The sequence below is a fragment of the Rhipicephalus microplus genome, chromosome 8, assembly GCF_043290135.1.
Source record: "Rhipicephalus microplus isolate Deutch F79 chromosome 8, USDA_Rmic, whole genome shotgun sequence".
In the NCBI taxonomy this organism is placed as follows: domain Eukaryota; kingdom Metazoa; phylum Arthropoda; class Arachnida; order Ixodida; family Ixodidae; genus Rhipicephalus; species Rhipicephalus microplus.
In genome coordinates, this window is record NC_134707.1 from 109604690 (window position 1) to 109676778 (window position 72089).

The 72089-nt window shown below is 44.6% G+C and overlaps 1 long non-coding RNA gene across 1 annotated transcript; it reads right to left on the minus strand.

Annotated features, from left to right (window-relative positions):
* Positions 1-16492: 16492 nt before the first annotated feature.
* Positions 16493-54713, minus strand: LOC142769327 (uncharacterized). The gene is made up of 2 exons (XR_012885777.1): positions 54220-54713; positions 16493-21938 (listed from the first exon to the last, which is right to left on the minus strand). It is a non-coding gene; the product is annotated as an uncharacterized LOC142769327 (long non-coding RNA).
* Between the last annotated feature and the right edge of the window lie 17376 nt (positions 54714-72089).

Below are 72089 nucleotides of genomic sequence, written 5' to 3' on the forward strand. Positions count from 1 at the left end.
ACACACGACACACGCAAGTGCCCTCGGTCACCCGACAGAACACCAGACAAAGTATAGTACAACATATACCTATCTACGTGTTCATCGAAATTTTGTTCCCTCTACATCAAGAGGCACATGTGGGACAAAAGACCCTTAAAATGACAACTCATTTTTTTTCCCACGTACAACAACGTAACGGATTAGAATACCACAAATTTGGCCCCTTTAGATCACTCTGAACGAGAGCGCTCAGCCCAGGTCGTGATGAGGTCAAAATTTTGCCCCGAATTGCCAGCGAGAAACCGAAAGGTTGAGAAGGTACTAACTAAACGCACGGCTCAATGCGTCTGCATTAGCGTTTAGCCTTCCTTTTTTGTAGCGAACGTCAAAGTTGCGCTGTGGAGCAACATGCTCCACCTCAGTAACCGGCCACTTTTAGGCGACGATACCTATGCGGCACCGAGAGCGGCTCACACTTGCGACGTTCCACAGGAGAACAACGATACGGCTTGCTACTGATTGACTCCTCACCGCTTAGCTCGATATCGTGTTCGATCACCCTCGTGTTTCCGGGGCGGTCCGAAAACACGTCTTCAAACTCGGAACCAATCTTTCTCAGGTCCTCCTTCACTTAAGCTAGGCTCTAGGTTTATCTGCTCCCGGATTACTTTCGATCCCCCTTCAATTACCTCACTAGAACTCAAAATTTCTGCTTCCTCTTCCTTTGAAGCATTCAACACCAGATTTACGACCGCTTGATGTTGAACGTATGGTTTCATCAAGTTGTAAATTTTGTCCGGCCGCCTTCCTAATTTCACTTCAAAATTTGTATCGCAAGGCTTCGATAATACTTTGGCGGGCCCTTCCCAATCAACCTCAAGCTTGTTCTTTTTGAACGGCTGCAGCAGCATTACGTGACTCCCTACTTCAAAAGCACGCTTCTTCACCGATTTCTCGTAGTGCTCCTTCGACAGCACTTTTGCCGCGTTTTTCTGGCTTTCCACTAGCGCTTCAATTTGGCTTTCCACTAGCGCTTCAATTTGGCTTTCCACTAGCGCTTCAATCGAGAGATCCTCACGCTGCTCTCGAATGAGCGTCTCTCGATCAACTCTCGGCAGCTCGCTCCAACTTTCCGCTACAGGCGAGAGTGTTGCAGCCCTCTCGCTCTGACTCAATGGCGCCATGTCGTCTCCCCTTTCTCCGGAAACCGCGCCGGTCGTGTAGGCGACGGGCCGCTCGCGTGACTGCTCACATGACTCATGCGGAAACTTTCCTTTCTGGGGTTCCATCGACCCGCCGACAAGGTCACTTGAGAGTTCACCGCATGGAACCAGGTCCAGCTTCCGCGAAAGCTTTCGCGCTTGCGATCGCGTGAGGGCCATGCACGCAAAGTTGGGGAAGAACGATTTGCCCTGCTCTTTGAGGAGCTGCTCCGAGTTGTTGGAGAAAAGATAAGGAAAACGATCGTTCAGCGCGGTAGACACAGCCGCTTCGGTGCGAAGCTTACCGAACGGGCCTTCAATGACAACCGTGGCGATTGGTAAGCGAACACTCTGCTCCTCGGCGACTTGCCTGATCCACGCGCATTCTCCTGTGAAGTCATCCGGAGACACCAATGAAGGATGGACAACGTCCATGGTTGCCGCTGAGTCTCTAAGTGCTCGGCACGTTTTCTCATTCACCCTAATTTCTTGGAGATACGGCTCCAACAACCGCATGTTTTTTTCTGATTCTCGGATTGTTGCGAAGGCAAATTTTTCCTGACAGTTTCTCGCGATGTGTCCTTCCTTTTTGCAGTTGTAGCAGATTAGCGGCTTCCGTTTGTTTTCCGATTCAAATGCCTGTGTGGTAGAAACCTCACTCGATCTCTCCGCTTCTGTTTGCCCTTCCCCTACACTGTCCTTCGTAAGAGACGGGTCCTTTTTGAAATTACGGTGCGGAACGGGTTTCCGTTGATCAGGTTTCCTTGAAAAGCCCTCTTTCCTTTCATCCTTTTCAACGCGCACTGCCCTGATATGCAACTTTCGGCGAGTATAATACTCCTCAGCTAACTCAGCTGCCTTATTTAACTGTACTTCCCCAAGTCTGTCCTGCAGCCAAAGTCTGACATTATCCTCGATGCAGCGGTAGAATTGCTCCAATGCAACGCATTCCACCACTTTATCGCGGTCGTCATAAACACCTTCGCCCTTGAGCCATTCAATTAAATCGGCTTTAAGACGAAACGCGAAGTCAACGTGTGACTCATTCCCCTTTTCAGCATACCGGAACCTTTGCCTGAAAGCCTCGGGTGACAACTTATAACGTCTCAAGAGCACTTCCTTAACCTCGTCATAGCTCTCAAACGCTTCCCTCGACAAGCAAGTTATCGCGTCGGACACTTCGCCGGGAAGAAGAGCTAGCAGGTTTCGCGCCCAAAGAGACCGCTCCAAAGCGTTTCGCTCACAGACGTGTTCAAACTTGACGAGATACTCCGCCATGTCCTCGCCTACTACGAACGGTGGCAGTTGGTCACGAATTCTAAAACCGCTGACGTGGATCGTCGGAGAAGCTACGCTAGGCGCCTGCGAACACTGTAGCATTGCCAATTCTATTCGTTTCAACTCAAGGCGCTCCTGTCTCTCGGCTTCTTCGCGGCGTTCTCGCCTTTCAGCTTCTTCACGTTCGCGAACTTCTCGTCTTTCAGCCTCCTCGCGGCGTGCTTTGATCTCCACCCAGGCCTCATCGACTTCCTCAGCCGACACTCCCTCATCCTTCATGATCTCAAGGATCGCTTGCTTTCGTTTCGCACGGCCCAAAGTAATGCCGAGTTCCTCACAAATTTCGATGAGTTCCTTCACTTTAAGGTTCTCCATCGTTCACCCTAGCCTCTTGCTGTTTGCCCCTGTTAAGAATTTACTTGCCGTACCCACTATAAGTCTACTAGCAAGACGCGCAAGCAATTTTAAACACTCCCGTGTTTACCTCCTCCGCATTAACTTTGGTTTCAAAGCACTTCGACTTTGCTTGAAACGATCAAAGCTCACTCCAATGCTTCACACAGCCCTTCTCTAAACTACTATAACCTGAGCTAGAGTAGTCTGGTGAACTGAGGGGAAAACATCAGGCACTCACCGCATCGATGTCGCTGACGCCGGCCGATCCCGCAGCTGCCAACCACTGTTGCGAAAGACGGCGATGCCAACACGGTCCCAAGGCGCCACTGCTTTCAACTCCGCCGGGAAGGTAACCAGCCGTTTGGTAGCGTATGTTTCTCAGCTCGCGACTGCTTCTGCGCAGAGCTGATAAGACGAGCGGACAAGACGACGGTGAGTTAAACAAGGTTTATGTACAGCATATATACAAAGGCGTTACAATTTCGGCACTGGGGCCGACAGAGACTCGAAGAGCCGAGCTCTCCTCTCTAACACATAGGTCAGCCTTTCGCCTAAGACCGCTGACTCACACACATGTCGGCTCCCCGACATGGGGACTCCTCTCTCGTAGGACTGCCGATCGCGACGCGCCGCAGGGCTTCTTTTATTTACACCGGGTCCAACCAAAATGTCCAATCAGAAGCGCCGCTGGTCGTCAGGGCAGATTCCGCCAATGGGGGTCGCCGCGCCATGCGTCAGACCACCAGACACGCGGACGCCGGCTCGCTGTCACGCGCGCAGCTGACTCGATGCACGTGGGCCAGGGAGGCGCCGCGCGTGTTCACTCCATCGAGTTGATCGCGCCAGGCGGACTGCGGGCTGGCCTTGACCCAGATTGCCTTTTTCCGAGGCACGGACGTTTGACGAGGACTCGCTGGCATAACAGTATTCAAAGGTCTCCAAGAAAAAACAAAGGACATGGACGAGCACAGTCGGCATGGCATCATAGTATTCGACGAAATGAAGCTGTCTGAACACATTGATATGTCAAGCCTTCTGGTAAGTGTGAACAGTTAAACTGTTTAAATATTTTTAATTGATGGTCCATGTGTTTCACCGTATGTGCTGTTAGTTTCTGCGTGTTCATTCATCTTGGCTTGCGTCTTTACCTCGGTCAGGCTCCATAGAAGGATTTGTTGATCTGGGTCAGTTCGAGACTGAAGGCTCCGGAAAAGATTTTGCATATCACGGGCTAGTCGTAGTATTTCAGCCTTTCAGAGGTATGAAGTAGAGTAAAAGTTTGAGCATGAAAGCTCTCTTAAAATTTGCCGTATTGAGCCATAGTGTTAATGCTTCTTGTGGATTATGTTGCAAGATGTATAACATCTTGTATAACATAACGCTAACATGCTTCTCATTTTCAGGTAAATAGATGCAATATCTTGGCATATTTGCGGCCAAGGGCACCGTAAAAGCAAACATTCTTGCAAAGATCATTCTCGAGTGCACGTTACTCTGTGAAAATGCGGGGCTGCATGTTGACGGAGTAACTTGTGATGCTGCAAGTTGGAGCCGTATATGTGGAGGATTTTTGGCGTACAAGGTAAGAGTCGCTGACTTTCTAGTAGGATGCTTGCTTGTCAAGAAAAGTACTAAATATTTTTTGTCTACTTCTGGTTTTGATACCCACTGTACCGTTACAACATTCCATTCTTTTAAGCATAAACTCGGTGAATCATACTGTTTCCAAATTTATTTTGAAATACAGGATCTGCCTCAAGCACCAAGTCCAAGTGCACTCATCCTTTGGATGACACACCTGCCCTGCATTTTTTTTCTGACTTCCCGCACCTGCTTAAGAATGTTAGAAATGCTTTTCTAGACACTGGGTTTAACACGCCGGCGGGACGAGTCCATGCAGATTACATAAAGTAAGTATGGAAATTAGATAATGAAAGAGTAACCTTGAAAGTTTTGCCGCATTTCAGCAGGCTGTATCTTTTTCCCAACTGTTTCGAGAAACATAGTAGGACCAGCACTCCTTCTTTTTAGTGATGAGGTACTCAAAGGACTGTTCTTCTACCGAAAACAAATTGAAAGGCTCTATGGCCCGGGAATTGCGACAGAAACTTTCATTTTGAGATTTTCAAAATTAATCAAAATAATGACGTCGTGTGTGCCAGCAACAGCGTTCAGACCAGACTCTCCTGAAACCGACTTTTTAAGGGAGTTTCTAGTGTTTCTTAATGAGTGGGAGTCGCACTCTCATAGCTCAAAATACGGATTTTTGAGCAACAGCACTGCCGAGGGCCTGCGGGTTACCATTCGCTCAACTCTGGACATCGCTGAGTACCTTAGCTCACAGTGCAGTTTCTGTTATCTTTTAACCTGTAGGCTGAGTCAGGACAACTTGGAAAACTTGTTTGGGATATTGTGACAATGCAACGGCTGCAACGATCACCCAACACCTACCCAATTCTTGGTCACTGTGAATGCACTGGCCTTTAATGGTGTAGCACAGCCCCCAAAGACAGGAAACTGCAGCCCTGAAGTGATCAATTTACTGGTTGGCCATTGCAATGCCAGCTTAAGCCAGGATAAGCAAAACCATATAAATGCACTTGACTGCCTTGTCGATGATGGGAAGCTCGATGACGTTGAAGCTGTTTTGAATTTTCTTCCACCTGAAGATCATAGCAGGTGTGTCACTCACCAGAGCTCAAGCAGCCTAATACAATATGTTGCAGGCTGTGTGGCTAGGAAAGTTGCCAGAAAAACTGCTTGTAGTACATGTAATGGGCTCTTGACAATGAGCAAAGAGCAGGGTCATTCAAATACCAATAATGACTTCATTAGACATTGTGATTATGGCGGTCTGTAATACCCATCTTATGGGCTTTCGGTCTTGTAAGCGCTTTAGAATAGTCATTTACCATTTTCTTCAGTTCAAAAAAATGAACGCACAAAGCATGCAAGAATTTGCCATGTTCCTCCAAAGTGTTGACCTGCCAAAGCCAGGGTGTGACACACATCACAAAGAGCTGACACTGAGTATAGGGAAATTTTATCTACTTCTTCGTTTTCAATTCTATGCTAAGTCACTGAACAAGGAGCGCAGCTTTAAGAGACAACAGGCGAAACACCTGAAGCTGAGGCGATGTAATTGAGCAGCTTTCTTGACAGGTGGGGGTGAGTAATTGATAAATTCTGGGTTTCTACGTGAGAAACCATGATCTTATTCTTTCGATAAGTTTGTGTCTCGTTGTGAAGATATTTTGGTTTGATCGAAAAGAGCAGCTGGGCTGAAAAAATGTTTGAATGAAAAATAAAGTTCAGAATTATGTTTGTCTCTCGGTGTCTTTGCTTGTGCGCGACCAGTCGCAAAAGTAGACGCAACATGCAGACGCATTCGCTTCAAGATGCTCGACTGCTCAGCATGGGAAGCAATATAAAAGATATAAAACATGCATGACCAAACACAGACACTCGTATGCATTAAATAGAGATGTTTAGGCTTTATGCTTTAATGCCTTAAAATTTATCCAATCTTGCTTGAACGTATGTTACTGCTTGATAATATTCCTGAATTAAAAAAAATACACGCTCGACTGGACGACAGCACAAACAAGGTGTTGGTTCGAGCTAGTTGGTATTCCATAATCACCACTTCTTGCGCAAAATTTTGTAGACAACAGACACAAACGGAAGTTTGCGCCCGTCCGTGTCTGTTTCGTCCGTTTCTAAGAAATTTTGTGCAAGAAGTGGTGACAGCACTAAATTATGATGCTGCCTGTGTGGAAGGGCTAGATTTCATGAGTAGGGGGCGTTGCAGTGGTTATTATTTGCATAAACAGCTGCATTTGCACGACAACTCGGAACAATACAAAACTCAGCCACGCAAACCACTCGCAGAGGTATCAACGCAGCTTGCGTAGCGATGGATGGATGGATGGATGGATGGATGGATGGATGGATATGCTGTACCCTTTAGATCGGGCAGTGGCGAGCGCCACCACCGTACTACTTAATGAACCAAAAACTAGATTTATTTTTTTCCCCTTTAAATAGTGAGGTTGAGGATTCGTACTTTGCACTGAAGGGTTTCATTTCACTCGTGCCTTGACTTTAGCCACAAATCAGATAACCTCTTTCTAGTTAATTCTACCCGCTTAAAATCTATTTTGCCCTCCCATTCCCTAAACCTCAGTGCTTTGAAGAACTCTGAACTATCATCCTGAACTATACGGTGAATCCCTTTACAGAACATTATCAAGTGTTCGGCAGTTTCTTCTTCCTCTCCACACGCACTGCATACCGTGTCTACCCCTTCGTATTTGGCCCGATATGTCTTGGTACACAATACTCCCGTCCTGGCCTCAAACAGTAAAAACTACCCCGAGTATTATCATAGATCCTTTCCTTGGTAATTTTCTGCTTAAATGTTCGATATATCTCTAGTGCGGACTTCTTAATCATGCCCATTCTCCACATGTCAGTCTCCGTTTCCTTAACTTTCTTCTTAACCGATAGCTCTTTTTGGTTTGGCCACCTGCTGTTTTCTAAGTATTTACCAGTCAACTTCCTGGTTCGCTTCCTCCATTTTGTAACGACATTCTTCATGTACAAGTAGCTGAAAACCTTCCTTGCCCAACGCTCCTCCCTCGATTCTCCCAATCGCTTCTCAAATATCCTCTTGCTGCTCGCTTCCCTGCCCTCAAATGATGTCCATTCCATATCACCTTGTACTCCATGATTTGGTGTATTCCCGTGAGCTCCCAAGGCAAGCCTACCTATTCCACATTGCTTAATTTCTAATCTTGCTTGAACTTTTGATCTCATACACAAGACTGCATTGCTGAACGTCAGACCAGGAACCACGACCCCTTTCCATATTCTTCTCACAACATCATACCTATTGTAATTCCACAGTGCCCTGTTTTTCATTACCACTGCATTCCTGTTACCTTTAGTCGTCACGTATGGTACGTGTTCCCTTAGGTACTCGGTCCCATTGCTTATCCATACGCCCAGATATTTGTATTTATCTGTTATCTCTAGCGTGACCTCCTGTATTCTAAGCTCACTACCTTCGTTGTCATTAAAAACCATGACTACTGATGTTTTCTTACTGAATCTGAAATCTAACCTATCTCCCTCACTACCGCAGATGTACATCAGTCTGTGCAAATCTTCCTTGTTGTCGGCCATTACCACTATATCATCTGCGTACATTAATATGCTGGTAGTGCCTGATCAAAGAGTTTTCCTTGTTTGACTAAAAGAGGTTGAAGCCAAATCCACTTCCCTCTAATTTGGCCTCTAATCCTTGTAGGTACATCATGAATAACAAGGGTGACAGTTGACACCCCTGCCTAAGTCCACGTTTCACCTCTGTGGGCTTAGATACCTGTTTTTCCACTTCATAGCTACCTTGTTACTTTTATAGATTTCCTTTAAAGGATTAGTGACTCCATCTTCCACACCCAGTGTGTCTAGTATTCAGCACAAGTCCTCTTGAACTACGCTATCGTATGCTACCTTGATATCCAAAAATGCAAGCCACAGGGGCCTGAGTTCCTTTTCTGCTATTTCGATGCACTGCGTCAGTGAAAACAGATTGTCTTCCAACCTCATGTGTTTCCGAAACCCATTCTGCAGTTCCCCCAGCACCCCCTCAACCTCTATCCATGCCTGCAGTCTTTCTTTTATGATCTGCATCACCAGCCTGCAGACCACTGATGTCACTGTTACAGGGCGGTAGTTGTTTATGTCAGCTTTGTCCAACTTTCCTTTATAGATCATGCTCATCCTGCTAAGTTTCCATCCATCGGGAGTTTCTCCATCGATTATTATTTTGTTCACTGCCTCTCTCAAAGCCTCCTTAGACTTCGGACCTAATGTCTTTATCAGCATAACTGGAATGCCATCTGGGCCTGTTGATGTACTGCTAGGAACCCTTTTCTCAGCCCTTTCCCACTCTCGTTGTGAAAATGGAGCCATTGCGCCACTTGATTCATCCTTGTCTATTGTGGTGCATAAAGCACTTCTTTGTTGAAACTTTTCTGCCACCTTTGTTTTTATATATTCAATAGCTTCGTCCCCTTCTAGCCTAGCACCCTGAGCTGTAGTTATAAACCTCTGCTCCAGGCTCATCGCATTTCTTAGGGAGTTTAGATGGTTCCGAAATTTCGCAGCTGCCTTTCTATCTTTCTTTTGGTACTTCTGCCAGCCACTAAGCTCCCTTTCTTCTAATCTTTTCATTGATCAGAAGGGATGCATTTCTTCTACAGCTTAGAAAGATTTCCCATTTTCTTTCAACACCATCTGCCGGTTCATCCCGCTGCTTAGCATGTCTGTGTTCTCTAGAGGCTTCCTTACGTTTAGCTATGGCTCTCTTAACTTCCTCATCCCACCAACTTTTGGGTTTGTGTCTTCTTCTCCGGGTTGACTTGTCACGTGCCTTAGCAAGCTCTAGCTCAAACAGTCTAATTAGATTCGTGTATGTCCACACTGTTTTATTATCCTCAGTGATTACTTTCTCAATTTCTTTAGTGGCTATTTCAATTTGCCTTTCTGAATAAAAATTTTCCTGTCTAGTTGCTCATCCTGTCTCCTTCCCGCTTTCACTGACCTTCCAAAACTTAGCTTGATACGTTTGTGATCACAACCCAGACTTTTGGAGCCACCTTCATCTATGTGCATTCCCCTGAGCTTATCATACATCCTTTGTGACATCAGTGCGTAATCTATCGTCAACTGTAGCTTTCCTACGTCCCATGTTATTTGCCCTTCACACTTCTCGGTAATGTTGCAAATGATCAAATCAAGCCTTTCACACATATCCATGATCATTTTGCCTGCCGGGCCGGTATACCCATCTATATCTTCTATGTGCGCATTCATATCTCCTAGTATAATTATCTCGCACTCTCCTCCAAACTCCTGAATGTCATTCGATACACTCTCTACCATTGCCTGGTTTTCCTCTCTGGCCTTTGCTCCCATCCACAAGTACACGAAACTAAGGAGTGTCATTTGCCCTGCCACTTTCCCTTTCAGCCATAAATATTCCTCGCACTCCTGCTTGACCCTTTGCCAGTCTGTACTTTTATGAATGACTGCCCCAACACCACCTCCCTTTCTGCTGACTTCTGTTCTATTACAATATTCCCACGCGTAGTCCGGATTGTTCAGAGGTTGTTCCATGTCCCTGAGATGTGTTTCTACAGAACCGTATACCATCAGCCTCTCTTCCCTTAGCTGCTCTTCTATCTCTTCCCACTTCAGCCTGTTCCTACCACCCTGCGTGTTAATATACCCTATGTCTGAGTTGGCACAGCGCTCGTGGCTGCGTCTATTTCTGCCCCGGACTGTACCTATCTTAGATACTGGTGCCACTTTGAAATCGTATCTGTCCATACCACCTGTCAAAGAATCTCCCTGGTTGTTTTCCTCGTTCCTGTGGCCTCCTGCACTCCTGTGGCCGCTGAGGGTGCTCCCGTGGCCAGTAGCGTCTCAGGTGGCGCGTGGAGCGGTCATTGCAAGAAGGACCCTCTTTTTGGCGCCGCATGACACACTTCCTCTTCTAGTACACTGTCCCACTGGGAACCAGTTGAAACCAGTTGGATTACCAGTTACGAATTCTTACCTGGTTTATTGATTCGCTTCAGCATCCCTTTCTTATCAGGGTGTCTACCAACTCAGCGATTCAAAGTATCGCCGAGATTATTCCTGCAAAACTCCCCGAATGGCACATAACTTTCTGCCACGTCAATAAAAGAAGGCACCGTGACACTCGTCTAGTAAGCATATGTGTTAAGCATTGTATGTCGATTTTTCTATGCTTACCGATGGCCCAAATTACTTTAATGCAGATGTTGAATGTATGAAATGCGTAAAATCGAGAAAAATCTATATAACAATAAAATAACTATTTCGGTGATATCAGCAGCGCCGATGAGTTCATCCCAGTGGCGCCAGCGAAAGTTTACATCTTTACCTATCTCGGACCAACATTGCCATGGTCATACAGCGATCAATGATTTCATGTTATGATTTCATATGAAGAGATGAGAAAATGTATCACAAGAACTAGGGCCAACGACATAACCGCGCGGCCAAGCACCTTGGTTGTCGTATCGCAGTGAACCACAAATATTGTGTAGACATATCCAAGGTATGTTTCTTGTGGACATTCTAACTGTCTCGTTGACATCCATCAATATCTAAATTACGAAGATTAGATGTACCCACGGCTATGAAAAGCTTAGCCGAGTAAGGTTGCAGGTACCACATGGACACTGAATGGACATTCAATAGATATACATAGACAATGTCACTTAGTAAATAAAACGTTTTTCATGCACTTCGCACACTTACCGCATGTAGTTGGTGTGTTAGACATGCGGTCCCACGGCAGTCTTGCTCATTGCCGCTCAGCTGTACTTTATAGAAAGCATCAAAGGCGTGAGGCTGGTCGGACTGATTGATATGTGGGGTGCTATACTTACAAAAAGCATCGACACCAGCCTCATGTTGTCGATGCTTTCTGTAAGTCTAGCACAACACCTAAGAGCCAGACTGAAGTAGGAGCGCAGGACTGTAGCACACAAAACTAACCATACAGCAAGCCTGAAGGAAGTTCGGGGCTGGGAATAAGTCTGCTTTTTTTCTCTTGAGCTTCCTTTTCTCCTCTGTTTTTTTTTCTTTTTCAAATTTTCTGTCTTTATTTCTTCTCTATTCTTTGATCTACTTCCCTTGCCCTTTTTATCTCTCTTCTTTTTCTATCTCTATCTCTCACTTGCTTCATCTTTTCAATTTGCTTTGTGGTTTTCATTGCGTTAGGCAGCACGACGATAGTCGAGGCCCCTAAAGCACCTTTGGGCTGCGTGATTTCGCGCTATCATAAACGGCAGCACTAACGCCACGCACGGTAATTTATAGGCCGTTCACGAGCTTTATCTTCTCGCTCATGTAAGAGTGCGCATTACGCACACTTGAATGTTACATGTCCATTTATGTTCGAGCACTTTCTAGATTTTTTGTGCCAGTATATATTTATCATTATAAACGTCAACTAAAGCGGTTTTGGAAGACAGAAATTCATGCAATGTATTTGATGTTGAGAGCACGTTTATGCGACATCATTTGCGACGTGTGCTTTTCGTCTAAGAGAAAAGTGCATACGACGTTAATATTGCGTAGGCTCTCTAAACTGTAAAGATGGCACATAATGGCAATGCCGATTAAATTTTATCTATAGACATAGACGTATAGATCTTATTTTTATGTTGACTCATCAACATGAAAATAAGCATGTAGAACAAATAATATACAATGAAAAAATGAAAAGACACACACACACATACAGTCCCAGAGAAAGAAAAATTTGTGAGATTAACATGAAAATGATCACTTTTATACACAACAGACGTGCATGGCAATATAATTAGCACTATAGTAGTATAGTGCCGATAATGAAAACAACAATAGAAGCCAGTCCTTTATTTGCTCGTATCACGTTAAAGTTACAAGACGTGCTGCAGTAAAAGACGGCACATTAACTTCGACCACAGTGACTGTGTGCTGTTCCCCGCTTGAAATGCGACAGCCTTGGCTGGGTATTGGACATGCATCGTCGAGCATAGCAGCTTAATGTGTCAGTTGCCACAGGAGGTGCAACACGTAGGAAGCTTTCATGCTCAGCCAAGCTTTGCACATTCATTCATCAAAACCAGTTGCATTTCAATGACGATACAAGATGTAAAAGTGCCCACAAATTTAGACTTGTGTTTCTTACAAGAGTGACAGTTACAAATTAATCCAATGACAAATCAACGACAAATTTATCCACGGCTGCTTATGGAGGCTCCATCACACTAATACACATTATTTCTAGAAGTAACCACTTTTCAAAAGTATTAGCCCACAACACATTATTCATTTTGTATGCCCCAGAGCAGCTCACCTGCGTTTCAATGGAAGCAAGTTTCTTGATTAAAATTTTTACAGAAACACTTTTTCACTCTTTTCAAGAAGAACTCTATGCACTGTAAATGTATCCTGTATGAACTGTAAAAAATGCACACATTACAGAGCCTAGAAGAAGGAAAAAACATTGGATCTCACAAGAAAACAGCACATGTTTCAAACCCAATATTAATGTGCGTGTGGTACAGAATACCAGCGTGGTGTTCCCTTAGCACACATAAAATATAAACAACCAAATAATTATACACCGAGTACTACAACATTCATAATACAACCACTCACCTAAGCACATAGCAGTGCTTGAAAGAAGCATTTCTGACAGACATAACGTAACCATGCACTCATGCTTAATTGGTCATGAATAAAGGTTGCATAAAATATTTTAATGCAGCAGAACTTTGGCTGAGATAGTTTTTGTTTGCCTTACTTTTCATACTGACTCGAAGAGACGTGGTCGGTCTGTTAGTCCATACAATCTATAAAAAACGAACTATTGACTTCAAAAGTATTACAGTGTGGCACTAACATGTACCAAACAACCCTAGTGATAGCGCCAGCAGTACCGGTGTATGAAAAACAATAGAAGCACAGTGAAGAATTAAGGCTGAGATCAGAAAGGCCAGAGTTTCAATAATTGGGTATTCTAGAATCTCAAGGAGCTTTATTTTATACACCAAGAAGCAAGCTGTGTCAATTGAAAAATGCACAATGTATACAAGAATTGTTATAATTTTAAAGCATGTGAGGTGATCAATGTATACTAAGTCAATTGCATTTGTGTTTGGACAAGTGCTTCTCGAGGTTGCTTTTCTATGCAAAAGCCTGGGGACATAACGGCCATTTATGCAGTCGATCGCCTGCGTGGATGTTCAGATGCTCAGTCAATGAGAAACTTCGGGAGAAGCTCCGGAAACACAGATGGAACTTGTGGGGTCGCTCATTTGTCTGAGTGTGCAAGTGCCTTACTAGAGTGGATCTAATCGAAAAGCCATTAGGGCAGAGGTGGAATTTATGTGGTCGCTCGCCTTTGTGGGTGCACACGTGGTCTATCAAATGGGATTTCTGTGAAAAGCTCCGAGGGCAGAGGTGGCACTTATGTGGCCTCTCGCCTTCTGGCGCGTAGGTGAACAACCAAATTCGATCTTTGTGAAAAGTACTGAGGACACGGATGGCACTGAAATGGCCGCTCGCCTGTGTGAACCCTCATGTGCACTTTTAGATGGGACAAGTGGTCAGTTTCATGATCACAAAAGTGACAGCGATGCCACTGCGATGTGTCTTCTTACTGTCTATAATTGCCTGACAGTTGGATGATCTCAGCGCTGCACAAAGCAATAAAGAGAGGTGATTTTGGACCATTTCTTACGAAAGAGAAGTGTGATAAAATTGCATTACACCTTCAGCGACTTGAAACTTTTTATCCCACCAATACATAACTACAATTAAACATCATTATTTCAAACTTTGTATTTAGAAATACTGGATATTATGAAGAATTTCAATGTCTCTTTTCACAACGTACAATTATATGCATAAATGAAAAAGGTGGTTAGCACTAATCTGACTACATATAAAGCTTTGTGTGCTATCTGCGTTTTCCCAATTCTGATATCGCTACATATCCATAGAAGTGATGAGCCGTGAGAGCCAGAAGGCAACGCAATGTAGCAATAGTAATAGTGACTTATGAGTAAACAGGAAAATACCGGCAGTCTTGCTTTTGCCAGTGCAAAAAACATGATGATAGAAAAGAAAACGTGCTCTCATAATCACTTGAAAACAAGATGGGCTTCGCTGCATTAGAGTTGCGTCACGCAGACAGCATATCGCATGCTTCAAGCAACATCAGCGCGTCATGACTTACCCTCTCTTTCTGTGAATATGAAGAAATAATAAAGGACAATATGACAGAACTCGAGATGCATCTGAACATCTGATTAGCAGTTGCTCCAGCAATTTACGCAATTGCACTACAAAGATGCCAAGGAAAGTACATGAGATTAGGAGTAAGCTCTAGGCTGGAAGACATCAAGTGCAGTATGATAATGAGCAGCTTGTTAAGAATAGTTTTGAAGCCTATACTTTAATTACACCAAAGGATATATCAATTATAACCTCAATAACCAAATGAAGTTGAGCCTATTTTATATCTTGAGTGTAAATTCCCACAACATTGCGTGTTACGACAGACATCTTAATATAGTTGTCAAAATTATTTTGCAACACTGTGTTTAAGTAACTGATTATAACAAAGAAGCATTCATAATAAAAAATTCTGCAATGTAACATAAATAAACAACTCAGAAATACAAACTATAAAAACAAAAATACCACAAATATATTCAGATCTCGTAAAAACAGAGCAAATTTAAACAGGAGCCCTGCAATGAATTTCAATTCAGACATTTATTTGCAGGTAATGAAGACTGTCCAGCAGCTGTACATTGAACATGAGAATGAACATTGATATCGATCACAGGAATCACAATATAAAGCTCCACGTCGTATTGAAGGCAAAGTAAAAAATGACATCAAGTCCAATGCAAGACAATACAAGAGCACAATAACTAACAAGGCCACACATTACCTGGTGCAATTGTTCCTGAAAACGGGAATCAAAGAAAAAGTGCTTACACAAACATGGCACAGCGTGCTTCTGATTATGATAACTCTAAACTTAATTGGCTCAGAACTGGGTTCACGCTTCAGTAGAAAAGCATAGCACTATTCTGAAGAGGACATTGCTTTTGTTCAATTAGGAAACCAGAAATACGTTTGGTGAACAAGTACCTTCATGTGCTCTTTGGCCAAAAGTGCATGTAAACAGCAAAATTATATAAAAGAAATAAAAGCACACAAGACAAGTATTGCACTAGAAAATTATTTTTTGAAGATAAGTCTAGAAGCAAGAAAACAATCCCAGCAGCATAATGATACAAGTGTCTGCATTTGTGGTTCTGAGTGTACATTGTTTATGTCACTACATTCATTAACTGCTGGGGTTTTACAAGCTGAAACAATCGTGCGACTACAAGGCAACCTCAACGAAGCACTCAGCTTTGAGTTTTACCACTTGGGATATTTGAATACGACCCGAGTCTAAGTAGACTAACAATGCTAAATTTAGTTTACTCTTAAAATATGACTGCCACAGTCAGGATTCAGTACTGTGATGTCACTTATAGAGTTCTCCCCCGAAGCTCCATAGAATATTTAGCACTGTCAGAATTTTGTAAAAACCAAGTCAGACTCATATGATCAACGTTTGAAAAGAGGAGCTAAAAGAACTCTTACTGAACTGTTGTCTTGCGTTTGTGCATGCGCAAGTGCCTGCTGATGTTGTTTTTCCACACAAACGTCTGCGGACATATCGGGCACTTGAATGGTCGGTCGCCTGTGTGCGAGAGCACATGCATTCTCAATGTGAACTTTCGAGAGAAGCTCTGGGAACACAGGTGGCACTTGTGTGGTCGCTCTCCTGTGTGGGTGCGCAGGTGGCCTATCAAATCGTGTTTATGTGAAAAGCTCTGAGGGCAGAGGTGGCACTTATGTGGCCTCTCGCCACTGTGGACACGCAGGTGACGTACCAATTTGGATTTGACCGAGAAGCTCTGAGGACACAAGTGACACTGAAACGGTCGCTCCCCTGTGTGAACCCAGACGTGCCTTTTCATATGAGCCACTTTATCAGTCTCATAGTTACACAAGTTACAGTGGTGGCGGCGTCCATGTTAACACTTCTCCCCGTCTTTACTTGCTGGATGTGTGGACCACCCAAGTGCTGCAAAAAAAAAATAGTAATAGGACAGGTAAATTCTGTATCCCTTTAAAAAGCACAACTCTTTCAGTGTTTTGCTGTGCCACTTTATGCGACTAGTTGCACAGAAAGCCAGTATGTGCCAAACATCTCCGAGCATAGCACAACCACACATAGTGAAGTTTAACGAAAAAATGGGAAAAGCACATGATAATATGCATAACCATGTACAGCATAGCGAGAAATGGGAAAGGGAACTGAGCAAGACACAAAGTGATGCGAGGGTTAAGAGGAGAAAAAAAAATGCGACATAGAAGGAGATAAGAAAAGAGACAAGGAAGAAAAATGGAGGTGGAGAATAAGATAAAGGAAGAAAGAAACAACAAATCAGAAGAAAAAAGACCTCAATCTGTGTTTACCTTCTGCCATCTCCACTGTTTAGTCAAATTGCACAGGCATGGAAATAGTTTTAATTTCTTTACCAAAGAAACCTAATGAAGATAAAATTACTTCACTCATTATTACAAACAACAAGAACATCTTATAGGAGGCTTTTTTTACCACTCGAGTTCTTTACTAAGCACACATAAAATCTAAGTGCTCAAATATTTTTGCTTTCATTCTTATGACAATGTAGCTGCGATGTCTATAACGTCAAAATGCTCACGAAATCATTGAATAGATATTACAATAAAAATAATAAACCGCTTCTTCACTCATTAAGTCTTCACGGCACTTTTCAGATAGAGAGCACAGCACAAGGACCAACAAAATTTGTCCAGTGCACAAGTATATCAATACAAAGAATGGAAATGCAGCAAAATCTACAGAGAATGAAGCTTACCAGGTTTTATACAATATTAGGCAAGAAGATATTAAGGGTGGCTTTACTATCAATGATATTTGAATACTATACTGTCAGCCCATAACTTAATGGGGCCCTGTAACGGTTTCGCAAGTAACCAACGAATGCCTTAATTCAAGCAGTTTATTCCATCCCCAATCGACTGTCATAAATTTTGAGAATGCATTGAGTACAAACATGATTACAGGAGTTCGCCACATGCTTTAAGCACTTTCTATTGCATTTAGTACCAGCGAGTGGGCTTGAAAATGATGCAGGAGAAGATGACAAGATAGCAAATGCCTCCATCAGTGCCCTTCATGACTGAGTTCTTTTACTTTCTTTTTTCCTTCAAAGTCATGATTCAGTTTCAGTGCTATTCCAGGCAAATATGAGCACATTGCGCCATCCTGTGGTGACCTCCGTAAATATGCAGCTCACGGTGATTAAATCAGCCAATGTCAAGCATTTTTCGTGAATGCTTGTTTCTTTCAGTTTACGGCATTATTCATCAACAGACGAGAGAGCAATCTCTGGATGACTTTGAGAGCTGTAAATTCTATACCACATGCCACGCAATAATTCCTGAATCTCATCCTCTCAGTGGCTTTGAACATCACTACCCAGCTTTTTCTCACCATGCTAAGGAAGTGTCGCAGGGCCTTTTTCAGTAATAATATCACGGCACATTTAAACTCTCACCTCAATAACCAAACAATGTCGAGCCAATTTCATGTCTAGGGCATACATTCTCCTTCTATTACATATAAGTTAAGAGTACATACTCCATGCCACATCTCTGCTTCGTTTCTCAACTGCAATGAACTGAAAGTACCAAAATACCTAAATCCATTTTCCTATCACAAAAATTACTATAAAACAATTTATTCTATAAGTGCAGTCTAAGCAATGAGGCTGAAAAAAGTAAAACAGTGGGTCCATCTGATAAAGATGCCAAAAGACATGAAATGAAGCATATAAAATGCAAAATTAAAAAAAATAAACATATAGAACTTTCTATTAAAAAGGTTATCGTAAGCTTGTCTTTTTTTATTCACCAAATAGAATAATATCCAACTACTGTAATCAAAGTCCTTGCAAATGTCAGCATTTAGACCACGCTAAGCATGCCTGCAACAAACAAAATACATCAAACTGGCACACACATTCATACGTCAACCTAGTAGATCTTATGAAAAGTACAGACAAGCGAGTCTAATAAAAAAAAGATCAATCACATGACACTGAATATAAAATGCATATGCAACTGAAAAAAGACAAGTCACCAGAAAATGAACAAAATGACCCAATCACAATAACAAATGCAATGGTAGTATTATCTAAAACTTGTAGAATACTGCAATTGACAGAAAACTTAAAATGCGGTGTCGTTCATCCAACAGTGCCCTCATACTGCTTTCACATTCTGCAACAGGAACTGAAAAATAAAAAAGCAATATATTTACAAACAATGAAATAAGGCAACATTTTTCAGTTGTCAAAGCATTATATTTTCAAAACCAGTTTCGGAATCGGTCTGTGAAGCTTGAGCAAGCAATGTTTTTACGAATAAATTCTGTATCCATTGCAAATTGTTTTCTAACCAACTAATGCCTAAGAAAACTTGGAAATCACTATGTTTTACACATATAGTTAAACATTGAATGACTTGTAAGAGTAGTTTGCTGAAAACACATTCGAATCTGCATGAAACTATCACTGCACAAACCTTCAAAAAATAGCTAGGATCGTCTGTGAGATGCTCCAGGGGCACTACTCGCGTACCTTCTCAAATTTCATATGCAATTTTACAGCGACTTCATGGGCTCTGGAAGAAGATCGTAATGACTTAGGAATAAACAATAGCTGGGCTTGGATTCCATAATTACAGTGAGGTATCTTTACTCCTTATGCAACAAGGATACATATTCATAAACTACAAGTTATCACTTTTTGTAAAAACAAAATATTTACTGAACTTTCCTGACAGTATAACAATGGTAACTAGTTCAATTTACTCCAAACTTTGTCGCAGACACACATCTTTCAGAATGAAATGGCCGGTTAGACAAAGAAAATCCTATATTCCCACTTGTTCTATAACTGCTCAATTGCAATGTGGCACATCTGATTGCTTAGCACATGAAATCATTATAAGCCGGCTTTCTGGGAAAACTTTCTCTCGATTTATCGTTATAAAAATATTTACAACCTTTATTAAGCTTTGGCAGATAGAGGCATGAAAAAGTCTGCCAAGCTTCAAACGAACACCACCAATGGGAGCACTGGTAAGACATTAAATGCTTTAATGCACAATAAGAAAAGCTCACTGATTATAGTAAATCTGGCATAAACAAAATCATTGACTAAAATTTCGCATAATGATTGCATCAATTGTAAGTCCTAAATAGGCACACAAAGACCCCAATACCTTTTGTCGGATTGTAAAAAAGAAATGGAAACGAATTGACAGACTTGGAACAAAATTGCTTAACTGCTGTAAGGAAGCACACATGTACTATGTATGCAACAAGACTGGAAAGCACATAGAACAAATAATACACGATGAAAAAGTGAGAAGACACACACACGCAGTCCCAGAGAAAGCAAATTTGTGAGCTTAACATGAAAGTGATCGCTTTGAAACACAGCAGAGATGCATGGCAATATAATTAGCCACTGTAGTAGTACAGTTCCAATAATGAAAACAACAATAGTCGCCAGACTTCTATCTGCTCACACGACGTTAATGTTACAAGACGTGCGCCGTAGTGAAAGACGGCATATTAACTTCGATCACGGTGGCTGGGTGCTGTCCCCCAGCTCGAAATGTAAACAGTTTTGGCTAGGTATTGGATATGCATCTTCGAGCATAGCAGCACGGCATTTGATCTGCTAGTTGCCATAGAGGGTGTACCACTTACGAGGCTTTCATGCTCGGCTAAGGTTAGCAGATTCACTCATTGCAACAACAGCTACATTTCGACGATGGCACAAGATGTAAAAATGCCCATATATTTAGACTTGTGTTTCTTGCAAGAGCATCAGCTCATGAAATTATTCTGCAGCTGCTTATAGAGGCTCCATCACACTAACTCGCATTACACCTAGAAGCAATTACTTTTATTAAGTATTGGCCCAAAATACATCATTCATTTTCCTGCACCAAAGCAGCTCGAATATGTTTAGATGGAAGCAAGTTTCTTTATTAAATATTTTTTAAATAGACTGCAACAGAAACATTTTTTCACTCTTTTCGAGCAGAACTCTATGCACTGGAACTATGCTGTATGAACTGTAAAAAATGCACACATTACAAACCCTAGATGAAAAAAAGACATTAGATTTCACAAGAAAAAAGCTCATCTTTCAAACCCAATATTTATTTGTGTGTGGTGCAGACTACCAGGGTGGGGTTCCTTTAGCACGCATAAAATATGAACAAACAAATAATTATACATTCATAACACCACCAACCACCTAAGCACATAGCAGTGGTTGCAAGAAGCCTTTCTGGCAGACATAACATCACCATGCACTCATGCGAAATCGGTCATTGTAAAGGTTGCATATAATTACTTTATTACATCAGATATCTTTTGTTTGCCTTACTTTTCATACCGACTCGAAGAGACGTCTGTCCTTTAGTCCATACAATCCATAAATAACAAACTATTGGCTTGAAGAGTGTTGCAGCGTGGCAATAACATGCACCAAACAACCCTAGTGATAGTGCCAGCAGTACCGGTGTATGAAAGGCAATAGAAGTAGAGTGAAGAATTAGGGGGAGATCAGAATGGCCAGCAAGCTTCAATTAACAGGTATTCTAGAATTTCGAGGAGCTTTATTTTACACACCCAGACGCAAGCTCTGTCAACTGAAAAATGCACTATGTACACAAGAATTGTTAAAATTTTAAAGCATGTGAGGTGATCAATGTATACTAAGTCAATTGCATTTGTGTTTGGACATGTGCTTCCTGAGGTTGCTTTTCGATGCAAAAGCCTGAGGACATAATGGGCATTTATGCGGTCGATCGTCTGCGTGAATGTTCAGATGCTCAGTCAATGAGAAACTTCGGGAGAAGCTCCGGGAACACAGATGGAACTTGTGGGGTCGCTCATTTGTCTGAGTGTGCAAGTGCCTTACTAGAGTGGATCTAATCGAAAAACCATTAGGGCAGAGGTGGAATTTATGTGGTCGCTCGCCTTTGTGGGTGCACACGTGGTCTATCAAATGGGATTTCTGTGAAAAACTCTGAGGGCAGAGGTGGCACTTATATGGCCTCTCGCCTTTCTAGCTCGTAGGTGAACAACCAAATTCGATCTTTGTGAGAAGTATTGAGGACACGGATGGCACTAAAGTGGCCGCTCGCCTGTGTGAACCCTCAGGTGCACTTTTGGATGGGACGAGTGGTCAGTTTCATAATCACAAAAGTGACAGCGTTGGCACAATCTGCAATGTGTCTTCTTACCGTCCTTAGTTTCCTGACGGCTGGATGACCTCAGAGCTGCACAAAACAAACAAGAGAGTTGATTTTGTACCGTTTGTTACGAAACAAAGCAGTGATAGAGAAGAAAAGAAAACGTGCTCTCCTTATGAGCTGAAAAGAAAAAGGGCTTCACTGCATTAGAGCAGTGTCGTGCAGACAGCATGTCACATGCTTCTAGATTGTCAGCGCGTCATGCCTTACCCTTTCTTTCTTGGAATAGAAATAAATAACAAAGTACGGTCTGACGGAACTAAAGATGTATGCTAACCTCCAATCGGCTATTCCTCCAGCAATTTGTGCAATCACACAGCTGGCGGAGCTTTTGCCTGCAACACAGCTATTTCGAAAACATTATTGATCCCGTTTTTCAGCCAGAACACAACGTAAACTCTGTCACATTGCACATAATTATTGTTTTTTTTTTCAGTTTTTCAAACAGAATGGGCATCTCTATGGACTGACGCTAAGAGGTGCAGGTGACATGCTGCCCGTGTGTCAGTACTGTGTTGCAGTGAAGCACAACTTTTCATCTGCAGGCGTGAAGATTAAATTTCTCTTTTTTGTTGGACCTAATATTAGATGAGAACTAACAGACAAAGTTGCCAAGTAGAGTATATGGAATTAAGAGTAAACGCTAGGCTAGAAGACTTCAAGTGCAGTTTGATCATGAGTAGCCTCATAAGAATAGTTTTTACGGCTATACTTTAATAATACCAAATGACATATCAATTATAACCTCAGTAACAAAATGAAGTTGAGCCTATTTTATATCTTGAGTGCAGATTCCCACAACGTTGCATAATACAACAGACACCTCAATATAATTGTCATAAACACATCCTATATGACACCTTTCCCTGGTTTTTAAACTATGATATTCTTATATATGTGACAATTATTAGCATAAACACATTAGTATGAGAATACACAATTGCATGCAATTTATGTATCACTGAGTGCTAAGAAAATTACAAAAAAAGACTTGCTTTAATCCATATTTTAAGTATAAGCAATGATGCTTAATGAAACAGATATCTGATGACAAAAAACACAAAATGAAGCAAAAAACAGATGACAAAATAACAAAAGGTAATGCAACAACTATCAAGCAACCTTATTGCATAAAACTTAGTTTTAAGTCAAGAGAATTATGATTACTTAACCCATGCAAGCCCGTGCAAAAGAAATGAATAATCATCAAACTAGCTTGAAGATCCATGCGAGTCTAGTTAATAGTTAAAAAGTAGAAACATGTAAGGCTCAATAAAGAGATTAATCAAAACACACTTCACATAAAATGCACAGACAACTGAAAGAAGCAGTCAAATTAGGCAGAGAGAATGACAAGAAATATAGGGAACACAGTAGGTGTTCAAGTAAAATATTTTCCATCCAACAGTGACATCAGATTCCCTTTACGTTTCAGGACTTGCACCTAAAGAAGGAAAAATAACAATGTGTGAGAAACAACGAACTAACAGAGAAACAGCTATCAGCCTCTGGAGCACTGCTACATGCAACGCATTCTTGATATGCATGTCAAGTTAGAGCAAGCTGTATTGTTGTTTCTGCATTTTTTTCCCATTAAGGCTCATGATTTTATCAGCCAATTATGTAGTAAAATTAGGTGAGATGATACTCTAATTTGCTACAAATTATCTCGAACATTTCATCCTTTACAAAGTGATTTGAAGAAAGTCCCACCAACATGGTAGAACATCCAGCAAAAAAACACTGAAGAAGCTGGAAAATGCAACGGTGGCATTAGACAGCGACACAGTTTGTATACATTTTTATTCAGTAAACTGACTGAATAAAACACATTAAGCTTCTTTTTCCACGGCCCATCTGGTTTGTGACACTCAAATGCACTGATGAAAATGTAATAGACAATGCCATGTTTTCAAAGGAGTTAATTATTATATATGCCGTTTACCAAGGTACATCATGGTAATTACTGGATTTATTCAATAGTAAAGAATTCCACTAAATATTCCCAATAACATATGAATGATCCAAGCACACAGACGAAAATACAAGAGAACGTAGAAAGAGATTAAGATTAGCTGTGCACCACAAGTCTGCCAGGTACACTTTGGTATAGTACCTAATTAAAATGATCAAAATGCAGGATTTATTGAGTTGAGATGGAGCTCATTTCTGAAGTTTCCACTTACAATGACGCTTTAACTTTCGATTTTAGTCTGCAAGATAGCGAAGCCTTTCCCTTGGGGCACAAAAAATGCAAAGACTGGATTTTGAACTCTTTCCTGGCTTCGCAATGCAATGAGACGTGCCAACCCACCTCCTAGAGCGCAGCAGTACTTCAAGATTTTCGACACTTGCCTAGAAATGGTGCCGGAAATTCAGGTATGCTTTCTAAACAGCATGAACAAGAAAATAAAAGCATTTAGTCAAGTTACGTGCAACTCAGAAGACCTCCTGGGCTTCAGGCTCCGTAATTAGTAATGAATGCTTACTTAGTTATTCCAATCATTACAGATGTCTTTGAACAAGAACCTATCGCTCTTTTATGGGCAAAAACATGATGTCCATTGCCCATAAGAAACGGTGAAAGTTTTCGTTACCAAGAAAAAACACCTCTCTTCGGTCAAGGCAATATAAGACAGCAAAAAAACATTTTGAGTAGGAATGTTTGAAAAATTGGCACAGGACACTCATGATATTCAAAGTGTGCAATACTAGTCAGTGCTCTCACCTTCCTGTTAAAATCTTAGTGCCTATATTAAACCTATTGCAACATAGGCACGTCAATTGTATATGCGAATTTCGCCATTGTTGTCTACAACTGGCGAGGAATGGATGCATGCACTCAGCCAATGATGATTTAAGCATGTTTGTTGCCTAATGTTCCTTCCCTTCTTGTGGAAATATTTTGCGAGACACAGTCACTTTGCTGAAAGCGGTTGAGTTTAATGAGATGGTAGAAATGGGGTTTTTCAGCAAAAGTTTCCTATTGTTTTTTTTACATTTTAGGAATGTTCAACGTGAAGAAATAAGTAGTGCGGGCAAATAGTGTGGGTCATTCAATCTTTTGGTAATAATTTATAGTGTAATAACAACTAATCACTGTGAATGCACCATAATTTTTTTCCAGTACCTCCACTTGCTTTAAAATTGATCTCAAGAACCTTGGGATCAATGAATGCAAGTTTACTGCTATAATGCGTGCCTAAACATTCTTTTCTGAAGCTGACCTAACTTTACATTTGCAATATTACATTTATAAGGTCCCGTCCCCTTCCTATAAACTTTCTGTTGCAAGTTTGTCTTCCCCTTTTTCTTTTGTCTTTTTTTTTGTTTTTTTCAAGTGCTTTCTTTTTCTTAGATAATATTGTAGTGTTTTAGTGTACGTGTGTGCATTGCAAAGGCTTCTGCTTGTGACGAGAAATCATGAATTGCCCACAATGGCTTTATATCAATATTGCCACGTCCAATATTGCCACGTCCAGGTGGTGGTATGGCCTGAAGCATTGTGCTGCGAAAACCGCTGCAAGACATTCCTTTTCGGTAACAGTGTCGTTACGCTAAGACTTGCTAAAAAAACTCGCATATGCCACGACATGTTTTTCATATCAACGCACTCAACCAAAACAACACCAACACCAACACCCCTAGCATCCTATTACACTTCTGGGGGAGCCATAGGGTCAAAATGTCGGAGAATGGGATGGTACGTTAATCAGAATTTGAGTTCTCGAAAAGCAGACGCACATTATTCTGGGGTTCATTGGAACAGTCCGCCTTTTTGTTTTTGAAGCAGGCACGTCAGTGGGTGCACGATATTAGCGAATGCAAGAATGGAGGGACGAAAGTAAGAGCATAGTCCAAGAAAGCTCCGTAGTATTTTTACTGAGCGAGGCTGGTTCAAGACTTCCACTGCAGCCATATTCGCTGGATCAAGTCGTATCTCCTCTTTGTCTACCAAGTGGCTCAGAATGAGTGTACACACACTCTTAAAAATGGCATAAAATCTAAGTGCTCAAGTATTTTTGCTTTCATTCTTATGACAATAAAGCTAGGATGTCCATAATATTGTTACGTCTATAAACCGGTTTATTACGCTGTGGCGTACTGGGAGGCTTGAAGGGGTCGTGCACCGGAGGCCTATCTCCCTAGCCCGTCCTCTTCTCTAATCTGCCTGTTCCCCGCTACCCAGAGGCTCATACCCAAATCACATATGCAGTAACATTTCCCTCCCCGCAGACGAAGCCCACCGGCGAGTTAACGAGTCTCTTTAGGAATATAGCCCTTCAACGTGCTATATGGACAAGTTCAGTCTTTGCAGACCGTCGGCCATTTGAATGAAGACGTGTACGCGGAGAGTTAAATCGCTTATACGTTCTAGAACAACATAAGGTCTCGCATAGTGTGCAAGCAGTTTTTCACACAAGCCACGTTTCCTATTTGGCGTCCACAGCAAACACGAGGTCTCCGCGATTATACGTCACGTGTCGACGTCAACGATCAAAACGTGTCTTCGAGCGATCTTGCGAAGCAAGGATGCGCAGGTAAGCAAGACGTCGGGCTTCTTCTGCTCGGCAGACGATCTCGGATATACCTGAATCATGGTGGTCCAAAAACGGGAAGACGGTATCTACCGTATGACGAGGTGGTCGAGCATACAGAAGAAAGAACGGACTGTAGCTGGTAGTCTCATGCTGTGCGGTGTCAAACGCGTAGGTGATTAAAGGTAGTCATCATTCATCATCATCATCATTCATCATCAGCCTTACTACGTCCACTGCAGAACAAAGGCCTCTCCCATGTTTCGCTAGTTAACCCGGTCCTGTGCTTGCTGCTGCCAATTTATACTCGCAAACTTCTTAATCTCATCTGCCCACCTAACCTTCTGTCTCCCCCTTAACCCGCTTCCCTTCTCTGGGAATAAAGTTAGTTATGCTTAATGACCAGCGGTTATCCTGTCTATGCGCTACATACCTGGCTTATGTCCATTTCCTCTTCTTTATTTCAACTATGATATCCTTAACCCCCGTTTGTCCCCTAATCCACTCTGCTCTCTTCTTGTCTCTTAAGGTTACGCCTACCATTTTTCTTTCCATTGCTCGCTGCGTCGGCCTCAATTTAAGCTGAACCCTCTTTGTAAGTCTCCAGGTTTCTGCTCCGTAGCAAAGTACCGGCAAGATACAGCTGTTATATACCTTCCTCTTGAGGGATATTGGCAATCTACCTGTCATAATTTGAGAGTGCTTGCCGAATGTGCTCCACCCCATTCTTATTCTTCTAGTTACTTCAATCTCGTGGTTTGGCTCTGCGGTTATTACCTGCCCTAAGTAGACATAGTCTTTTACAACTTCAGGTGCACTATTACCTATCTCGAAGCGCTGCTCCTTTCCGAGGTTGTTGTACATTACTTTCATTTTCTGCAGATTAATTTTAAGACCCACCTTTCCGCTCTCCTTGTCTAACACCGTAATCATGAGTTGCAATTCGTCCCCTGAGTTACTCAGCAATGCAATGTCATCGGCGAAGCACAGGTTACTAAGGTATTCTCCATTAACTCGTATCCCTAACTGTTCCCATTCTAGGCTTCTGAAAACCTCCTGTAAGCACGCAATAAACAGCATTGGGGAGATTGTGTTTCCCTGCCTTACACCCTTCTTGATTGGTATTCTGTTGCTTTCTTTATGAAGCACTATGGTAGCAGTTGATCCCCTGTAGATTTCTTCCAGAATGTTTATATATACTTCATCTACGCCCTGATTCTGCAGTGTCTGCATGACGGCTGATATTTCTACTGAATCAAACGCCTTTTCGTAATCTATGAAGACTATGTATAGTGGTTGGTATTACTCTGAGCATTTCTCTATTACCTGATTGATAGTATGAATGTGGTCAATTGTTGAGTAGCCTGTTCGAAATCCTGCTTGTTTCTTTGGTTGATTGAATTGTAACGTTTTCTTTACTCTGTTAGGAATTACCTTTGTAAATAGCTTGTATACTACAGAGAGCAAGCTTATCCACCAGTAGTTCTTCAAGTCCTTGTCATCTCCTTTCTTATGTATTAAGATGATGTTAGCGTTCTTCCAAGACTCTGGTACTCTTCCCGCCAAGAGACACCTCGTAAACAGGGTGGCTAGTTTTTCTAATACAATCTGTCCTCCATCTTTCAGCAGATCTGATGTTACCTGATCCTCACCAGCAGCTTTGCCTCTTTGCATGCTCTCCAAAGCTTTTCTGACTTCTATCATTACTGGTGGGGTGTCATCTGGGTTACTGCTTGTTCTTATAGTATTAAGGTCGTACGATGAAAGGTAGTACACCATCCCAGTTCTTGTGATCTGCTGCGACATACATGGAAAGCTTGTTCGTGAGAGTCCTGTTAGTTCGTTCTGTCAGGCCATTTGTTTGGGGATGATATGGCGTAGAGTGCCGAAAGCTTGAAGCGCATAGACGAAGCATCTCTTCCACCATGTCTGCAGTGAATTGTTGCCCACGATCACTGATAACAATTTTAGAAGGTCCATGTCGTAGAACCACAAAACGCAGCATGAATAAACACACGTCAGCTGCAGTTGCCGATCGTATAGCAGCCGTCTCGCAGTACCGTGTTAAGTGGTCGGTACATACGACTATCCAGCGATTACCACTAGAAGACCTCGAAAACGAACCTCGAAAAGGGACCTAGAAGGTCAATCCCAACTTGCTCGAATGGAGTTCTAGGGGGTGGGATAGGATGTAGTAGCCCTGGAGGAGCACTTGTAGGGCGCTTGCGGCGTTGGCACTCGTTGCAACTAGAGACGTACTGTTCCGTCGTCTGGCGCATTTTCGGCCAGTAAAATCTTTCTTGAAGCCGGCAAAGAGTTTTCGCTGTGCCATCTAGGCACAGCGAAAACTCTTTGCCGGGCTTACGTCAACGCTGGTGACCGTTGCTACATTTGCCAGCCTACCAAATTACGGGGCAATACGACGGGTCTTCAGCTTCTCGAAAGTACGGCAGTGACGTTGGACGGCGGAGACGGAAGTGAGGTCTTCCCTGCATATCAAGAAATTTAGACGTCCTCTGCTATACCTCTCAGAAGGTGTCCGACCATGTCCTCTTCAGACATATGCGGGTCTATGATCTTGCAGAGCATCAGAACTTCCTCTATGTAGGTGGTACACGTTTCTCCCGGTGTCTGGGTTCTCTGAGCCAAAGTGCACTCCGCGCTTTTCTTTTTCGCATCAGAGTCGCCGAGGCATTTTTTGAGTTCTTCGGCGAAACGATCCCACGTTATTAATGAATCTTCGTGCTTTTCGTACCACATCAAGGCGGTTTCTGTGAGAAACAGCGCGACAGTCCCCAGTTGTTCGGTGGGTCCCAGCCGTGGTACCGGCTCACCCTTTTGCAGTGTCAGCCACACATCCACATCTTCCCCTGCTCTTCCCGCGAACGGGCAGGGTTCCATATAGAGATAACAAGGTGCAGCCGGCACTGATCTTTGCGTGGTTGAGAAGCCGTGACCTTCGCTCTCGGCCATGACGGTTGTTGTTGCTGGCAGACCGACAAGACGACGGCTCCGGCGAAGTTCAGACAGCTGTGACTCCGTGGTTCGTCGACGTGCTCTACCCAGCACCTCCACCACACTGTTACCTTTATAAATGGGTTTATTACGCTGTGGCGTACTGGGAGGCTTGAAGGGGTCATGCACCGGAGGCCTATCTTGCTAGCCGAACGTCCTCTTCTTTAATCTGCCTGTTCCCCGCTATCCAGAGACTGATACCCAAATCACATATGCAGTAACAATATTAAAATACTCACGAAATTATTGAAAAGATACTACCATATTAATAATAAACCACTTCTGCACTCAATAAGTCTTGTTCAGTGCACGAGTATGTCATTGAAAAGAATTAAAATGTAGCAAAATCTACATAGTGTCATGTACTAGACAGAGAACAAGAGACAACACCCGATCCTGGGCCAGCTGTTCTTATTCTGCCTTCGTCCTTCTCTTCTTTGCTCTAGCTACCCGCGCGCCGAAGCGCCAGCGTCTTTCTTGGTCATGACACTCGGCCATGACTGCGCGCGCGCGGAGTTGGCGGCAAAGTTTCTGGTGGGCAGGCTTGGTTGCATCGTGGTGGTCAGCCCGGACCGCAATGCAAGATGGAGCGACGATCTGGGGAAAGCGTCTCTGGTGGACGGCATTGGCTGCCCCATTGCGGCCGACACTCTCGGCCATGCTGCGATTTGGTCCGGGTACCTGCCAGAAGTAGATCTGGTGGTGGATACTGGCTGCATCTCGGAGGTCGGCCTCGACCACGCTGGAACTGGGTGCCGGAGTGTGCCACAAGTCTATCGGAAGGTCGAGACTGGCTGCATCCTTGTGGTTAATCTTGTCCAAGGTTCGACGTGTTCGGAAGACTTGGTGAAAACAGTTCTGGCGGGTGGCATTGACTTCCTTGCCTGGGCCGGACCCGTCTAGGCTGTGACTTGGCATGCTGAGACTGTATTTGTTGCCTTGGTCCGCCACAGTGTCGTTGTTGACGTTGGGCATTGGGGTTCGCCCGCACCTTGGTCGATGAAGACCCGGGGGTATGAAACTGGTTGTACCTCGGTGGTCTGTCTTTAAGATGCTGTAACATGGTGTAGAGGTTTGGTGGGCGACAGTGGGTGTGTTGGAGCAGTCGTTGCTTGCCGAGCAGACATTTATGTCGTCTAAGTGGGGTGGTGTGGTTTTTATGCGCATTTGAATGCCGAGCAGGAAAATGCTTGCGCAACAGAGGGTGAGTGTGAGTGCTCACCGGCCACTGGACACAATCATGATGTGACGTGCCCGCAGCTTCCTTGCTGTTATCGCTCTTGTTTTGACCGAGCTGGTCATGGCCTGAACAATCGGGGGCGATTTCCATGGTGATGACTTCATGGGGGTCTGCGCGACATTCAGGTTGTACGTTGGGAGTCAGAATTGCGTGCTTGTCGTCGTCGGCAAGATCGTACATCACGTTGCCAGAAAGGCAGATGCTGGCTCTCTCTGCCTCGAACGCATCGATGTAGCTCACACGCTCGGCCAATGACTGCTGATGTCGTACACACTGGTCCAAGATTGTCTCCTTGCTATCCACGGTCGTCTCCGACAGCTCTGTCTTGGAAATAGCATTGGTTGCTAGCACGGAAGTTCGTGAGATGGGTCCCGATGTAGAACCTGGCATCGGAAGAGCGACGCCTGCATTGGAGCCTGTTTCAGTGTACCCTGCGGAGCGTTCAGCCAAGAGGTCATCAAAGCTTATGCAGGGTACAGCTGCACATTCGGGATGGTTCAGTGTGGGTATGTCGTTTGAGTGAAGTCCTTCACGAGGCCCGTCTTCGATAGTGGTCTTTGCCTGAGCTGAACTTGAATTGGATGACGGCAAAGAGTTCGAAAGCTCAAGTGAACTGCAACGCATGACTGCAACCTGGAGGCGGAAACCCTCCTGCGTCTTATCCTCGGTAGTCGTCAGGTTGAACTGGGTGGTGGAAGGGAGATTGGAGAGTGTCCGGCCGAAGGCAGCTATGAGCTTGGAGCTCCACTCCACCCAGGACTGCTGCTTGAAGCCTTCATACCTGTGCCACGCCGCCGCACCTTCCCGAAGATGGTCTACAGCCACGGTCCATTTCTGAGATTCCGTCCAGGCCTCGCGCATTGCTATCACGTTGACGGTTGCCACCCAGCTGTCAGCATCGTTCCGGACCCCATGGAATTCCAGTAGTTCGCAGACGGCTGGTGATTGTGAGGTGGCAGGTGACAACACAGAGATCACCGACGTGAAGCAGTTGAATTGGTGTGAGAGCTCGATGAGAGAAGACCGAAGCTCCCTGCGTTGCTCCGGTGTGCTTGCCTCAAGGTCGTATAAGGCAGCTACACCGAACACTGCGTTAATGTCACACAAAGCTGGAAACATTGTAGGAGCCCGCTCGGCGATCAACGCGGTCAGTTTGTTAGTCTCGGCGTGGAGTAGCGCGATGATACGCCGCAGTTCCACGGCACTGTGACACGAGGCTTCTGAACCGCTTTGGTTCGCGTCTGTGAAGTACGTGGTCCTAGGAGTACTCACGTTGGTGACACGCACGTCCAAGGAAGCATGAACAGCGTTTCTTGGCGGCTCGTATGTTGGAAGAGTACCGGACAGGGAATGCAGGCCGTGGGAAGCTTGAACAGCATTCCCAAAGGACAAAAGCCCGTGCGTATTACGGTCGCGAAGTGGTAGCATAGTGTCCATTGGGTGATTCCCTGGTACCACAGAGAGGGCATGGACACCGTCCACTGATGGTTCGATGGGCAGCTGAAGCGGCGGCCTCGTTGTTGCCTCCATCGCCAAAGAAGCGTGAACGGCGTTCCTGGATGGAGAAGCCCGCACTGCCGACGAATCACGAAGACACGTACCGGTGGCTTCCTGTAGAGGGTTCACTTGTCGGCTTGCGCTGACGGCAGAATCCATAGCCAAGGACCCGTGGACGGCGTCCCTTGTGAAATGGTACCGGTAACGTGTACTGCAGCCGCTGAGGAGGCCTTGACGCCGTCCCCGAACGGTGGTGGCAGTGGCGGCAGGTGAACAGCTGCCGAGGAGGCCTTGACGCCGTCCTCAAGCGGCGCTTATCGCGGCTGTCCTAGATGACGAAGCCGGGACGTAAGACTTCTTTGTCGGCTGCGCCATTGTCATGTACTAGACAGAGAACAAGAGACAACACCCGATCCTGGGCCAGCTGTTCTTATTCTGCCTTCGTCCTTCTCTTCTTTGCTCTAGCTACCCGCACGCCGAAGCGCCAGCATCTTTCTTGGTCATGACAATAGATTGAAGCTTGCCAGGTTTTGTACAATACTAGATAAAAAGCAATCAGGGATGACTTCACATTAACTCCTGAATCCTAGATTGTCAGCCCATACATGAAAACTCTGCTGCAACACTTTTGAAAGTAATCAACCTTAATTCAAGCAGTTTATAGCTTCAGAAATTGGTTGTCACAAAATTTTGAGAATAAATTGAGTACAAGCATGGTTACAGAAATTTTACGCATACTTTCACCGCTTTATCTAGCATTTAGAACAACCGACTGAGCTTGAAAATGATGCAGGAGGGTATGATGAGAAGAGGGAAAGTGCCTTCATCAGTGCCCATCATGATCTTGTGCACTATCTTTTTTTTTCATTCAAACTTATGATTTAGTTTTAGTGCTATTCCGAACAAATGCGAGCTCATTGCCCCATCCTGGGGTGCAATCCGTAAATATGCAGCTCACGATGCTTAAATCGGCTAATGGGCATGGATTTTTCTTGAATATTTCTGTACTCCAGTTTATGGCATCATTCGTCAAGAGACAACGGAGCAATTTCTGGTAACTTTGAGAATCGTGAATTCCATACCGGATGCTGCGCTATGAATCCTGAATCTCATGTTCTCAGGAGCTTTGACTATCAATTACCAGCTTTTTCTGACTATGCTAAAAAAGTGTCGCAAGGCCTTTTTCAGTAATAATATCATGGCACATTTCAACTCTGACCTCAGTAACCAAACGAATTGGAGCCAATTTCATCTAGATGCTATACATTCCCCTTCTATTACATATCATTTAAATATATATACTCCATGTCACATTTCTGCTTAGTTTCTCAACTACAATAAACTGAAAGTACCAAAATACCCAAATCCATGTTCCTATCACAAAACATACTATAAAACTGAATTCAATCTATAGGTGCAGTCTAAGCAAAGAGGCTGAAAAAAAATAAAACTGTGGGTCCGTCTAATGAAGATGCCAAAAAAACACGAAATGAAGCAAACAAAAAGCGAAATAAAAAATAAACATATAGAGGTACTTATAAAAAAAGCTTATCATAAATTTGTGTTTCTTTAATCACCTGATAAAGTAATACTTAACTACTATAATGTAAGCCCTTGCAAGTGCAAGCATTTTGATCATGCCAAGTGTGCCTACAACAAACAAAAAAGTTCATACTGCGTCAAACATTCCTACGTGAATATAGTAGATCAAATGAAAAGTACAAACAAGTGAGCCTAATAACAAAAGATCAATCACATGACACTTCATATAAATCGCATAGACAATTGAAAAGAAAACAAGTCAGAAAATAACCTGATCACTATAAATAAAGCAATGTGAGTATTTTCTAAAGCTTATAAAATGCAGCTATTAACACAATGTTTGCAATGTAATGTCATTCATCCAACATAGCCCTCAGATTCCTTCTGCATCCTGTCACAGGAACCTAGAAAAATAAGGATAATAATGTATTACAATGAACTAAGACAACAGCAGTTATCAGTCTGACATTTCAGATTGATAGTGCAACAGTGAAATGTCAGTCAGACAATTCAGTCTGACATTTGAACATATTTTAACACAGCGCACGACCACGCGGACACAAAAGAAGATGAGATGCACCTCTGTTATGTTCACGTAGTCGTGTACGTGTTAAAATATGTTCAAGTGCGATCACCAACTGGCCCAGCTTTCAGTCCTTCTGCAGTCTGACATTTCACGGACACGTGGTGTTGCAAATCTTGGCAAACGAGATTCGCTATTGCGCAGTGCATGCATTTCTCTTTCTAGCTCGGAATGCTCAAACTAGGCGAGAGGCCCTTTTAAGTGTTGTCAGAGATAGGATTAGTTGAATGTGGGGTTAAACCCAAATAAACCCAATGTCCGCCCTATTAGCAGTCTGGCTATTAGCTTCTCGTATGATGCCCTTCTGACCCTTGCCGAAAAGAAAGAAAGGAGGGAGCATGTCTATTCAATGGTGGTCACTTAAAGAGGCACTAAACAGCAAACTGTTTTTTGCGTATTAGTAAAGTACGATTTCACAATTCAGAAAAGAGCCCTTTTACCGCAATGCTACACTTGGTAAGTGCGAAAGCGGGAAAAAAAACTGTGGGTGAAGATGTCACCTTGAAACTCCCGCACCAAACACTTTGATGCCATCAATTCCTCAAGGCATCGACCAAGACCTATGTAGCTTCTAATCGCTAAGATTGAACTATATTGTAATATCTGGGTGCCATAGACTTTGCATACGAAGTCTCAGAAAATTCTATGCAGCCAATGTCATGAAAATACGAAAAATACAATGTAGAACATTTTACGTCATGTGCACAGATTAGGGGGCTAAATTTAAAAATGAAACTTTTACCCTAATTTTCTCTGGTAATAATAAACTTATGACAGTTGAACTTATGACAGAGTTCTCAAAGTACAGTTTATGAATCAAAAAGAACTCACTGTTTCTCTTCGGTGTTCCTTTAACTCACCAAGTTCAGCGATAAAAGGAGAGTGGTCTCCAAACAACGCAGGAGGAAAACTGCGTGGTTATGCTAAACCATTGGCGCCTTTGCGCTATCTTAAATTGAAACATTTTTTTTTGAATTCCTATCGTAGACGCAGGTCCAGCACGTATTCGAAAATTTGAATTTTGATACAAACTCATTTTGCCTATATTTACAATGTTGAAGGCCTAAAACTGTGTTTTGATTGCCTACTTTTGGTGCTCAAAACCGGCTTTTCCAGTGCTTATAAATCCAGCCTCTAGTCATCAGGTAGCATGCAATTTTTAGCACATCATTGCTCCTGCAAAGAGACCATGCAAGGCATTTGCAAGTATTCCTCAAATGAGCTCGCTATCGGAGTTTATTGCTACCCAAGTGAACTGGAGCAAAAGATTGTTGGCGTCAAATTGACAGTATTTCCTGACTGCGCACAAAACATGTTCTAGGAAAGCTGTAAAAAAATTCTGAATGAATAAATATCGTGCAAGTTTCAAATGCGCTCTCAGAGAAGATGGCATTTGTAAGAAAGTCAATACCGTATTTACTCGCATAATCCTCGCACATTTTTTGCCGGAAACCTGATGCATAGTTGGGGGGTGCGAGAATTACGCGAACAAAACTTTCCACGAAAACGCAGAGAGCGAAAAAAAAAAACGAAGTGGCCGCAAATCGGGATTCTCACGCCAGCAACTTACAGCACGCTTTACAAAGTACTAATTAGAACTTACCTCAACAATAAAAGCAGAGGTTCCACACAAGGCAAGATTTATTTGAGACATAAAAAGTGGAAGCAAATAGTCGAGCATTAGAATACCATAAGCGAAGCTTGTGGGCGTTGCGGGCGTAGCGGTAGCGGTCAGCGCTCAACAGGAGCCCTCAAAAGGTAAGCGTAGGGTGTCAGTATTGGGCTGATGGCTATTTAACAGAATCGTCCGCAGTTTCCTTCTGAAGAAATAAAGTTTACCATCAATCCCAGTTTTAGGCACACGGCAGGCCCAACGCGTTTTGGTGGCTTTCAGCTGCCGTCACCAACAGCGAACACAAAACTCGTAGGCTCCGAAGGGCCTACCGGCGGCCTTGTTGCCGTTGTTTAGCGTATGATATATCACTTGCAACTTGAAGCAGCCGTGTGGCTTCAGTATCGCCCCGTAACGTTTCAAGATGACCAACACAACATACAAAACACGCCGCAACGCGCACTGGCCACTTTGGCTTGGATTGGATTGAATCACCGTGCAATAGTACGCTTGACGGTTAAGAGATGGCGCCAAATAGGGCGCGCTGGGTTTAATCCTCAACTTTCACATCGTCGCGATGTGGTAGTTGTGTGTGTGTGCGGTGTGTGATGTGTGTGCTGTGATGTGCCGCTCAGGTGAATGTCAGCAAGTTCTGCCACCCGCGGGTGCGGGGATTGTCTCGTCGGGCCTCAGCGACCAACGGGATACCATCAATGTGCGATGTCAGCGCATCGTCGCGATGTGTTGTCTGTGTTGAAATGAGGCCTAACTGGCCGCTCTCGTCGTAGCTGCTCAAACAGCACCAGCGCGGACGCGTAGTAGTACCAGCTGTGGACGAAAGGTGGCGCCCCCCTTCTACACCTTCTACACCATGACAATCTGTTCGTCGTCACACAGTGTGCAGAAATAGCTCGCAGGGAAGGGAGAACGCTGTTGTGCTGCTTCCTCGATGTTGAAAAAGCGTACGATAGCGTGCCGCACGGTCCTCTCTTTGCATGCCTGTCTGACCTTGGACTGCCCCGGCTGCTAATCTCCACTATACAACGGTTGTACAGTGACAATGTAGTGAGTGTGCAGTTGGGTGCCATAACTACTGGCCCAATTCATGTAAATAAGGGTCTGAGGCAGGGCTGCCCACTGTCACCATTGCTGTACATTCTATACGCATCCAGAATAGAGCGGGCCTTGTTGAACTCCAACCTCGGATTCAGCATGCGTTTCAGCACAACTAGTGCTGAAGAGAACTTCCACCTGCCTGGTTTGGCATTTGCAGATGATCTGGTGGTTATGGCAGAGAGTAACCAGGAGTTGCAATCCCTCCTCGACATCTGCCAGACGGAACTCGCGAGTCTTGGACTTCGATTCAACACTAAGAAATCGGCGGTTGTCCGTCTAACTGGAGGGAGTACTGATGCAGCAGCGTTGACTTTAGGAGGAGAACTGCTGGCCACACGCAACGATTACAGATACCTGGGCGTCACCCTGTGTGTGGATGCAGCAAAATATAGTCTACACGAGACTGTGATTCGACAGACTGCGTTGCAGGCTCAACGAATCCTTCGTCGCCGATGCCTATGGGGTTGCAACCGATTTCAGATGATCCGGGACCTGTGGAAGATGGTTCACGTGCCGGGCCTGACGTTTGGAAACGCGGTAGTGTGCATATCGCCAACGACACGGGAGTGGTTGGAGCGTCAGCAGAGAGAGGTCGGCCGTGCAGCGCTCGGTTGCCATTATCGAGTGGCCAACGAGGCGATTCAGGGAGACGTCGGATGGTCCAGCTTTGAAGCTCGGGAAGCCGCCAGCAAGATTGCCTATCGGGGTCGTCTCACGCTCATGCGACGCACTCGATGGGCGCGCCGCGTGTTCGAGTACCTTTCGGCAACATGCTTGAGGACTGACTGGACACGACGACTCTACCAGCTGGAGAAGAAGTATGGCTTCTTTGCAGAAGCCAGTCCTATTGAAACAGCAGCCAAGTGGACGGTTGAGGTCCGCATGCGAGTCAGAGAAGCAGAAGAAACCCGATGGCGAGAAGCTATGGAGGCGAAGTCCACTCTCGAGTGCTACAGGAAACACCAGGACAGCATCTGTGGGTCGCGCCTCTATGACAATAGCATTGGCAGCAGCCTCCTGTTCGAGGCGAGAGCTGGGGCTCTTCGCACTCTGGAGTACCGCAGAAAGTTTGATGCCACTGTGGTCAGCAACCTGTGCAGAGTTTGCGGCGTAGCGAGTGAGACACAGGAGCATCTCGTCCTTCACTGCAGGAGTCTCCCAACTTCTCAGGTGGAGGGTGCAACCCTCCCACAGGCGCTCGGGTTTCAAAGGCTTGATGAAGATGGAAGCAGCGACAATGGGGGGGGACGGTACGCGGTCGCAGCCACGAAAAGGCGGCTTACTGAGTGGTGGGCAACTATACGGCGGACTTAGGACCTAGACCACTGTGTGCGCGTCTCTTGCCTGTGTCGTTCAAGAGTGTGGATCCTTTTCTTGGTCCTTTCTTTTTTCTCTGTGCTTTTTGTTTTTCTTTTCCCACTTTTCTTTTTGAGGCCAGGACACTGAGTGTGTTCCCCCGTTGCAAAGGGGCCGGCCGCCATCACATCATCATCATCATGGGTGCGATGGCGAAGAGGGCGAAGAGGAAAGAGCGGGAGGAACCAATGGTACAGTGTGAGAAGTGTCGGAGATGGGCTTACCTAGATGAGACGAGCTTTCCATCAATGGAAGCAGCAGATGCCGCAGAGTTTGTATGCAACCTCTGCAGCACGATAGAAGTGCTTCAGGCAAGGATGCGTGCTTCGGAGACTGAGATTGACACACTTCGAGGAGTGATCTTGGCGGTAAAGGAGCAATTGCGAGAACCGCTGAGAGCTGCCGAGCACAGCTGTCCTTCCCGGCCGGTACTGACTGCATCCACAGCAGCGCAGACGCATTCGGTGGATGTCCTGCAGGAAAGGGATCAAGCGGTGGTGGAGTCGGAGGGTGGCCGGCCACTGCAGTCGGGGCAGGAGCAGTTGAGCTGTGCGGTCGTTGAGTTGAGCTATGCGGTCGTTGGTGAACAGAGCGGCGAGGGTGCGCAGCGGGGTGGCGGCAGCTCCTCTCATACCACCGGCGAGGCGCAGGGTCTTCCCGAACGGACCCACGAGACGGGTGGCGTCGGCGAGACAATGAATCTGAAGCACGGGACTGCTGCTGGACTCGACGGGAGCAAAGCTGACGACCAGTCTCTCACAAACGCTCAAAATAATGAACAAAGACCGGGAAAGTGGAAGAAAAACAAAAAGGCTGCTTGCCGCTACACACCCGAGGTCCTAGTCGTTGGTGATGGCAATGCTCCAAGAATCGCGGGTGAGCTCCGAAGAATCTGGGGCAACAGTGTGCTCGTGAGGCAGGTCTCGGAGCGCAGGATGACGGCGGACAAACTGCAGCACCTGCTTCAGAGCCGCAGTGAAGGGGAAGGCCACAGCGCACAGCTGGTGGTCGTGCACGTAGGGGTCCACGATGTTCTCAAAGGAGTGCAACATGGAGATATTGCCCAGAACATCCGGCAGGCGGTGACACCGTATGCGAAGAGGCTGGTCATCTGCTCCGTCCCTGAAGTTAACACGAGAGGCAAGGCAACGCAGGCAAGAGCAATGCTCCTAAACGCAGAGCTAAGGAAGATGAGTGGAGCCGTAAAGGCAAAGTTTGTCGACCTCTCTAGGATGCTGGCAGGAGAAGGACGACTAGCCCAGGACGGCATTCACTACCTGGCACATACAACACGTGAAGTTGCGACCCAGCTGGTCCAGGAGACACGAAATTTTTTAGGACTACGCGAGCCTCACAGGAACAGGGGCAAGCCAACTCGCAGACCACCTCCAAATATAGGATCGAGAGTCCCCATGCCCGCCCTGGAGATACACTCCCCATCCCCGGAACCACCCAAGACCACAAGCGTGATCACCCACCAGGGGGAAATCAGGGCCGATGTACGGACCACCCCAGGGCAAACCCTCCGCGAACACACCCAGCCGGTTTACGCAGCAAACATGGCACAGCTAGCACCTTTGAGCACACCCCGTCCACCGGGGACGAGTTTGGCTCCGCCAACATGGGGGCCACATCTGGGCACTGCACACCCTACGAAGACCCCGTGGCAAGCATTCAGGCTCAGCGCAAGCCCCGAGCTGTATCAAATGGTTGGGGAAATGGTCCGCCAGCAAATGATGCGCCAAATAATAATGCCGAGTCAAACCACCCAATGATTCTGAAGAGCCGTCGAAGACACCACCACCGCAAACGCACAACCACCAATGTAAACGTTGGTTTTCTCAATCTTCATGGGGCGAGAAAGGCAGCTAAGTGGGCTGAGCTGTATAAGACGCTGAATAGCGAAAAGATCGCTCTGTATGGTGTGGTGGAAACTCACCTACGAGAGTTGGAAGAGCCACCAGTTGACCCCGAATGGCAGTGGGTGGGCTGCAATCGTACAGGGGATTGCCGCAAAGGAGGCGGCGCTGGTGTGCTGTGGCGCAGCAATACAGCCTGGATGCCAATGAAGGGTCCCTGTGCCGAGCACATTTGGGTTTCTGGGACTATTCTTGGTGAGCCAGTTCTCTTTGGTGTGGTGTATTTAACGGTGGCTAGTGGACCACATGACGGTAACGACAAAGTCCTACAGTGTATCATTGAAGATGTGAAACGGTGGGGTGCAGACCGCGAGGTGTTGTTGATGGGAGACTTTAACGGACACATCCCGGCCACTGACGGGTACTTGGATTACAATGGGAAGCTGTTGTTGCAATGTGCGGAGCAGCTCTCTTTGGAAATCGTTAACCTTCGCACTGACTGTGAGGGATGCTTCACATGGTGCGCTCGTACCAGCCGCTCTACCATAGACTATGCTCTGGTGACTGCAAAACTGGCCGCTCGCATAGCACAAGTGCATATTGATGAAGAGGGCCAGTTCAGCCTTGGAAGTGACCATAATCGCATACGGCTGTTGTTCTCTAAGGGCGGCTTTCGAACAGGCTGCATGTCACCTCCACCCAGGCGTGGCATGTACTTGCCGAGCAAGTCCGTGGAGAGGGTCGCCAAGGATTTTGAAAGTAGTCCTCAACGGCGGGAATCCCGCTCGTACAGTGAGTTCATGCGCGCACTGGACGCTGTCATGCGTACCCAGATGGTCCAGGAGAGGCCGGGACGCAGGCCACAGAACCCATGGTGGGACAAAGAAGTGGAGGTGGCGTGGAAGGAGCGCCGCCAAGCAAATCGGGAACATCGAAGATTTGTCAAAGGCCTTGACACTGAGGTATGTGCAGAGAAGTGGGCTGTGTATCTGGACCGTAAACACAAGGTACAGACCCTGATTCAGTGCAAGATAGCAGACTACAACCTTAGGCTGATCCAGTCCATCAGACAGGAAGGAAGATCTGCAGCACACAAATTTTGGACATACATTAGGTCCTTGGACAGAGCCGCCCCCCCGCCACCTCCTCTCATAGATGCGGCAACGGGGCAACCAGTCGGAGAGCCCTGTGAATACATTGCACAGCACTTCTCCCGGATTTTCGGGACCTCAGACTTGAATACAGACACCACCCTTAGTAAAGAGGAGGCAATCAGTCCTAATACCGAACGCCCCCCAAGCCAAACAGAACCACCCTGGGCCCTCTCAAGGTTCACAGTTGAACGGGCGTTGAAGCGGATTAGGGCTGGAACGGCCACTGGTCTGGACGGCATGCCAGCGCGCGTACTAAAGTGCTTGGGAGAAGACTCGAGGGAACAGCTCGCAGAGATCCTCACGGCCATCATCGAAGGCGAGCCCATCCCTAAAGAATGGCATGAAGGGAAGGTGATTCTTATCCCCAAAAGGGGCGGAGATGCGAGGAACATAGAGGACTACAGACCAATAACGGTCACCAGTGTTATGTATCGCTTGTTCGCGGGGGTCATCAAAGCATGGATGAGTGGCTGGGCGGAAACCAAGGGACTACTGACCGAGCTTCAGAATGGCTTCAGGCCAGGCAGACGTCTGGATGACAATCTGTTCGTCGTCACACAGTGTGCAGAAATAGCTCGCAGGGAAGGGAGAACGCTGTTGTGCTGCTTCCTCGATGTTGAAAAAGCGTACGATAGCGTGCCGCACGGTCCTCTCTTTGCATGCCTGTCTGACCTTGGACTGCCCCGGCTGCTGATCTCCACTATACAACGGTTGTACAGTGACAATGTAGTGAGTGTGCAGTTGGGTGCCATAACTACTGGCCCAATTCATGTAAATAAGGGTCTGAGGCAGGGCTGCCCACTGTCACCATTGCTGTACATTCTATACGCATCCAGAATAGAGCGGGCCTTGTTGAACTCCAACCTCGGATTCAGCATGCGTTTCAGCACAACTAGTGCTGAAGAGAACTTCCACCTGCCTGGTTTGGCATTTGCAGATGATCTGGTGGTTATGGCAGAGAGTAACCAGGAGTTGCAATCCCTCCTCGACATCTGCCAGACGGAACTCGCGAGTCTTGGACTTCGATTCAACACTAAGAAATCGGCGGTTGTCCGTCTAACTGGAGGGAGTACTGATGCAGCAGCGTTGACTTTAGGAGGAGAACTGCTGGCCACACGCAACGATTACAGATACCTGGGCGTCACCCTGTGTGTGGATGCAGCAAAATATAGTCTACACGAGACTGTGATTCGACAGACTGCGTTGCAGGCTCAACGAATCCTTCGTCGCCGATGCCTATGGGGTTGCAACCGATTTCAGATGATCCGGGACCTGTGGAAGATGGTTCACGTGCCGGGCCTGACGTTTGGAAACGCGGTAGTGTGCATATCGCCAACGACACGGGAGTGGTTGGAGCGTCAGCAGAGAGAGGTCGGCCGTGCAGCGCTCGGTTGCCATTATCGAGTGGCCAACGAGGCGATTCAGGGAGACGTCGGATGGTCCAGCTTTGAAGCTCGGGAAGCCGCCAGCAAGATTGCCTATCGGGGTCGTCTCACGCTCATGCGACGCACTCGATGGGCGCGCCGCGTGTTCGAGTACCTTTCGGCAACATGCTTGAGGACTGACTGGACACGACGACTCTACCAGCTGGAGAAGAAGTATGGCTTCTTTGCAGAAGCCAGTCCTATTGAAACAGCAGCCAAGTGGACGGTCGAGGTCCGCATGCGAGTCAGAGAAGCAGAAGAAACCCGATGGCGAGAAGCTATGGAGGCGAAGTCCACTCTCGAGTGCTACAGGAAACACCAGGACAGCATCTGTGGGTCGCGCCTCTATGACAATAGCATTGGCAGCAGCCTCCTGTTCGAGGCGAGAGCTGGGGCTCTTCGCACTCTGGAGTACCGCAGAAAGTTTGATGCCACTGTGGTCAGCAACCTGTGCAGAGTTTGCGGCGTAGCGAGTGAGACACAGGAGCATCTCGTCCTTCACTGCAGGAGTCTCCCAACTTCTCAGGTGGAGGGTGCAACCCTCCCACAGGCGCTCGGGTTTCAAAGGCTTGATGAAGATGGAAGCAGCGACAATGGGGGGGGACGGTACGCGGTCGCAGCCACGAAAAGGCGGCTTACTGAGTGGTGGGCAACTATACGGCGGACTTAGGACCTAGACCACTGTGTGCGCGTCTCTTGCCTGTGTCGTTCAAGAGTGTGGATCCTTTTCTTGGTCCTTTCTTTTTTCTCTGTGCTTTTTGTTTTTCTTTTTCCCACTTTTCTTTTTGAGGCCAGGACACTGAGTGTGTTCCCCCGTTGCAAAGGGGCCGGCCGCCATCACATCATCATCATCATCATCATCGGTAGAGGTCGGACGTGTTTTTGGAGAGCTCCGGAATGACAGCTACAGATAAGTGTTTTTGCATGTTTCCAGCTTGCCTCTGTATGTAGCGTTATGAGAACGTAAGGCGCTAGCGTAAAGCTTGATTAGGTCTAGTACGGTGTACGTTTTTTTTTTTGTATTTTGTACTGTGTCTTTTTTTTCGCCAGCCACCACGTGGCTGAGGCCTGCGCGTAGACCGACCACGTGCATGCGCAGGTGCTGTGAAGTGTAGCGTATTTATTTATTATTGTGGTTCTTTTTGGCTTAGACCAGTGTATTTTAGTGCAGTTTTCTAACACGTGGGCATCGGTAAACTGAGCTAGCCATGGTCAAAAAGACCGTAAAGTGTTCAGAGTGCGGGATAGGGTGGAAGGTGGAAATTAGTGCGGAGGAGAAAGCAGAAGATGACGCCAAGTGTAGACAGTGCGAGTTCGAGGAGAAAATGAAAAATATGATGGCGGTCCAGAGTGGGCTCATGGAGAAAATCGCAGAGCTGGAGAAAGCATTGGCGAAGGAGCGAGAGAAAACGTCAGCCATGGAAGAAAGGCTCCGGGCAGCCGAGAAGGGCCTATCGAAGGTCGTGAAAGGGAACGAAGACGCAGGTGACGGCGGAAGCATTATGGCGACGACCCCCCGTGCGGGAGAGATGAAGGAAACAGGCATGACAAAGGCAGATACATTGGCCACAGGGCCCAGCTACCGGGAAGTAGTTTTGAGGGAGGGAGGGAGCAAACCAGCAGCCGTGACTCACGCTAGTCACCTAGTCAGCAGCCAGGTGCAGGTTTCAGAAGGAATGTCTGAACAGGTCATCATCGCCGGTGACTCAAATTTAGTCCGATGCGCAGCGGCAATCAAAGAAAGGGTGAAAGGCGACAAGAGAGTTGCGATAGGGACGTTCCCAGGACAAACGCTGGGGACAGTAATGAGTCAAGCGGGTGAACAACTCGCAGCTAAAGCTAACAATCGTAACCTCGTTGTAATTGCGGGAGGGTTAAATGACGTCCTGAAAAAAGAATCGTCAGGACTAGCGACGACCTTGGCGAAAGGGGTGGATGGCATGCGCACCGTGTCCCCCCAGGTGCAAATTGTAGTATGCACAGTACCGGAAGTACCAGTACGCAACGTCAACCTGCAAAGAGCGGTTGTCGACGCAAACAAAGAGATATGGCGAATTAGTCGAGAGAAGGGTTTCGAGGTAGTGGATTTAAACAGGGAAGTGCACAGGTGGGGTGGATTCCAAAGAGACAAGATTCATTTCGATAAGAGGCTTGGACACGAGGTGGGCTGGCGACTGGCAGGACGCGCAGTAGCTTTTTTGGGGGGCTCACGGGCCCTTCGGAGTCCTGGGTAGCTCGTAACAGGGAAAACAACCAGGAGGACGCTTTGACAGGTAGAACTGCGAAAAACCAGAAAAAAGGTAAAAGAAAAAGGAAAAAGGCGCGTGTTGCAATTAGTTACATAAACATGCAGGGTGGCAGAAAGGAGGCAAAATGGTTAGAGATTGAGGAGCAGTTAAACAAAGAACAGATAGGCGTGTATGCGGTTACAGAAACACACCTTAGAGACTTGGAAGAGCCACCACATATTAAAAATTATGTTTGGGAAGGGTGTAACAGGACCATATCGGAAAGGAAAGGTGGGGGTGTAGGAATGCTAATTCACCGCGGAGCCAAATGGGTTAGAGTGAAACAGACGTGTTCAGAGCACCTCTGGGTTCTGGGCACAGTAGGTGGAAAGGAAACGTGGCTAGGGGTAGCCTACTTGTGGACGGGAAATAACTGCAGAGAAAAGAATCAGGAGATAGTGGATTGCATGAGTGCGGATATTAAAGAATTTGGTAATGGGGCCGAAATCATCCTTCTAGGGGACATGAATGCCCACATACATGACCTTGACGGATATTCAGACACCAATGGGAAGTTATTACTAGACCTTTGCGAGCAACATAGTCTGGAGATAGTTAACACGGGGCCTAAATGTGACGGCCAGATCACATGGGAAGTCGGAAACAAGCAATCAAGTATTGATTATTGTCTCATGACTGAAGGAATTTACCACAAACTGACAGAAATGAGGATAGACGAGGAAGGCATTAACAGCTTGGGGTAGTGATCATAAACGAATAACATTACAAATGGGATACGAAACTGAAAATATGAGCATGGAATCAAAGTCTGGCAGCTCGTATTTAAATGACAAACAAATAATAAATATAGCCGCAAAAGTCGAGGAAGAAGTAGGCGAAATACCAGGCAAGGACTGGGAGTATAGTGAGCTGTTACATCTAATGACGAAGGAGATAGGGAAAGAGAAGAAAACTGTTTGCTGGAAAGGAAAAAGGAAGCCAAAAAGTTGGTGGAACAAGGAAATCCGGGAGGCGATCGAGAAGCGACGCGAAGCATCACGGGAGCATAGAATGGCAAAAAAGGAGAAGCGGCCGCAGGACGAAGTAAAAAAAATATGGGAAATATATTTAGAGAAAAAATCCCTTGTACAGAAATTGGTAGAGGCAAAAATTAAAGGTGAAAGTGAACGCTGGATGACAGAGATACACGAAAAAAAGGAGGCCGCGCCTAGGATTTTTTGGAGCCACATAAAGGCGCTAGGTAGGAAGTCTGTCACAACGCAAGAACATATTCTAGATGAAGGAGGAAATCAATTGGAAGGGTACGAAGCGCTAGGTTACATCCAAAAGGTAACAGCCGATTCGTTTCAAAAGAGCGTCCAGGGGATCTCCCCGGTGAGTAAAAGTGTGGCGGAGAAAGCAACAGAGGAAGAGCTAGTACTTGATAATTTCAACTGGAAAAAGGCCGAAGGAAAAATTCCAAAGCGCACTGCCGCGGGTTTAGATGGGATTCCCGTTAGCCTCATTAACGAACTAGGACATAACACTAAAGAAGCATTGTTAAAAGCAGTAGAAAAAAGTTTAAAGGACGGACAAATACCGGACAGTTGGCGACAAAGTAGAATGAACTTAATCTATAAAGGCAAGGGAGAAAAGGACAAGATTCGCTCGTATAGACCACTAACCATTACATCGGTACTATACAGGTTGGCGATGCAAGCAGTAAAAATGAAAATAGAAACATGGGCCGAACATAACGATATTTTGGGAGAACTTCAGAACGGATTTCGAGTCGACAGGCGGTTAGACGATAACCTGTTTGTTCTCACTCAGTGTATAGAAATATCTAAAATAGAGAATAGGCCCTTGTACGTGGCTTTTCTAGACATCACTGGGGCATACGACAACGTTAATCAGGAAATTTTGTGGAATATATTGAAAGGAATGGGCATGGGCGACGACTGTATACAGCTTTTGAGGGAGATATACTGAGAAAATACAGTTTGCATAGAGTGGGAAGGAATGCGTAGCAAAGAGAACGTTGAGGTTAGCAGGGGTCTGAGACAGGGATGTCCTTTGTCCCCGCTGTTATTCATGCTGTACATGGTGAGTATGGAAAAAGCGCTAGAAGGTAGCAACATTGGTTTTAATCTGTCACACAAACAGGGCGGCATGATGATTGAGCAGAAGCTTCCAGGTTTATTTTATGCGGACGATATCGTCTTATTTGCGGACAGTCGAGATGATATACAGCAGCTGGCGAATATATGCGGAAGGGAAGGTGAAGCTCTTGGACTAGGATTCAGTGTAACGAAGTGTGGATTGATGGTATTCAATGATCCCTGTGATCAGACGGTGTCCATACAAGGCCAAGAAATACCGAGGGTAAGTGAATACAAGTACCTTGGAGTATGGGTAAATGAGAGTGATAGATACATGGAGGTACAGGAAAAAGCCTCGGCAGCAAAAGGAAAGAGGAATGCGGCAATAATGAAGCACAGAGCGTTGTGGGGATACAATAGGTATGAGGTGCTTCGAGGTCTGTGGAAGGGTGTAATGGTTCCAGGGCTTACTTTTGGGAACTCAGTGGTGTGCATGAGGGCAGAGGTGCAATCGGGAATGGATGTAAATCAAAGGACTGTGGGACGCCTTGCGTTGGGTGCTCACGGGAAGACGACAAACGAGGCTGTAAAGGGCGATATGGGGTGGGCAGGTTTTGAGGCGAGGGAAGCGCAGAGCAAAATAAGGTTCGAAGAAAGGCTAAGAAATATGAAGGAGAGTAGATGGGCAGAGAAGGTGTTCCGTTATTTGTATAGGAAGAGCGTGGACACACAGTGGAGAAAAAGAACTAGAAGACTCACTAGTAAATATAGGGCTGGTATTGTAAGCCATATGTCAACAAAGAGCGTTAAGGGAAAAGTCAGGGAGGCGGAGAGGATTTACTGGATGGCAGCTATGGAGAAAAAAACCGGCTTTGAGTAACTACCGAAAGGGCAAAAATGAAATAAGGAGGGAGGCATTTTATGATAATTCAAGGGGAAGCGCTTTACTGTTTGAAGCGAGATCGGGTTGCCTTAGAACGCGTAGTTATAAAGCAAGATTCAGTAAAGAAGAAGAACAATGCACATGCTGCGGGAAAGATAAGGAAACGGCGGAGTATGTTCTGATTGAATGTGGAGATATCCACCCAGGTGTACGTTTGGGCACGAGCCTACAGGAAGCCTTGGGTTTTAGGGACAACAATGGAAAGCTGAACACACCCGCGATTGAAATAAGTAAGAGACGGTTAGAGTATTGGTGGCAGAAAATTAGAGAGAAAGGACAAAAATAAATATTGGAAAAATAAAATATGGACAGTGTGCCGTAAATGGCAGAGAACTTAAGCTGAAAATTTACCTTTTTTTCCATTAAGATAGAATTTATCGAAGTAGAGGCATTAGGCCAACATAAAAAAAGAAGAAAGGTTTTTTTTTTTGTCGAGCCTGGTGGCATACTTGTCACCACCCCGTTATAAAGGGGACGCTCATAGCATCCATCCATCCATCCATCATCATCAGTGGCTGGAACGAGCAGACGACATTATTGCGGCAGTTTTCGGGGGTGCGATAATTACTCAAGGAAAAAATTTTTTCGTATTTTTCTTAGGCGATGTGTGGGGTGCGAGAATTATGCGAGTGCGAGGATTATGCGAGTAAATACGGTAATAGAAGAAAACTGGAATTATTTAAGCTATTACAAGATAGTTGTAGAATCAATAGCCAAAGCACAAAGAAAAGATGCCAATATTGTGTGATGCTGTAGGCACCTGCATGTGTTCTTGAGAAGCAGGACACACTGCTCACCTTCCAAGCAGTAAGAAAACAAAACATTTCAGCCACACATATCTTTCCTAAAACCGAGCACAAGCCACTTTTGCTAAGCTGCACATAATATACTTTCTTTATATACACCCATACAGATTTCCAATTCAGATGTAGCAGTATGAAATAGTGCTCATTCATGAGAACAAACATACTTCCTTGAGCATGTAACATCCAGCCAATACAACTGCTTAGATAAGAACATTGTAAGGGAATGGGATCAAATGCAGCCACTTCATTTTACTGCCTGCTCAAAAATACTGTAGTGGCAATGCTACTATTCCTCTAAAGCTTCCTAGAAAACATAGCTTTAGCTAGAACATGTCTAAAGAAAAAGTCAAATGCGCCATTACAAACAAAAATAGAAGAAGAAGAAATTAGATACTTGTCAGATAATACAAAATGAATCCAGCAGAAAATCAGACCAAGGAAAGCATCAAAATGATGATTTTTTTTTAAGTAATGCGATGACATTAGTTGAAATGAAGTACAGTGGACAAAAAGAACGCCAGGTCTACACGAGATGCGCAGCACAGTCACAGCAAAAGCTGGAAGAGTGGCCTTTCAGAGCCTTTGAGGGGCAAAGCTCCTAAAGGCGTGGGTCTGTCCATCCTTTGTATGTATGTATGTACGTAACCGCCTAAAATTCCAGCTTTGCCAACTGCCCACAACTTCGTCCTTGGAAACATCCCATTATGTCCTATCACCAATCCACCACTTCACCAACCATAAAGCTATTACAACGAAGGAGGAATGGAAGCAATGTACAGCTACCACTTACGAATAATTAAATTTCTTGTAAAATATATACAGTGTCACGTCTCTGATGATGTAGTGGGCAATATTCGCGGATGGTTCACGGTTTAGCGATGAAACCCTCCAGCACTTCACTCCACTCATCATCACTGACTTCGTGGATATGCTGCGATTTTTTATTAAACACTCCTTGGGTAGTTGTTACAAGCACACTTGTAGGTACTCTCTACAACAGTATACATCATGATTTTTGTGTTGTAGGGAGACATTCACTAGGCCATTTTTCGTCATTCTTCGATAAAGCATGACACTCGGTAGACTCTTGCAAGGAATATTGTGCGAATTTATTATGGTGTGGCTGACAATGATAAAGAATTCTGCCCGTAGCTTTTGTAATAGGTTGGAGCATTCAACGACCATTCGTTATGCAATTCGCTTTGTGTGACGCCTGGTTGTTTCTTGGCTATTCTGAAACAGCTTTATTACTCCCATTAATGCGATTCCTTTCCCTACATCAAGTCTGCCTAAGGCCAGTTTGCTAAGGAGTTTCAAGCAAGTGAAATGCCAAAAGAAATCAAAGCTTCATTTACACCAAGAATTTCTTTGAAGCATTCGTAATAAAACGAAGTACATGAGTACTTTGCTCGAGTTGTCAAAGAGCTTAAAGCAAATTAATAATTAAAATACAGCTCAAAGAGATGAGCAAATCCACTGAGGCCTAGAGCAATATAAGAAATAAATGACTACTAAATAATATAGGACTCATGCAATACAAGAAAACCGACAAATGTTATAAATGGTTTGCATGTGATGTCACGGACATAGCTTCTGAGAGGAACTAGAAATGCATGTGGGCGTACTTCAACAAAGCAGTTTCAGTGGGGTCAGTGCAAGTAAAACAAGGTGAATTTAAACTGAAAAAGTCGCATGATAATATTATAAACCAACTAACGTTGCCACAGAAAACCTCGCGAACCTGATATGCCAAGGATTTGGGCTATAACTGAAAGGGCCAGTAGCCACGTATTTTCACGAAAACGTCACGTCTCGCAAGAACGAATCAGAACAATTATGTCCCAGAGGGGCCCAATTTGTTCATTTATGTGAAAAACCGTCCTAAGTTGTAGTGTTTTTTCTTACTACCACAGCCAAACAGGGAGCAACAGCTAAGTACCGTCACTGTGTCGTTTGCAAAACCTCCTCGAGAGGATGCTCTCAATTACGCTTGGTGGCGCGACAGTATGTGCACAGCAAATGCATGCATGCGTGCAGGCGTGCGACATATGATACTGAACGTAACATGAATAACTTGATTTGTTTCAAAGCCAAAAACGCTAGGCCTGCACCAAAGGTGCAGCACAGTCACATCCGAAGCTAGAAGAGTGGCCTTTCAGAGCCTTTTCTAAACATTCATTGGGTAACTGCTGCAAGCACACTTGCTTGATACCCACTACAGCATTAATAATAGAAATTTTTGGGTAGTAGGCTGGCATTCGCTATGTTATTTTTCGTAATTCTTCTGAGAAGCGTGGTATCCGCTAAACACTTGCAAGGAATTTTGTGCCAATTGTTCATGCAGTGACTGACGGGATGAAGAATTATGCCTGATGTGGGTATGCACCACAGTTAATAGGTGAAATGGACACTAAGGTCAAATAACAATTTACATCAGAGTAAAAGCTCAATGTATGACAGCATCTAAAAATGACAACATTATCAACAACAGTGCCCTGCTTACCGACAATTAAGGTAAATGCACAAGAACACAAGCACTGCAGTAGGACATTTTCAAAATGATCCCAATGACATCAGACAGACCGCCTACAATTAATCACTAGTAACTGATCTAACCGCACTAAATAAAGAACCTTCCGTGCATCAAGAGACACAATAAAATGCTGCTTATGCATTTCTGTTTGATTCTTGGAAAAAAGAAGCGCCGCATGTTACTATGGGGAATGTCACGAGTGGTTCGAAAATTCAATTTTTGCGCTGTTACATGAGACAGGTGGTGCCATGTAGTGGGGCGCAGCTGAAACAAAAGCGTCTGCAATCTTGAAGCCAATGGCGGGAAATTGATCAATGGTCATTGTTGCTGCTGTGGCTCCCGCTGCTTTCGGTCTGCTGCTACTAGCACAGTAAAGCCAGGCAACGATGTGCACGGCAACAGTGACGTCAGACGGTCCGGTCGGTTCGCTTCTTGAGGCGGGTAATTTGAAATGCGTTAACCCGATGTGGAGCACTAAAACATGATTTTATTTCAAAATAGGCCCTTCCTTGGCACAAAAGTAGAAACACGAGGTTTCTAGACTGCCATTTCAACAATCAACGTCGACTTAATAGTTGGCCTTAGTGTCTATTGGACAAAGCTTTTGTAATAGGTTGCAGCATTGGGCGACCCACTCTTTACACATTTAGATTGTGCAACGACTGGTTGTTCTTTTGCTGTTTTACAACGCTTTATAAGTCATATTAAAGCGATTGCTTTCCCGACATCAAGCCTGCCTAAGCCAAGCTTGCCAACAAGTCCCAAGACCTGGCGTGGTTTAGTGGTAGAATACACAGTGTACACGTGATGTCACTTCCGCCGCTGTCGCAATCTCCCGCCATTCCCGGGTACCTACAGCAGTTTGCGTGCTTCAGCGCGGTTTGTTGAGGGCTCGTCATCTGTTGCCGTGCACGATGTTTGAAGAGAAGCCGTGCGGTTTTTTGTTTGTGATGCTTTAACGAGCTCATCGGGTCAGGAAGGCCTCGCTTGTTCACTCGATACAAGACCGGAAAATCGAAACGGGTGACACATACACAAGCCTCCGCGTACACCGGCTGCCCGTCACGATCTACGAGGGCCCATTATATCGCTTTCACTACAAATTGCATGGTCTAAGAACAAGTAAAAGCTCAAAGTCTCTCGAGCCGCAATTTTAAAAGTGGATGAGCGAAGCGCACAGCTCCCATCGAAAATGAGTAATCGTGCAGAGCTAGGCAAGTTCACAGGATATATATTATTAATACCAATTTTAATATGTAGCTACGACCCACACCACCAAAGTAGCAATGCGGCTCCCCAAGTGTTTTAAACAGTGATGTTGAGCGTCTTTCATTGGAATTCATGGAAACAGCCAAGGAATATATTATGCAAGGTAGAGACTTCGCGTGATGCGTGCTGCGCTGATACCAGTCACTTTTTTTATTTCGCGTATGTTATGACTCATTTTTTACCTTGTATATTACTTTTGTTGTTGTGCGCTAATGTACAATATTGTCCCTGAAAATGATGCAGACCGTGTTAGGGAATCAATAGACCAATTTTTAAAAAACCTGACCCCCCCAACTTGAACCGATCGCCTATACTTCAAATCGCGAGTGAACGAATATTGTTTTACACCTATTTTCACACTTTGTTTGAATGCAATACCCGAATTCCCGTGATTGCCTTCACCATTTTAACCGCCTCCCTGACACGCTGATTGTAAACGCAGCAGTCGCGGACAAGTTTGTATATACAGTACCTATCTCTGTTTGCAGGTACGTGCTTGGATCCAGCACTTACCCGTAATGAAGTTGCACCTGAAGACGCAAATATCATCGGTTCTTCAAGTCGTTTTTCTTAATCTGTGCCAGCCAAACAAGCCGGTGCTTTTCGGAAAATCGCAGGGTGCGTTTTCAATTTTAGGCAAAGAGAACACCCTGATGCTCTGCTCGGTCTTCGTGGACTGGTATATCAACTTGCCTCACTAGCAGCTGATAATTGCTCCAACTTGCATCGTTAGGCAAAACTGAACGGGCGCACGCACGAGGAAACAACACGGCAGCGGTCGGCCACGGAGTCAGTAGGTACCCAGGCATGTCGGTGGCGCATTTCGGAAGTGACGAATCGGCGCTGCGTGACGCACGTGCACACTATGTAAACTGGTAGAATACACAGCGGACCCGGGTTTGAGCCCCACTGTGTCATTGGCAATATGTTTTTTTTTGTGTGTGTGATTTCGTGCAATGTGATTACAGTCACCGGCGGCGGCGCACAACTACAGCACCGCGCGTGACCCGAGTTTCGATCTTATAACAGCTTTCGCTGTAAAAACAGCTCGGTGAAATAGCGCCTCGATGGCGTAGCTCTGCGGTGGAACACACGCAGGAGGCCGGGGTACGATTGCAGTTGGAACCCTGGTTCTAAATTCGAATCGATTACAAATATAGGGGGACGCTATGCAAGCTCTCATGACTCCAATTTCAGCCTGCGTTACCACCGCTCAAAATCACCTGCATTAATTTAGAAATTGCAACGCAGCCTGCGTTATCGCTATCCGGTTAAACGCAACAAACTTAAGCGACGTAAAGGACACTAAGGCACAGCAGCTTCACTGCGCAGTAAAGCGCTGTTTCGCGTTTCCGTATTGTTTGCGCCAAAGTAGTTTTATTCTTACATTGCTATGAGCCAACTAGACCCACCACAAGTTTTACTGAAGCTGCACAACAGAGCCTTCGATCGAAAGTATTGCTTGCAACCACGAAACAACAAAACACTCACGAAAGCTGAGGCATACTTCATCCTGAGGTACCGGAACGCACACAAAAACTTGGTGCCGTTGCCAGATAGCGCGCGTGAACCACGTAAAGAAAAGTCGCGAACTGTAGTGTGTCGAACGGCGCGCATTGCAGCGCGCGTGATATGCGTCACAGAACAGCTATATACTACAGAACACCTGTATGCGTGAAGCCACAGAACACCTACCAATACAGTGGTCGACGTAGATACTACCAACGCCTCCTAGATTTCCCGAGCCTGCCGGATTATCGGCGGTCACTTGGGAAGCAGCGGTCGTTGGAACTAGAATGGTGGCGCCACTCAAATAGGGGGTGTCTTCAAATAGGTTTTTACGTTTTTAAAGCTTACAGGCAACAAAAATAACGTAAAAAATTTCAAAAAGGCGCAAACGTAATTACAATTAACCCTGCGTAAGTGACGCTGTCATTCAACAAGCAACTTTTTTAAATACAAAGCATCCTTTGAAATTAGTAGCAAACGCTAAAATTGCCGATCTCAAAAGCCAAATACAAAAACTCTTACTCCTACGTAGGCAGCGCCGCCGTGGATAACTGGCATTTCGCGCTTATCTGGCAGACACAAGGAATCTAGGAGGCGTTGATACTACCTATATAATACTACCCACGGAGGAAAGAAAGGTAAGGAGAGGCCCTGACGTCACTCGTTGTGAAGCCGCCACGGAGGAAGGAAAAGGTAAGGAGAGGCCCTGACGTCACTCGTTGTGAAGCCGCAATGAAGCCGAAAGTCGGCCATATTGAGTAGGCAAATTCTCCTCTCTTGTTTACATATGAATGCGAAGCAGAAGGCGCGACTCCTTCTCCGGCTCGGAAAGCACGTGGGCTGCGCAGCGCGTGTGTCGTGACGATCCAAAACTAATGGAACTGGGCTCATCACTCAGAGCCAGCGGGACACCTTCAGCGAAATCGCTTCGTCCGAGTAATAACAAAGAGTAACAGCTCGCTGACAACGAAGCAACTACGAGAGAACGCGCGCTAGATGCACTGACAACGGCGAGTGCTTTCACGTCATTAATTCAGCAACTGTACAGACAACACGATCGGTCGTGTGCCTTCTACGGTTGCATTCCGCCAAGCGACTGACGCAGCGTCCAGCCACTGTGTCCGTGTTCCGCGTGAAACTCACCTGCGTCAGCATTCTGCGACCGTGGTGACTTTGAGCACGGTGCTAGTGACAGTTGAACGTGGTTGCTGTTACGTTGAGATTACATGCAACGCTGGTGGAGAGTGTACCAAGCGGAACAGAAAAGGTGTTTTAATACGCACATGCAATTTGTTACTGTACACACACAACACGAAACTACGTATGTGCACATGGTCCCCACGGCGTCTTGCTGGGCTCAACAGCGTCGTCCGTTGTCACAAGCAGGAGCACTGCTCAACCGTCACTGACCTGCAAGGCGTTTGTCGTCATTCAGCTTCGTCATGGTGCCCAACGCCATTTCGCTGAACACTAACTGCTTCATCCGCGTCATCCGCCGCACGACACATGGATATGCACTTGTTCTACGCACTGTTGAAACCCCGTGATGGACAAAGAGATTTGTAAACGTTGCTAAGAGTAATGTAACAGCCAGACGAACACTGCGTAACCAATAACGCGGCGCAGAGCACAGATATTGTCCGCCACGGCTCAGCACGAGACCTGGGGAGGCACACATTCCGCCGCCAGCCGCGGCCGCTCACTGCTAGACCAGCTTCACTGCGCAACACGTAACCATAACAACGCCGCCATTGTGCCTACTGATAATGGCTGCCATGATGTCATTTCCGCCACACTTTTTACGCCCTGCACCGGCTGGGCATGCCCTCTCCTTACCTTTTTCCTTCCTCCATGTGAAGCCGCGATGAAGCCGGAAGTCGGCCATATTGTGTGGGCAAATTCTCCTCTCTTGTTTACATATGAATGCGAAGCAGAAGGCGCGACACCCTCTCTGTCTCAAAAAGCACGTGACCTGCGTGCCGCGTGCGCCGGTGCTATCCGAAACCAACGGAACGGATTTCAACACGCTGTCTTGCCGCGATACGGTTGACGAAATCTCTGCGTATGGCTGTTGTACTCTTGCACTGCCGGCGTTAACGATAAACGCGACAAGTTGCACGTAAAGCTTTTTTTTTTATTTGATGTGTTCTTTGTGAAAATAAAGATGATATTTCGGACATTGCCGCGTGACGAACCAGGCACCGAAATTTGTACAGCTTCTTTCAGATCACTTTTCCCCCCTTTTGCACCTGTTTTTAGGCTTTATGAAATTTTCGGTCAGGCTGTGGGCTAGACACAAAAATAAAAAAAAAAATGTCTTCCCTGCAATAAACCCGGTGGTTCGTAATTATGCCAGTAAAGTCGGCGTCGGTGGAGCTTGTGTGCGTGGCAGCCCGTTGAGTTTGCGCCGGCCTCTTTGTTTTCGCCCCTCTTTTGTCCGACGCGCACTGGTTCCTACGGATATCCTAAAGGCCATGATTTCATTAGGACGAAAGCAGCGAAGACCACCCGAAAGTGCGTGGGAACACGTCTCCAGTGTGATTCACGTGCACTAGTAGCTACGGAGAACGGAGACCATGATCGCGTTAGGGCGAAAGGCAGGAAAGTTAGCCGAAGGAATGCGTGAGAAAAGGTCAACATCACTTGGTCAACATCGTTCGAACGGCTTTGTCAGCTTCTTAATGCACAAGCACGCGCATCTAGTGAGGTGCACTTAGTTACCTTGTGCAGGCGCGTGTAAACATTTTAACAAGTTTTGCTACAATACAGACAATATTGCGGAAAGCGAGACAATATTGCGGAAAGCGAGACAATATTGCGACCTTTCCTTCCTTCGTGATACTACCACTGAAGCCACAGTCAGTGTTTCCAAATGTTAGAGAGTAAAATTGGCTAAATAGAAGCTCGAAAGCAGCTAGAAGTGGCTGAAAAAAAATTAGCAAGAAGCTAAAAAGCAGCTAAATCATGTTTTTTTCATTAATTTTTAGGTATAGTCTGAAAGTGTAAGGAATTCATTAGCAGTTGTGGTACAGTTTAAACCAACGCCTAAACAGGGCAAAAGCGTTCGCTATTTGATTCCAACAGTTTAGGGCAGGTGTAGGTTTTGGAAAAGCGTCCAGGCTCCCGCGCTCATCAAAGACGAGTTGCGTATGCACAGAGCCCTGTATATGTTAGGGGCATGCGAATATTGGAAAATTTTGAATAAGGAATCGAAGAGGGCATAACCAGCACTAAATGCCCAGCCCTATAAATGAATAACCACCACTACAGAGAAAAGCCCATAAGACGACATGTTGGAACAGCATATTATCATTTGTTTTAATTGGTGAATTACCAAGATGCCTGCGAGCCAAGGCGCATGCGAGATGCCTACAGGTGAAGCAACACCAAAGTCAAGCTTTTCTTCGGGAACATTGAAACTCTGATCACCACTACATGGAGGACTTTGCTTTAAATAAGAAGCAAATGCGTCGTCAATCCCCCACTATTTTCATAAGATTCCTATCGTTCATCCGTGATATAACATTCATCGTGCATGTCTCTTAGCTGTCGATAAATCTGAAAATTTGAGTATAGAATATGTACAGCATACGAAAAAAAAAAAAACTTCTTAGGGGTGAAGCTCCTCTTAGTCTAACCTTGTCATGCTTCACGCGTAACCGAGTGAAAAAGAGACGAGAAAGAAAAGAAAGCAGTATCTCCCGAACAGCATATATAGACGGCGCTGTCTCATATTAAGTACATACAAAGTGCAGTTGAGCTAAGGACATTATAGATGGCGCTGTACCGCTACTCTCCAATATGCGACTGCGCACGCTGTGCCTGGGTACGCGGAGAACGACTGCCTCCCTTAGTCTCCTGAATAGTAGCTGTACGTTGCGGATTGTTGGTGGGGCATGGACGAAGCATAGCGGCAGGTGTGTTGAAGAATCTGGCGCTCTGCTTCCTAGGCTCGCGTCTCGGCGGTGTTGCCCGCGCGCCGTCTGCATTTGCGAACGCGATCGGACGCATGCACGGATGGATGGACACACGGACGAACAGACGCCTCGCCCCACTCATCATCATTCACTCCGTGAACACGCTGATTTTTTTTAGACTTTGTACTTCAATAATTTTAATAAAACGCAGGGAGGAGCTCGCCTTCAAAATTTTTAAAATGTCAGTGCGAGTATGAAGCTGTGTTGATAAACAGCATTCAGTGTTGTGGTACATATATAATTATTTGACAATATCTGCAGAGCATTTTTAATTATTTGCCCTGAATATGCCTCCGTCGTGCCAATTTCTGAACCCACTCCCTTGGCAGTTAAAACACATGTCATCTTGTCATTTGTGTGCGTGCCATGACATTTTTATGCAGATTGAAATGGAATAAAGCGGACAAAAAATCATCCTTTCCATCAGTAGGATCCTGTCAATTGAACGAGTGATTTTTTGTTCCATATATATACAATTTAATTGAATGAATGTTCTGTACAAAAACGTATTTCTTTAAAAGTTCATAACACTATAGCAGGAGTTAGTTAAATTAGGAGCAAAATTTCGAATAAAGAAAGCTAAAATAGCTAGATAAAAAGCTAAATATCAACTGAAAAGCTAAACTAGCTACTCGTAGCTGACACACGCTTACACGCTTTATGTGAGGCATGTCGTGAGCGCCATCCATGAGATACATAACCAAGTTATGAGGCTTTTAGAAGGATTTTCTGTCTTTTTAACAACCGATAAAAAATTTTGAGCTGCCGAGCAGAAAACTTCCGGAACGGCAAGACATCGAAGACATGACCATCCCTCCAAACCTCAACAAGACGGCCCACCGAACTGTGTGAGAACTAGCTTACCACGGCTCGGACAGCGACGGCCCGGCACTCCGCACTCACCACAGAAGGGGGCACGACTCCGGTGGAAGCGATGGGGATGATGGAGGTGATGACAATGTTGAATATGCAATACAAGACAACAAGTACAGACTGGTCGCGTACCACAACATATTGGCAAGCAATAACGAAAAGAATATCCCCCACCACAAAAACATCTAGAAAAAGATTGACAAAGATTGCAAACCAGAACCTTTCCAAATCCCGTACACCTGAACAGAGTAAATTCTAGACAATACCCACAAGCAAGCTGTATTCTCTGTAAGAGCGAACACGCAAATATGGCACATATTCTATGGCAACGTGCACAGGTCACGCTAATAATACCGAGAAGACAGACCTTCTCGAGGAGCGCTGGCTAGGTGTGCTGACTAGCTCAGATCTGCATGACAAACTGGGCAATCCAGCGGGCCTGAACAGTGATAGAAAAGCTTGCCTCACCATAAAAATTGTCCGGATGGCTTGAGACCAAGCCGATAACCTTGCAGGGTTTTTTTAATAAGGTTTTTCTGTACCTTCAATGACAAAGCACGATACGAGATTATGACTAACAGAAATAACCAGTACGTAATAACACGTAAATCGGGTTAGCTTAGCCTAATTCGGATAGGCTTAACGTGACCATGCTCGAGCATCTGATGGCTATATCTCAACTATCTCCAAATTACCTTCCTCGTGATCAGCTTAATGTCGATTACCGTAACTTCGCTTAATCCACATTGTCTTTGTGGTGATACTCAGTCATCCAATCAGCTGTAGGCAATCTCAACTTACTCAAAATAAGTTCCTTTAGAATTTGCTTAATTCAGATGAGTTGAATCCGCTTTTATTTGGGCTGGCCTAACGTGGCCAAGCTCAGGCATCTAACAGGCAAGACAATCTTATTCCAAATTTGCTTGCTTGTGCGAGCTAGCCTAATATGGCTTAATCCACACTGTTTTGTTGTCATACTCTACCATACTACTGACCAGACAAGCCAAATTCTATCAAAATGACTGGTTCAAAAATAATTAGTCTACATTAGCTTAATCCAGGCTAAATTATCCTGGCTTAATCTTTATAGTCTTATTATAACTGTAAAATAGCTAGACAATTTAAACTTACTGATAAAAGGCTTCCTCAGGATTAGTTTAATTCAAATTAGCTTGATCTGGTTTAATCCAGACGAGCTTAACATGACCATGCTCCACCTTCCAACAGGCTAGACCATCTCAACTCCCCCAAATCGCTTGCATGTAATTACCTTAATGTGCATTAGCTTAATCCGACATATTCCACATTGCTTTATTGTGGCCTACTCTGTCATCCAACTGCTAGGCAATCTCAGCTTACTCGAAATCGAACATTTCAAGATTTGGATTACCTTAATCCAGCTTATTTGAATTTAATCGAATCAGCTTAAACTGACCATACACAGTCAACCAAAAGAAAATCATCCTCAATTCACTTAATTAGCATTGACTTGGTCATCATCATCATCATCAGCCTGACTACGCCTACTGCAGGGCAAAGGCCTCTCGCGTGATTCACCAATGAACATGGTCTTGTGCTTTCCATTGCCACGATATACCTGCGAACTTTAAGATCTCATCGGCCCACCTAACTTTGTCTCGCTCTCACCCGCTTGTCTTCTCTTGGAATCCAGTCAGTTACCCTTAATGACCAGCGGTTATCCTGCGTACCCGCTATGTGCCAGGCCCATGTTCATTTCTTCTTCTCGATTTCAACTATATCGTTACCCCAGTTTGTTCCCTGACCCATTCTGCTCTTTTCTTGTCTTTTAAGGTTAAACCTATCATTTACCTTTCCATCGCTCGCTGCGTCACCCTCAGTTTCAGCTAAATTCTCTTTGTAAGGCTCCAGGTTTCTGCTCCATACGTAAGTGCTACTGGCAAGATGCAGCTGTTATATAACTTCCTCTTGAGGGTTAGTGGCAGATTACCATTCACGATTTGAGAATGTTTACTGAATGTGATCCACCCCATTCTTATTCTTCTGATTATTTCACTCCCATGTTTCGTCTCCACAGTTACTACCTGCCCTGAGTAGACATACTCCTTTACAACTTCCAGCATCTCAACCACCTGTCGCAAACTGCCATTTTCTGCCGAGACTGTTGCACATTACTTAAGTTCAGACCTACTTTACTACTTTCCATGTCCAGTTCTGTAATCATGAGCTGTAATTCGTCTCCCGAGTTACTCATTAAGGCAACGTCATCAGAAAATCGCAGGTTACAAAGATAGTCTTCATTAACTCTTAATCCTAACTTTTCTCAATCTAGGGCACTGAAAACCTTCTGTAAACACGTGGTGAATAGCATTGAAGAGATCGTATTTCCCTGCCTTACACCCTTCTTTATTGGGATTCTGTCGCTTTTCTTATGGAGAACTATGGTGGCTGTGGATCCACTGAAGATTTCTTCCAGTATGTTTATATAGTGTTCTTTCATTCCCCGATTCTGCAGTGTCTGCATTAATGCTGATGTCTCGACTGAGTCAAATGCCTTATCATAATCTATGAAAATTATGTATAAGGGTTGGTTGTATTCTGCGTATTTCTCTATTACCTGACTGATAGTATGAATGTGGTGTATTGTGGAGCAGCCTGTACGAAATCCTGCTTGGTCTTTTGCTTGACTGAACTCTAAAGTCACCTTAATTGCACGCGTCATCATGCCACGTAGGTGTGCGCAGTAAAGATGACGCTCAGGCTGCAGGCGCGGCGCCACTGGGGTATCAAAGATATCACCAGCAACGATACCCGTGCCGAGCTTGAACGGTGCATCAAAGGTGTGACGTAGATCAAACTGGCCCGTGCAAAACGCCGATGAGCCGGTCGACGAAAAAAGGCATCCCGTCAAAACCTGCCCGAGTAGGGGTACGTTAGGTGACATCGTCGGGGCTTGGTTGCCGTGTCCACTGCCTGCTGCTTGAAGCAATTGGTGTCCCCGCTGGCGGGCTGAACTGGTGACGTCATCATGCCACGTAGGTGTGCGCAGTAAAGATGACGCTCGGGCAGTTCAGCCCGCCAGCGCCACGCCAGCGGCTATAAAAGGGACACCAATTGCTTCAAGCGGCAGTGGACACGGCAACCAAGCCGCGACGATGTCACCTAATGTACCCCTACTCGTGCAGGTTGGTGACTGGAATTATGGTTTCCGTAGTGACGATCCTTGCTTAATAGTGTTGCCGTGTCAACACACCATTGTAAACTGCATAAGTGACTGTTTTGCGCTAGCGGGACTGTTGCTTTCACTGTCGGGAGATGTCGAGCAAAACCCTGAACCTATTATGGATACAACGTTTAAGGAACTGCTAGAAACGCAAAAAACTATCTTGTCTAAAATTTCGCAAATGCAAGAGCAACAGGCCTCATCTGAGTCTGCTATGATTCAAGTTCAAAACAGGTTATTAACAATTGAGAAAAAATTAGAGTGCATAGATAAAGTGGATGGTAGGCTGCTAAAGTTTGAGAATGCAGTCGATAGGAGCCACACAGAATCGAGTGCTCTGTGCAGTAGGGTTGACGACCTAGAAAACCGCTTGAGACGAAACAACCTTATTATTAGGCGTAAAAGAAGAAGACCCTGAGAATGATGATGACTTACTGAAAAAAATAAATGACGATATATTTGGATTCATTCTCAACCAGAAACTGAATTCTATAGAAAGAATACATAGACTGGGAAAGAAATTTTCTGGCAAAGACCGCCCTGTAATCGTTAGAGTGTCAGACTACCGAGACAAAGTAAAGATACCGAAAAATTGTTTTATGCTAAAAGGCACTCATATTAACATTAGTGAGGACTACTCAAAACATATAACGGAGATACGGAGAAACTTGTGGGTCTCAAGTCTAGAAAAAAGAAAGAAAGGAGCGAAAGTTAGACTGGTTTATGACAAAGTTCTCATCAACAATGTTTTGTACACCTGGAGTGATGATGCCAAGGAGAAGATCAAGTGCAAAGCATCTGCCAAACCCAACCAACAATGACCTGAAAGGCAAAAACAGGCCGACTTTAAGATCATCAACTTAAATGCTCGCAGCGTACTGAACAAAAGCCACTTAATAGAAAGTGTAACCTTGGAACATGATCCTGACATATTGGCAACCACCGAGACATGGTTGCACAGTGATGTACATGATGTGGAAGTTACACCACCAGGTTACGTCTTAATAAGGAAGGACCGAGGCGGGAGAGGAGGCGGGGTAGCACTTATGATTAAAAGAGACATAAAGTATCAAACTTTGCCAGATACTGGTGATCTTGAAGCCGTATGGGTAAAAATTTGATTAAATGATCACCCTGTGTACATTGGAGTTATGTACAGACCCCCCTGTTCTCATGCTACGACTCTGACCGACTTAAGATGTTTTATGGATTCTAATATGCACCAGGACGACAAAATAATTTTGATTGGTGATTTCAACTTCCCAGGCATTCAATGGGATTCGCATGATATTATAGGAAACGAAGTAGCTCATTGTGAACATCTTTTGGACATTGCCTTTTGTTTTAACCTATGCCAAATTGTGTCTAGCTACACATGTGTTTTTAAGCCTGTATCCTCTATTCTCGATCTTGTATTTGTATCTTCACTCCTGGAGGAAAATGTTAAAACATGTGATGTAATCGAGGGCATATCAGATCATCAGATGGTTATGTTTTCCTTGGATATGGCGTCCGCTAGGTCGCATAAGGATTACAAAAATACAGTTCTGAACTTCGCAGCTGCTGATGACTTCTCTGTTTTAGAAAAACTTGAAAACTCTTTCAATACTTTTGTTCTCTTGCAAAATTCAAATGCATGTACAAATAGACTATGGGATTATCTCTCGCAGGTGGTCACTGAATGCATTCAATTCTATATTCCAACACGACAAAAAAAGATAACAAAGAAAAATCCTTGGATAACGCGTGACGTGATCCATGCCAAAAGGCAACTGAAACGAAAACGGAAAGCTCACTCAAAGAATCCTTGCCATGAAGGGAAGGAAACCATTCACACTATGAGCCAGGAATTGAGACGTCTAGTTAAAAATTGCAAAGATAATTTTTATAATGTTAAACTAAAAAAGTTCTTGCACGAAGCACCCGAAAAGTTCTGGAGATACGTGAATCCAAACACAAAAACCCATCTTGATGCAGATAAAGAAAACTCACAAGCACGTGCTGAAAGTTTTAATGCCTTTTTTTTGTCAGTATTTACCCACGATGACAGACAAGTACCGACTTTTAATGAGGCTTCTGACACACCTGCCATAGAAGGAATAACGATTAGTGTACAAGGAGTATTGAACCTGCTCCTTGAAATTGACAAAAAGAAAAGTGCAGGACCTGACGGAATACCAAATGAATTTTTATATAGGTACGCAGTTTGGGTCTCGAAGTACTTGACAATTATTTTCCAGTCCTCCGTAAGTAGTGGTTGCTTTCCCACTGCTTGGAAAGTTGGTAAGGTCATACCGATACACAAAGGTGGTACACTAACGACTGCAAAAATTTCCGTCCCATCTCGCTCACAAGCACTAGTTCAAAGATTCTCGAGCATATTGTCTCCAAACATCTTTTGGCTTATCTAGATGTTCACAACCTCTTATACTCACAGCAACATGGATTTTGAAAAGGCCTATCTACTATTACTCAGCTTGTTGAACTTGTTCATGATCTCTCCTCTGAAATTTACTCGCAAGGTCAGGTTGACATGATACTCTTAGATTTTGCAAAAGCTTTTGATAAGGTGTCCCATGCTAAACTGTTGTTAAAAATAAACACTATCTTTAAAAACCTAAACCTAACGCAGTGGTTTTTCTTCTATTTCTCCAATCGCAAGCAGTATGTTCAAGTCAGCACGAAAAAATCTGCCCTTGCCAATGTTATTTCTGGAGTTCCCCAAGGCAGTGTCTTGGTCCCACTACTGTTTTTGACTTTTGTCAACGATTTACCTAAAGATATTACGGTCCCCATAAGGTTTTTTTGCAGATGATTGCATAAGGTATAAAACAGTCAGGTCTCCTACCGATCAATCAGAACTAAATCTAAACCTCCAAAAAATACAAAACTGGTGCACCATTTGGCAGATGGATCTAAATGCCGCAAAAACAGTAACGATGACCGTAACTAGGAAAAAACGCACTCTAAATACGACGTACTCTATAAACGATCATGAGCTTGGCAGAGTAGAACAACACAAATATTTGGGTTTATTAATAACTTCCGATCTACGATGGAATTCGCATGTAGACTCCGTTTGTGCTAAGGCTAACAAAGCGTTGTGGAGACTTCGGAGATATCTGCACCATGCTAGCCCGGAAATCAAATGCTTGGCTTACAAGGCTCTCGTACGGCCAATTATGGAGTACACAAAGGTGATAAGGAATCCGTACACAACAAGTAATCGCACTAAGCTAGATAGAATACAAAGATTGGCGTCGCGTTTCATATTTAACAAATACCAGCGCTGCCACTCCCCAACTCAGCTTTGCAAGCTGGCCCACCTTGAACCACTAGAACAAAGGACAGAGTATGAAAGACTTAAATTACTCTTTTTAATCATTAAAGAACAAGTAAAAACAGACAAATCGAAGTATATGTATATAAAAACTGGGTAAACGTCAAGGCATCGGCATAACATGTACATCCCCCCTCCCAGATCACACAACGATTGTTTTAAGTTCAGTTTCTTTCCGCGAGCGATCAGTGAGTGGAACAGGCTGCCGAATTCCACTGTCTTATCGGAATGTGTACCTTCTTTCTTGAAGGGCCTAAAGGATGTCGTGTATAAAGATGTATAGTTTATATTTTGCTTATTCTATGTCCTCAAGAGCAGAGTGCTTTGGCTATTTCTTGTCATTCATTGTTATGTATAATAGAAGTTGTATAGGGAGTACCTATTTTTTTTTGTATGTATATTGGTTTTTTCCACCCCTGTTATAGCCCAAATGGGGCTGACAGTATAATAAAATGAAATTAATGAAATTCTATTAGCTTTTATTTTTGGAAATAGATTGTGGAGAATAGACAGTAAGCTGATCGGCCTGTAGTTCTTCAAGTCCTTGATGTCTCTTTTCCTATGTATTAAGATGATGTTGGCGTTCTTCTAAGATTCTAGTACCCTTTCCATTAGGAGACTCTTCGTATATAAGGTGGCCAGTTTTTCTAACACAATTTTTCTGCCATCTTTCAGGAGGTCCATTGTTACCATATCCTCACCAGCAGCTTTGCCTCTCTGCATTCCTTCCAGGGCTTTCTTTCCTCTGTCGTTACTGGTAGAATGTCAAATTCTTCTGAACTATTATTGTTTTTCACGATATCATCCCACTTGTTTTGACTTCTTTCTGTACAGCTCTCTGTGGAACTGCACCGCCACCACAACTGTCCTATCCATATTGGTTATGACATTGCCTTCCTCGTTGCTTAATGCATACATTAGATTTTTGCCTATGCACAACTTTGCCTCGGCAGCTTTTAGGCTTCTGCCGTTTTTTACAGCGTGCTCGATTCTCTCCATGTTATACCTTCCGACGTTGACTACCTTAGGTCTATTGAATAACTTCAAAAGCTCGACTAGCTGTTTTTTGTCGGATGCATTTGAGACTTTCATGATTCGTCGTTTCTTGATAAGATTTTTTGTCTCCTGAGATAATTTGCCAATGTCCTGTCTAGTGACTATACCTCCAACTTCCAATCCACACTCTTTCATGATACTAGTAAGATTATCATTCAATGTGCCCACGCTAACATTGGTTACCTCGTTTAGTGCCTCGAATCTATTCTGAAGCGAAACTCTGAAATCACGTAGTTTCGTTCTCACCGCTAGTTCATTAATTGGCCTTTTGCATATCAGTTCTTGTCTTTGTTTTATTAAATCTAGGTGATTACGAGCTTTTACCATACTATGATCACTGTATCGGATCTTACCAACTACTTCCACATCCTGTACAATGCCTGGAGGGGCCCATAGAATCAAGTCCATTTTATTTTTAGTTTTGCCATCAGGACTTCACCGCATTCACTTATGGTTAGCGCCTTTTCAGAAGAAGGTATTCAAGATCCCTAAATCATCATTTTTTCATTACGTTCTGCAAGCTCTACTAATAACTCCCCTCTGGAATTTCTAGAGCCGATGCCACATTGCCGCTAATCCTGACTTGGTCAGGATTAGCTTAACACAGATTTATTTTGTTGTGCTTATTCTGAAAGAACATAGCCTGTCATGTCTAATCTACCTCATAGCTATGCCACCTCATCTTGGACTGAATTAGCATGATATGACATAATCTCTACTAATCTTGCCTAGTTTCACATGATTGGTATCTATCAGTGTAGACTAGCGTTAAATTGGCTTTTCCAAACTCAATAAGACTATGCTTTTTCTAAGCATACCCTGGTTTAATTTGGTGGCTTAATTGGTATCAATGAGTGAGTATCATTGAGTGTTGATTTGTATCATTTCTATATATTTGTTATTTTGAATATGCTTGTAACATGAGTTATAATTGACTTGTCTTGGCCAAGCTTATCTAAGCTTATATTGGCAAGGTAGCCAAAGCATCTGGTTGCTCCACACGGCTTATCGCAAGCTTGACATCTTTTGTAACGCGGTGATTATGCGATGCAGCTATAGCCCGACAAACAAGGATTTATTAAACAGCATGCTCACTGCTATTGATTGTAAAATGCAAGGACACATGCTGGATAAGTCAGAAAGTAATCTCGCATATCTTGGTTCTGTCGGTCGGATGCCAGTGGTCGCGTTTCTCTTGTGCTTCTGATTTTTTTCCTTCGCTCACTGTAACGAGAGAAGCGAAACATCCACTGACCTTTTTTGTGTGAACTAGTACACAGTGGCACACACCAGCCTGTCATAGGGGTCGAAAAATTGATCTTGATACGTGAAGAGCAATGTGTTTACAGCGCCGTTCCCACGCTAGCCTCTGCGCACAGCCCGACACTTAGGCAACGCAGGGTCTTCAAAAAAGTGTCTCCAGCTTAGAAGCGGAGCCATGGACAGATCAAAACACCCTAAGATTTTGAAATAGAAAGGAATTCTCAGAACAGCTACATTGTACACTGAAATTCACAGCACCACAAGCGCATTGATCATGTATGCTTTTTTTTCATTTATTCAAGCTCATTTTAAGGATTTCATTGTTCTCACAGTTTCCTAATTATCAATGTTTGTTTTAAAACACTACCTCAAACTTTGAAAGTGCCCCCAAAAAGTCGCTAAGACTCAAAAAAGACAGAATTGTCGTTAGCACTACTGAAAAGACGCGAAATTTAGTGATTTTTTCGCTACCTTAACACCACTGGCCGGTAGCCCTGAAGACTGGTCACAGGTAGACAGTGGTAGAAGTATTGGCACGGGTTCTAAACTCGATGACCCTGACGTGTGGACCATCTTGCTGCTCCAGCTTCAATTCCTTCTTCCCTTCGCTTCCCTCTCTCTCTGCATGCTTTTCAAACGATCACCGTGGTGTTCTGCACTCAGCATTTTCTCTATTAGTCCTTTGCCACTAATCATATGGTCGTTTTGGGAGGTTAAGCACCACATATTAGATATCAATTATCAGCTTTTCCATGTCCCTGCCAGTCTTTTTGTTCTCCTCCATGTAGATGCCAACATCCACATCATAACTTCGCACGCTTCACCACAGGCATCCTGCTGCACGCAGGCATATGGAGGGCTTGACGAGCTTGTATGGAAGGCCGTCACTGCAGGACAACAAGCGATGATGTGGCGCCACTCCGTTCGCCAAAAAGGGTGCAGAGACCAAGAACAGTGAGCAGAATAGGGCCTTGGACGACACGATTGTTGGGGACACGGCTGGTGACTGCGATGACCTTAAAGCAGCTGAGGTTAGAAAGTCCCAGATGATGAAACAACAGCCGTTAGGAAAAGAAGACGAGAAATAAGAGGAGGAAACAGAAGATAATGGAACAAAGGTAAATGAGATTAACACCAGATGACTCGGAGTTTGGCACTAAGAGTGACATAACGGAGTTTGACCTTGAGGTGTTCAAGGCGGCTGCACTTGAAGCCGAGGTCGATCACCCGAAGCAGCACATCGCAGAATGCTACCTGCATCAGCCAGCTGGATCGTGAGTTGGGAAGCTTGGCTGATGCACATGATAGTCTCAAGTCCGAGCACATCACGTACAAAGGCAAGCTAACCACCTTGATAAAGAAAAGGACCGCCACATTTCTGACCTGAAGGACAAGGTCTGACCTCAAGGACAAGGTCTAGAGAAACAGCTCAAGCAGCCGCTGAATGAGTCGCGGCAACATTTCTTCGAGGCTATAACATCCTGGAGTAACAAAATCCACACCCTTAAATCTCAAATTTCAACTTGAACCGAAAGATGGCCGAGGATTTGCTGGAGTGCTGTCGCATGAAGAGGCTGCTTGGAGATCTTCAGCAGTGCCTTACAGATCAGCAGCAATAGTATGCTAAGTTCAAAGGGCTGGAGAGGGACACTGAACTTGCAAACAATCAATGCAGCCGCAAAGAAAAGCTCCAACGGCAGCGCGCACTCCAGAACTTTTAGCTGGATGAACTACGAAGCTGGATGAACTCTTAGCTGCATGAGCTGACTGTGCGCAGCTCTGCAAGACCCAGCACCATTGCAGCTGCAGACACAGCTGCATAAATCTCAGGAGAGATGCAGCTGTTTGGGGAGGAACTTGTGCGTGAGCAATTGCACCAGCGTGTCTGACCCACAGTGCAACATCAGAGAGGTGAGCGCCAGAGGCAATATGCAGTCAGAGCTTCGTTGGGTGTGTCATGTTTCCGTGGCTTACAACGACCCCTACCTGGAGGAGTGGCCGCCACCCACGTATTGATGGCCTGCAGGGCTACAACGACAACAACAATGGGAAATAGCTTGTGATCAGGAACTTTTTCTGAAGGTAGGAGGCCTTCAGCAGCTGCGAGCACTCGTAGAAGACAACAATAGCAAATGGCTCACATCACGGGGGCAGCTGCTAGCAGTTGAAGTTGTAGTATTGAATAGCAACAATAAACGAGCGCATGAAAGCCGCCACTCAACTTCACTTGGAGCACTGAATGCAACAAAAAATGCAATTAGGCTATCAGGTTCTCACTGAATGCATTGAAGTATATAGAATTACCAATTCAAAATCTCTAACACACCATTTTATTCAGAACACTGATAATATTTACACAAATGTAACATTTTTGTTAACCAACTGATCACGATAAAAAAGCACTCATAGTGAAAAATACTGCAATATAACATAATTAAACAGCTCTAAAATACAAACATTAAGAAACACACATGCCACAAAAATATTGAGATCTCATATGAACACAGGAAATTTCAAAAATGACCCTCTAATACATTTAAATCTGGAGATTTATTTGCAGGTAATACAGAATGGTTAGCAGATGTGCATTAAACACGAGAAACGACATTAATATCTAAATAATTAGAATTTTATTCACTAAAGAATCTCAACACTGCTGATCGCCTAAGCAAGTGCCAGTTCTTACAAGAACCATTTCTGACGTATGCATTGTCACGATGTGCTCATGCAGAATATAGAACAACTTCACAGTTGCGAAACTCTGTCGGGCATTTCTTCTGTTTCCTCTACTTTGAATATTTAGGGGAGACGTGGATCGTAGAAAATTTTATTAGTTGGACGAACTGAATGAAATTCAAACCTATTTAGTTTTTTCTGCCAACTTTGAATCTCTAAATGCATTTGCAATGGCTGTCTTAGAACAAAAGATATGCAGTTTGCAAAATATGAATTTAGAATATTTCTTAAAAAGCTTTTCAGTAAGTTCACCAAAAACAAAGCATTTGGGAAAAATTCCAGAGATCTGGTCAAAACTATCATGCTAATTTGCTTGTTTCTAAGAAACTACGAATGGAAATTGGGCAGGTGCAACCATGGGCAAAATTTTTCTATGTATTATGATAATTGTCAATTATAACTTGGTGAACAATATATTTTGAAAACAAATAGCATTAAAGGCTATACCACCTCTCTTACAATCTAGACACATATTTTATGTGTTTGAAAAAGCATATTTGTCAAGAAACTCCTTAAAGGGTATAAGGATATGCTACATTCACATTAAAAACAGCATTTTTTACAGCAAAAGCTGTTATGAGATCCCTTTTGGGTCATGAGCAGTTGTTGTTGTCCGCTGCCGGTGTCCATAACAACAGTGCGAGAAAATAGAAAAAAAAAAACTTGCACCAATGACACAGTGGGGCTTGAACCCGGGTCCGCTGGGTGCCAGCCTTATATACTACCACTGAGTTACGCCGGTGCTTGTGACTTGTTGTCAAACTTGCCTTAACAGGCTTGATGTCGTGAAAGCAATCGCGTTAATATGACTTATAAAGCGTTTCACAACAGTGAAAGAACAACCAGTCATCGCACAATGTGAATAGCATAGTGAGTGGGCAGTCCATTGATCCAAACCATCACAAAAGCTTGTTCTTATTCCCCTATTAACAGTGGCTCATACCCGCTTCAGCCATAATGCCTCATCATCGTCACCCACTGCATGGACAATTGGCACAAAATTTATAGCAAGTATTTAGCGGATACCACACTTCTCAGAAAAATGATGAAAAATAGCACAGTGAATGCCGGCCTACTAGCCAAAAGTTTATTATTACTGCCTTAGTGGGTACCAAGCAAGTGTGTTTGCAGTAGTTAACCAATGAGTGTTTTGAAAAAGCTCTGAAAGGCCGCTTTTCTAGCTTTCGCTGTGACTGTGCTGTGCCAAACGCGCAGGCCTGGCGTTTTTGTTTCATTCCTACCATCGAAAATCTACCACTACGTTTGAAATGTGGAGACAGTTCAATGAGCATATTAAATTTAATTTAGCTCACAGTACCATTAAAAAAACATATTGAAAAACCACTTCTCCCCTTTACACATACAAATACATTCACTAAAAAAACAAGCTCTGAAATTACAAAAC